This window comes from Rana temporaria, chromosome 1 (assembly GCF_905171775.1).
Source record: "Rana temporaria chromosome 1, aRanTem1.1, whole genome shotgun sequence".
Taxonomy (NCBI): domain Eukaryota; kingdom Metazoa; phylum Chordata; class Amphibia; order Anura; family Ranidae; genus Rana; species Rana temporaria.
Genome location: NC_053489.1, coordinates 680,260,619 through 680,321,320, shown reverse-complemented (window position 1 = coordinate 680,321,320; position 60,702 = coordinate 680,260,619). Strand labels below are relative to the sequence as shown.

Sequence of the window (60,702 nt, the reverse complement as noted above, 5' to 3'; positions counted from 1 at the left end):
AATAAACATAGTATTGGTAACCAAGGCTTAAGATGACTTTTTTTGTGGTAGCTGGAGAGTGTGAAGTAGACATCTGAGGACTTTCCTCATTGCACAGGACTTGGAAGAGAGATATTCAGAAGTAAAATAGTGCATATTATGGAGGCGTTGCTGTTGACCCAACAGTATCCCTAGAGTCTTTAGTATTCTCTATCGGCTTGCCATGTATGATGTAAGTATGTTCCAGCACTTACTCATTTTATACAGAGATTGCATGCCGATTTGCAACATCCCACACCTTGGAGAACTTGTGTGGGCAACCCCTAGATTCGTAAGTAAATGTATACAATGGACCATTTTGTTAACATAGACTTCCGATAATCTAAAGTAGGTGCTGGGGAGATTTCCTATAAAACTAAGGTTAAGGCTTTCTTTATACCATGACAAAATCTAGTGTTGTGTTATTGTTTTGTATTTGTTTAATTATGGCAACTCTTGTACAGGTTACTAATGTTCCCACCTATGTGTGTTCCAATACTGAGACAAGGATGCAAATTTGGTATTCCCTGAGAGCCACAATAGGACACCACTCTTCCCAACAATGGAGGTTGGCTTCCATAAACATGGTCATTGTGATGGAAACAGTATCAGCAGTCACACCTCAGCCCGGTATTCTACCCTCCTCTTTAGCATATCAATTCAATATCAATGAGATGATAAGTTATGTCCTGGGTGTGAACATTCTCTTTATATTCTACAGATAGACATTGTCTATGAAATCCAAATCTCATTTATATTATTACATTTACCTAAATTGTTAAATAGTTGCTATTTTATATTTTTCACCACATTTTCAGATATTCAGGTGCTTTTCTTTTCAAAAGGCCAACCCCATGCAGTAGGCATCCCTGATGAACAACAGGTGACATAAAGGGAAGTAACATAGAAAGTGTATTGATTTTATACAGTCTGTTCAGACGGGTGGAACTATAATGAGGTGAAGTAAAACAAAAATCAAAAAGATTCTCCATGTAGAATGAGAAATTGTGACTCCCTTCTTTTACTCATAATCATTTTTTTTAACATAAAGCATAACTAATAAAATGTATATAATGTAAAACCTGGCTAGACACTAAATAAAGGTGAGGACTCTGACTCAGGAAAAACCAGGAGAAGGTAGCAATGGGGCAACTAGAGGAAACAAAGACACTATGTAAGTATGCCATAGCATGCACAAATGAGGCGCATACTTGCACATTATGGCAAGATCCTTGTTGACACTTATGTTTAATTCCCCTATAAACTGATTATAAATATAAATATATACACTGGAGGACTGCCTAAACCATCCCTTTCTCAAACTTTTGAAAAATCTAAAAAGATCCTCGGTGTCAGCTGCAACTTATCAATGAGACAGAATTTGCTTCTTGGTCAAGCAACCCTTAGCAATAATGGATCCCTGGCTGAGAGAAGCTCATCTTCATCTAGATCAGTGGTTCTCAACCTGGGGGTCGGGACACCCTCAGGGGTCGAATGGCAATTTGCCAGGGGTCACCGAATCCTGGGTTGTTCCTGAAGCCCGCACCACTCTTCAGACTTTTTGTGGAAGCAGCCCAGCTGGCTGTCCTTGGAGCCTGTGGCTGCCCACTCAGCCTTTTCGCAGCCACCCCATTCAGTTCATGGCATGGGTGGGGGCAGAGACTAGAGGTCAGCTGGACTTGTGAGAAATGTGAAGTGGAGGGCTGGGGAGACCCTATCTCCTGATTAAGGCATAGGTGACCTTGATCAAGAGCACCTAAGTAGGCTGATCAGAACTCAGCCCAGTACTGCCTCTGATCCACCCCCCACCAGCACTGCCACTCATCCCAACTTCCCACCAGCACTGCCACTTATCCCATTCCCTCCACCAAGGAGTAAGAGAAGGAATAAAAATAGAGAATACATGGAAGGGAGAGGAAAAGAGGAGGAGGAACAAAGAATAAGAGAAAGAACAAGAAAGACAGCTAGAGAGAGGGATAGGGAAAAAACTGAAATGAGGATAGAGAGAGATAAAAGGGAAAGAAGGGAGGACATAAAAAGAGTGATACATCCCAAAATGTACCATAAGGGGTTTTACTGTATGAGTGGAAGGGACTCAGGGAAAATGTCCGTGGTTTAGGGGCGCAAATTACTTGTCTTGCCTTGGGTGCCGACAACCCACGCTACGAAAATTATTTTACTGTTGGGGGTCCCCACAACATGGGAAATTTTATCAAGGGGTCACGGCACTAGTGAGGTTGAGAACCACTGATCTAGATCAATTCTCTTCTTATTGGAACTAAGTGTTCAGCAGTTAAGGGATGACTAATTTTGGCCAATGGGGACAATCTGGTTTTCCATTTAGAATACTAAAGTTAAGGATTACTTTTATGCCATGGCAACCCCAAGTGTTGTGTTATAGATTATATAATTAATGCCAACCTAGTTTTATTGTACAGTAATCAGAAGCATCGGCTTTGAAAGGTATTTACTTTTGAAGGCACAATCTACAGATTTGGTATCCTTGTCTCCATTCTTGGTTTGTTGTTTTAACAGAACATCATGTCACTATGATATTTTCCATTATATGATATACACATGGGTGTATAGGTCAGAGACTCACCAAGTAGTAAAGAAATGATCAGGATGTTTGGAGATGAATGTCTGGAAATAAGCCCAGACATGGCAGATCCAATATTCCTATCCTGACAGGTCATTTTAATCCTCCTGCAAACAATTTTTATGCTGATGATATTTTTATACTGCATTTTTTTTATCTTCAAAAAGTCCTTATTAATCTAAAGCCATTGTGTACAATGTTACTAGAAGGCATAGAACATAGGCAAAATGCAAAAACACACAAGAATCTACAGCCAATGTTACATTTTTCTTTCTCAATAAGTTATCTGGATAGTTTTCCTTTTTTTTTTTTAAGAAAATGAGCAGAGCTGCATTTTTTATTTGATGTTCTATCAAAGCTAGGGTGGTAGAAGTCAGTTTTGAGGTTTTTTAAGTCCCTAAACAATTTTTTATGTGGCGCTGTTATTTTTATTAATCTTTACATTTTGATAACCTTTTTGGGTTATGATAACTAACTGCCATGGATGTATTTGAGAATATGGAGAAAATGGTGGTAGATTTAGAGGAGGTTTTCTGTTCCACCAAGGAACACCTCGGATAGACTTGGAAACCGATTTTAAACAGTTGAAACATCAAGAGAGATATTCAGAAGTAAAACAGTGCGTATTGTGGAGGCATTGCTGATGACCCAACAGTATCCCTGGACTCTGTTCAAATATCCCACACCTTGGAGAACTTTTGTGGGCAACCCCTAGATTCGTAAGTAAATGTATACAATGGGACCATTGGAATAGACTTCCAATAATCTAAAGTAGGTGCCTGGGGAGATTTCCTATAATACTAAGGTTGAGGCTTTCTTTATACCATGACAAAATCTAATGTTGTGTTATTGTTTTTTATTTTTGATGGCAACTCTTGTACAGGTTACGAATGTTCCCACCTATGTGTGTTCCAATACTGAGACAATAATGCAAATTTGGTATTCCCTGAGAGCCACAATAGGACACCGCTCTTCCCAACAATGGAGGTTGGCTTCCATAAACATGGTCATTGTGATGAAAACAGTATCAGCAGTCACACCTCAGCCAGGCATTCTACATCCTCTTTAGCATATCAATTCACAAGCCCATCCCTAATGAGATGATAAGTTATGTCCTGAGTGTGAACATTCTCTCTATTTTCTACAGATAGACATTGTCCAAGAAAACCAAAGTGTACTTTTAATAAATAACACAATCTCAGTCGTATTATTAAATTTTCCTAAATTGTTAAATAGTTGCTATTTTATATTTTTCGCCACATTTCAGATATTCAGTAGGCATCCCTGATGAACAACAGGTGACATAAAGGGAAGTAACATAGAAAGTGTATTGATTTTATACAGTCTGTTCAGACTGGTGGAACTATAATGAGATGAGATGAAGTAAAACAAAAATCAAAAAGATGGAACCAAATTCTCCATGTAGAATGAGCAATTGTGACTCCCTTATTTTATACATAAGCTTTTTTTTTTACTTAAATCATAACTACTCAAATTTATATACTGTAAAACCTGGCCATCCAATAAATAAAGCTGAGGACACCGAAATCAGAAGACCGGGAGAAGGTAGCAATGGGGCAACTAGAGGAAACAAAGACATTATGTGAGGTAAGTATGTCATAACATGCAAAAATGAGGTGTGTACTTGTATATTATGGCAAGAGCCCTGTCGACACTTATGTTTAATTCCACTATAAACGGATTATATATATATATATATACCCTGGAGGACTGCCTAAACATCCTTTTCTCAATTTTTTTTTTAAATCTAAAAAGATCCTTGGTGTCAGTTGCAACTTATCAATGAGACAGAATTTTCTTCTTGGTCAAGCAACCCTTAGCAATAATGGAACCCTGGTTGAGAGAAGCTCATCTTCATCTATATCAATTCTCTTCTTATTGGAACTAAGTGTTCAGCAGTTAAGGAATGACTAGTTTTGGCCAAAGGGGGACAACCTGTTTTTTCATGTAGAATACTAAGATTTGGCATCCTTGTCTCAATACTTGGTTTTTCGTTTTCCCAGAACATCATGTCAGTATGATATTTTCCATTATATGATATACACATGGATTGTTCTAGGTCAGAGACTCACCAAGTAGTGATGAAATTATCAGGATGTTTGGAGATGAATCTCTAAAATAAGCCCAGACATGGCAGATCCAATATTCCTATCCTGACAGGTGCTTTAATCTCCCTGCAAACTATTTTAATGCTGATGATATTTTTATACTCCATTTTTTTATCTTCAATAAGTCCTTATTAATCTAAAGCCATTGTGTACAATCTTACTAGACAGCATAAAACATAGGCAAAAGGCAAAAACCCACAAGAACCTACAGCCAATTTTATATTTTTTATTTTTTTCTCAATAAATTATCTGGTTAGTTTTCCGTTTTGTTTAAAAAATGAGCAGCGCTGCTTATTTTTGAAAAAGTGTTTTTTATTTGATGTTCTATCAAAGCTAAGGTGGCAGAGGTCTGTTTTTTAGTATTTCAGTCCCTAAACACATTTTTCTGTGGCGCTGTTATTTTTATTAATCTTAACATTTTGATAACCTTTTTGGGTTATGATAACTAGCTGCCATGGAAGTATTTGGTAATATGGAGAAAAGGGTGGTAGATTTAGAGGAAGTTTCCAGTTTCCACCAAGGAACACCTGGGATAGACTTAGAAAACATTTTTAAACAGTTAAAACATCTCATGGAAAAACAAATTAAGATTTGGTGGGAGGTGAATATTCTGGAATTATATATTAAGCAGAGGAGAACACAAAGGAGGTGGAGATGGGACACCAGAAAAACAGACCAGTGCTTCTCATAACAGTATTTTATTTGATGTTCTATCAAAGCTAGAATGGCAGTGGTCAGTTTTTTTGGTATTTAAGTCTCTAAACTATTTTTTTGTGGGCCTTTTGGTTTTGATAATCTTAGTTCTCTCTCTTGTATTAGTTATTCATTATACAATGCGGTAAAACATAAATATTAGAAAACAAATAATTTTCAATTTCATAGTAAATATGGTGGAAAGTTTAATTTCAAAACTCAGTAAAGTTTTTAAAGTATTAGGATTAAATATGCTGAAACCCAATCACCTATTCTCTAGAAAACCTGTTTATATGCAAATCAGTAAGAACAATGCAGGTTACTTACACATCATTTACATGAGAAGTCAGCCAATGGAAAGCCTTCATTCTCTGCCTTCCCCGCCCATCTCCCTTGTATAAAGGGGACCTCTCCCTCCTCTGATCAGTAGCTCTACTTTCAGAGATCCCTGAACACTCATCTATTACAGCCTAGCTGGAGATTTGGTGACTTTGGTGTTGATCTGCAGAAGAACTTAATACTTTGAGAAACAAATCCAACTTCATCACCGCTGAATCCTCTCCACATTAAGGTAATGTCACTTTCATCTAACCAATCAATGTATATTTTTATTATTTAATGAACATTCTGATAATAATTCTTCAGAGGTTCATGAGGTGTATGTAATAAATATATAAAACCTAAATATGAAAAACTGATGAAAGGGACATTGAGTGGAGGTTCAGGACAGGATAATATGTAATAAAATGTATACAGAAGACAGGATAGACATTGGAGGCTTGCCATGATCAGCCTGATGAAAAAGTTGTTAGTAATACATTATATGCGATAAAAAGTTTCCTTAGTCATAGTTCTGATTCAATTTACACGTCTTACTTGGCTGAGCTCTGTGTTCATCCTCCTGACTTTATGTAAGGAAACTGGAAAGTTGAGATAGCTGTTCGACAAAAAAAAAAAAGCAGAGTATCTCTTGTAGGTCATCTTATGGTATGTTTGGTCTTTTTATGGCATTACCTGCCAGAAATATAAGATTTACCAAAATTCTTCTGGTAGCAGATACACCTTTCCACCTGCTATCCAAAGTTTATTACATTTCCTTCCCAAATGTCACTTGGAGGTAAAATTACTCTTTTGACCACCCAGTTACCCAGACAGCCCCCACCCATGACTGAACTGATAACTATTGGATATATTGTGGTACCTATTTATTGTTATAAGACTTGGCTTTTCTATTTGCTATTGTAATTGATAAAGTTATACATTTGCTTGATAATTGTCTTCTATATGAATCGCCGTATTTCTATATTCAAGTCCTTTTAACTGTACTCCATACATTTCTGTTGTTCTGTTCAAACTCTCATTTAACTTATTCCTGAGTCACATTCATTAATAAGGGGAGCTTTATTGAGCATTTCATAATTATAGGTATATAAATGCTAGTAATACCCTGTAGTATTCATATTTTACACATTTCTAAAGTTTCTCTTAAAAGATTTGTTTTCTTTTTGTAAGAAGTTTTCTTTTTTTTCCTCTCCAGGACACTATGGCCTCCGTTGTTCATAATGTGGAAGGTGTTCTGGACAGAATGGTCTCCTCCTATTCAAAAGGTCTACAGGAGGTAGACTTACAGGAGTACTTCCTCAAGGTGAAGGAACTTGGAGAAGGAGGCTATGGAAGAGTATTATCGGCAAACCACAGGATAACAGGTCAGTAAATTAATATAACTAACAATTCAATATCATCTACAACCTGCGGTGGAGCGTACATACTGCCGGGTTGCCCGACCATTGCTCTCATGGCAGTTTTCCTGTTGGGAAACCCAGCCGTGTGTAGGGGGAAAAAAGCTACCAAGCAGGCATTAGAGATTTCAGTACGGCTTGTAAGGCTGAAATATAGCTTTAAATGAAGCATAATACATTCTCAAATATTTTATTAAGATCGGTTGCTCCAAGATTGAGATATTTCATAAAAAATTACCAGCTATAAATTTCTAATTTTGTAATCTAAGTTTTTTTTCATTTATTTTTCAGGTCAAAAAATGGCATTGAAGATCATGGATAAAAACAGAATCAGCCAGCGGTCTTTCCTTCAGGAGTTCAGTATTTCATACTTACTTTCTTCTCATCCCAACATCATCGGATGTTATGGCATCGCCTTCACCACCATAGATTACTTCGTCTTTGTCCAAGAACTGGCCCCTGTTGGTGATCTGTGCTCCATGATTTTACCACATGTAAGTACATTAAGGTTTCAGTATACCCATATGTTTAAGTTTTGATAAAGAAATGTTATAACAAATAGTTTGAATTTCCCATCACTTTACCATCGCCGGGACATTTAGCGAAAGAGAATCTCTTTTGGGGAACACATACAGAAATAGAATCCAACCCCAAAACTAAAAAATAAAAAATAAATACAGCCATACATATACTTTAACTGATTGTGAATTTCCCTTCTACCCTACAGTATTTAACATCTATTTTGTATTTTGATTTCTTGTTTTTCCTAGGTGGGAATTCCAGAAGATGCTGTTAAAAGGTGTGCTGTACAGATCTCCAATGCTCTCGAATTCATGTCAGAAAAAGGACTTGTTCATATGGATTTGAAGCCAGAAAACATTTTGGTGTTCGACAAGGACTGCCACTCCATCAAGATCACAGACTTTGGCCTTGCTAAGGTCAAAGGAACAGTGATAACCTCCAGGTGTGGCAGTAAATTCTACATGGCCCCAGAATTGCGTGACATAACCATCTCAGATGGACTGGTTGTAGATGGCAGCCTGGATGTGTGGTCATTTGGTTTCATCATCTACTGCCTACTCACAGGGGAGTTTCCATGGACGGTGGCCACCCTTGATGATGAAGCATTTAAACGTTTTGTTGACTGGCAAAACAATTTTCATATATACAATCCTCCTGAAGCATGGAGAAAGATTCCCACTGGAATACGAAGGATGTTTATCAATCTTTTGGCCATTGACTATATGAAGAGAAGTAAAGCTACAGAAATCCTGAAATATGTTAGTGAATGTTGGAAGGAAGACACCCCAGATGTAGCCACAGGACAAGAAGATGAGGATCCAATGGAAAGCAGTTCTGTACAATCTGAGCAATCCATGGCTTCCCGCTTGAACACCTCACAGGGTAGTGTTTCCATTCCATCTTTGTCTTACCTTTTGACCACAGACTCATCTGTATCTCAGTCTGAGATGACTCCAGAGCCACAGAAGGACAACATGGAAGAGGCAGTAATCATATTTGATGATGAATTTTCCTTACATGTTGGTGCAGAGGTAGACATTGAAGGAACATGAATTGGTGAGTGATGGAGCATCTAAAGGAACATCACATACATCCAACTTTCTGAGGTACGTGTCTTCCTCAATTCACTATTCAATGTTTTAGCGTCATGTCACACTAGCAACTCTTCACTAAGGCCCAGATTCACGAAGGAGATACGACGGCGTATCTCCAGATACGCCATCGTATCCCTGAGTCTGAGCCGTTGTATCTATGCGCTTGATTCATAGAATCAGTTACGCATAGATTTCTATTAGATCCGACCGGCGTAAGTCTCTTACGCCGTCGGATCTTAACTGCATATTTACGCTGGCCGCTAGGGGCGTGTACGCCGATTTACGCCTAGAAATATGTAAATCAGCTAGATACGCAAATTCACGAACGTACGCCCGGCCGACGCAGTACAGATACGCCGTTTACGTTAGGCTTTTCCCGGCATAAAGTTACCCCTACTATATGGTGGCATACATGCGGCGTACCAATGTTAAGTATGGAAGTCGTTCCCGCGTCAAATTTTTTAAATTTTACGTCGTTTGCGTAAGTCGTCTGTGAATGGGGCTGGACGTAATTTACGTTCACGTCGAATACAATACGTCCTTGCAGCGTACTTTGGAGCAATGCACACTGGGATATTCCATGGACGGCGCATGCGCCATTCGTGAAAAACGTCAATCACGTTGGTTCATGGTTAATTTAAATAACACACGCCCACCTCTTCACAATTTGAATTAGGCGGTCTTACGCCGGCCTATTTACGCTACGCCGCCGCAACTTTCTTTTGAGAATACGGCACTTGCCTGTAAAAATTTTGGAGGCGTAACGTAAATAGGATACGTTACGCCCGCACAAAGATACACCATTCTACATGAATCCGGGCTTAAGTCATTTGTTTTTGCACCACAATATGTGCCAGTGGTCTTGTTCAGTCATGCGCAGTCCCTCAGGGGTTTCCTTTGTCGCCCGTACTATTCAATATCTATCTCCGCCCTCTCCTGGAAATCATCAGTAACCAGAACTTACTCTACCATTCCTACGCGGATGACACCCAACTCTACTTTCGCATCAGCAACATTATCTCGGACTAGAGAAATGCCTTGCTCTGATAGAAAATTAGATGACAGAGAGTTACCTTAAACTCAATGGCTCAAAAACAGAACTCCTTCTGTTCCACGCCAACCGAAAGAGACCTGCGGTGACAACATGGACACCCCGGCCCATTTTGGGACAAATCATCACCCCCAGCACCAAAGTCAAAAGTCTCTGAGTCACTTTTGACTCCGAAATGACAATGGATGCACAAAAAAGCTCAGTAGTCAGCGGATCTCACAATTTGCTGCGCCTGCGGCACGACTTGTAACAGGAAAAAAAACCTGGGAATCATTCTCCCCTCCCTTAGATCTCATTGGCTGCCAGTAAAAGACAGAATAACATTTAAGGCACTTTGTCTGACGCATAAGTGTGTTCAAGGAAGTGCGCCCCAATATTTACGTGACAAATTAAAAGGTCACAACCCCAATCGCGTCCTCCGTTCTACCAACTAAAATCTACTCCAGATACCCAAGGCCAGATACAAGTCCAAAGGAGTACGAAGATTTGCAGTCCAAGGACCTAGACTGTGGAACGCTTTACCAACCAGCATCCGAGCGGAAGTGAATCATGAGGCCTTCAGAAGAAAACTCAAAACCCACCTATTCTGAAGGCAACGTGTAGGAGGAAATGGATACCAAGCGCCCCGAGGCGATTTAGTTCGCATGTGTTGCGCTATATAAGTTTTCCACTCACTCACTCACACTCCTATCCTTCCAAACCAAACTCAGCTCTGCTACCTCCTCACTCCCTACTCCTTCTATTGCCCATGATCTTTCTTAGCACATTCAACATTGCTTCATCCTCTTCTTCCTTCTTAACTTCCTCTAACCTTGGCCCACCAAATCGAACCCTCCTTACAGGCCCCCCCCCCCCCCCCCCCACACACACACTAGATTGTATTTTTTTTGTCCCCCCCCAATCCCTTTTTGTTAAAAAATGTACCCAGTGTCTCATTTGCAAAAACAAGAGCGTGGTCAGTGGGGATTAGGACCTGAAAACATTTGGTAAATTTAATTTTATTTTACTTTTCACAGGGCTGGGATTAGGTAGTTACAGATAAGCATTAAATGGTGACATTTCTGTATTGGGTTTTCATCTAATGCTGCGTACATACGCTCGGAATTTACGACAACAAATTTTACATGGGAGCTTTTTGTGTAGGTTCCATCGGACATTTGCTGTCGGAATTTCCGACAACAAAATTTTGAGAGCTTGTTCTCAATTTTTTCGACAACCAAATCTGTTCTTGTAAATTCCGATAATGTGTGGACAATTCCGATGCACAAAATTCATAATGGAGATAGCACATTCCTCACGCTGTTACAGACTGAAAAGCACAAGACTGCAAAGGGCGAATTGTCTCTCACCAAACTTCTACTAACACAACTGGTATTGAACTTCCCTTTTCTAGTGCCATCGCACGTGCTGTATGTGATCGCGTTCTTGGCGTTTGGAATTTCCGACAACATTTGTGTGACCGTGTGTATGCAAGACAAGTTTGAGCCAACATCTGTCTGAAAAAAATCCACGGTTTTGTTGTCGGAGTTTCCGATTTTCTGTACGCAGCATAACAAGTAAATGTGGTGGAGTGATTATGTAGATATATTTAGGTAGATTTAGTAGGAGTTAGGCCGGCTTATCAGTAGATAAGCTGACCTAACTCAGAATCTACGCCGACTTATGTTTAAGTGTATACTCAAACAGAGATGCACTTAAACATATCTAAGATAGGACGGCTTGCACCGTCCTATCTTAGATTGCAATATTTTGGATGGCCGCTAGGTGGCGCTTCCATTGCGGTCGGCGTAGAATATGTAAATTAGTAGATACGCCGATTTACAAATGTACGCCCGGCCGCCGCAGTACATTTACTCTGTTTCCGTAAGTCATTATCAGGCCTAAAGTTATTCCATCTATTAGATGGAATAGCAATGTTAAAGTATGGCCACCGTTCCCACTTCGAGTTTCAAATTTTTTACGTCGTTTGCGTAAGTCGTCCGCGAATAGCGATTTACGTCGTTTACATCCACGTCGAAATCAATAGGCCCATACGGCGTACTTAGCCGCAATGCACACTGGGAAATGTAGGCGCCCGGCGCCTGCGCAGTTAAAGAAAAATGTGAAAAACGTAAGGTCAAGCACAATTAACATACAACACACCCCCCTTACACACAATTTAATTAGGCGCCCTTACGCCCGCCCGCTTTAGGCTACGCCGCCGTATATTAGCAGGCAAGTACATTGTGAATCATGTACTTGCCTAGCTAACTTACGGCGGCGTAGCCTAAACACGCTAAGCTACGCCGCCGCAAGTTTAAGCTTATGTACCTGAATCTACCTACTTATTACTACTTAGTCACAAGGATTTTGGTCAGAAAGAAAGGAAGGGCACAGAAGAAGAGTGGAGATGTTCTATGGATACAGGTTCTTTCAATTCATTCCTGTGTGTTGGATGATAAAAGTACTGACCATTGTTCAGGTCTTTATCAACATCTGGACAAAGTTTATGAGGCTTCCATTATGGTGGACATACAGGGGTTGGACAAAAAAAAAGAAACACCACATGATTTGCATGTGTAAAAGTGATTAAATATTTTGCGTCAAAAGTGATTTAACATTCTTTTGCCTTCCGCTGTGTGGTGATACCTCAAGCTAACGGGTGGGAAGTCTCACTTTCCTTACTCACTGTGTGCGCTCCTAGTAATACGGAGTCATCTCAGAGCTTACTCAATTTTCTGGATTTGACGTTTTACATTACAAAGGTCTTGTACTGTGTCTTTTCGCTATTATTTTTGCTTATTTTTAGATGGAGCTCCCCCTCCAGATAACCCCGAGTTTCAAAGAATGAAAATTGCTATTACCTGCTTATCTGGTGTCTCTGTGACTCTAGTTGCCATGACTAAGCTCTGAGGGGCAGAATGAAATGCATTGAGGCTGTAGCCTGGTGGGAGCCCAGGCTTGGGTTGTCTCTCTCATAACCATCAAAGGAAACCATGGATGTGAAGAACCAGGGATTCTGATCACCTCCCCAGAGTGGAGTAAAAAATTCAAAATCAAGTTGTAGTTGTTGTTTTTTTTTATATTTTGTGTTTTTTTCCCCTTTGCTACTTTCATCAATCATCGTGGGTGGAAGGAAAGAAAATTTCTCGAACAGTTAGTGTTGTTGGGTGAATCCCTCACACAGGAGCCAGTGGCAGCTGTTGCTCAATATTTTGGGGGGCAGCAAACAAACTTCCCCCGCTCACTCACACAGCTGCCACAACCCCCTACGGGAGACAGATGGGAAGGAGGCTTTACTTTAGGAGATGACAGGGATGGAGGATGAGCGGTAGGACTGCTGCTTCTCCTTCCAGCCGAGGGATGAGCTGGGCTTCTCCTCCTGAACGAACAGAGGTTGCTTCTTCTGGCTGAACAGGAAGTGGGTCCAGACACTCAATTGGCAAGGAGGCCTAAAACGATCACGATGATACCTCACATGTGTGATTTAAACACGATTTACATATGCGGGCGCGGCTTCCGTATGTGTTTTCTTTCCTGCGCGAGCTCGCAGGGACAGGGGCGCTTTAAAAAAACTTTTGTTTTTTCTTATTTATTTTTATATTTTTAAATTGTGTTTTTTTTATTAAAAAATTCTGAATACTGTATTTTTTTTTAATCCGGCGCTATTGGCGGCCGAGTAAACCGGAAAGTGACTTTGTGACGCCACTTCTGTGTTTACAGAGAGAAGACGGGAACCAAGCTGTTTATGGCTTTTTGAGAGTCTGTCTCTAGGCACCGGAAGTGGTGCATTGGGGATCGGGTCTCCCAGTGGGATGGGAGGCCCGGTAAGAGCGGCAGGAGGGAGGATGTCCCCTCCCATTCCTCCGGGATAACAACCGAGCGGCTTTTAACCACATTGGTTGTTATCCTTGTAAAGCTGATCGCTGGCTCTAAAAAATGGCACAGCTGCAGGCATCATCCCGGTATAACCCCTAAAGCCGAGGACGAATATATGCATATGCTCGGCGGGAAGAATTTTTTCTTTTTATGGCAACATTTGCACAGGTTACTAATTTATCATACCCTATGATTAAGTGGCGTGCACAGCCACGATACGCGTGAGGGAAGTGAGCTGTTGGTGACGTTGTCTCCGCTCTCGGCCCGGAGTGGAGATACTACTGTGTTTGATGTCTGATGTTTAAGATCCTTAACTGAAATGTGAGTGTTTACTATGTCTATATTAAAATTATGCTGACGTGTTTACACTATTGTGAGCGTTATTCCTTCCATATGTGCCTTATGGGGAGTCATTGATTCAAATGAAGAGGGACTTGTACACTGGCTAAGCGCTGCCTTTGTGGAGAGAAGTTGATCTGCAACGCTGCTGCATTTGGAGGGAAAGAGGAGCTGCCATTGGAAATTCACATAAGGCTTATTTTATGCCTCTTAGAGGTAAGAGGCTGGTGAGACTGGGCACGTGGGGAATGAAGCACTTTCTGAGCTAGTTCTGAGCACTGCACATTTGGAAAACGTTGTGGATAGAGTTGAGCGGACACCTGGATGTTCGGGTTCGGGTCCGAACCCGAACTTAAAAAAAAACGTTCGGGTTCGGGAACCCGAACCCAAACTCCGAACTCCATTGTAGTCAATGGGACACGGACTTTTAGAAAAAAAATGCGCGGAGGTCCCCGCAAATTCAATAACCATACCCTTTAGATCTGGTATGAATATTAAGGGGAACCCCGCCGTCAATTTAAAAAAAATGACGTGCGGTTCCCCCTAAATATCCATAACCAGACCCGTTATCCGAGCACGTTGACCTGGCCGGCCGCAGAAAAGAAGGGGGACAGAGTGCGGCCCCCCCTCTCTTGAACCGCACCAGGCCACATGCCCTCAACATGGGGAGGATGTCCCCATGTTGATGGGGACAAGGGTCTCATCCCCACAACCCTTGCCCGGTGGTTGTGGGGGTCTGCGGGCGGGAGGCTTATCAGAATCTGGAAGACCTCTTTAACAAAGGGGACCCCCAGATCCTGACCCCCCCTGTGTGAAATGGTAACTGGGGAAGCCCATAGTCTTCCCTCTTCCTGGGCTTCCCCAATGACGTAGCAGAGGGCACGTCAGAGGGTGCGGGGTCATGTGACGGGTGGCCCTGCCTCCTCTAGATAAGTAATGTCACAGCTACAGCGCGTCATTCGCTGGGCTGTGTCCAGCGATGAGGAGGTCGGCGATGCTGAGCTCCGGATGGATCTTCTCATCGCTGGAGCGGAGATCACCCGGCCGTCGCAGGATCTTCTCATCACTGGAGATCACCCGCAGCCTTCGCAGGATCAGGACAACGTTGAAGCAGGAAGCCGGGAACGAGTGGATTATCACCGCTGGAGTTTTTTAATTTTTTTTTTTTATTAATGAAGGACTTTATTCTACGGTGTGTGTGTTTTTTTTACAAGACTTTACACTTCCTTCGTGAAATGGTAGGGGTACAGTGTACCCCATTATCATTTCACACAGGGGGGGTCAGGATCTGGGGGTCCCCTTTGTTAAAGGGGTCTTCCAGATTCTGATAAGCCTCCCGCCCGCATACCCCCACAACCACCGGGCAAGGGTTGTGGGGATGAGACCCTTGTCCCCATCAACATGGGGACATCCTCCCCATGTTGAGGGCATGTGGACTGGTGCGGATCAGGAGAGGGGGGGCCGCACTCTGCCCCCCCCCTCTTTTCTGCAACCGGCCAGGTCAACGTGCTCGGATAACGGGTCTGGTTATGGATATTTAGGGGGAACCGCACGTCATTTTTATTTTAAATTGACGGCGGGGTTCCCCTTAATATCCATACCAGACCTGTAGGGTCTGGTTATGGATATTTAGGGGAAACCGCACGTCATTTGTTTTTTAAATTGACGGCAGGGTTCCCCTTAATATCCATACCAGACCTAAAGGGAATTTGCGGGGACCTCCACGCATTTTTTTTCCCGAACTCCGATCCCGGACCCAAACTTTTCCAATTATTTGGGATCGGGTCCGGGTTCGGGAAAAATCCAAAGTCTGTACCGAACCCGAACTTTACAGTTCGGGTTCGCTCAACCCTAGTTATAACCTAATAAACATAGTATTGGTAACCAAGGCTTAAGATGACTTTTTTTGTGGTAGCTGGAGAGTGTGAAGTAGACATCTGAGGACTTTCCTCATTGCACAGGACTTGGAAGAGAGATATTCAGAAGTAAAATAGTGCATATTATGGAGGCGTTGCTGTTGACCCAACAGTATCCCTAGAGTCTTTAGTATTCTCTATCGGCTTGCCATGTATGATGTAAGTATGTTCCAGCACTTACTCATATTATACAGAGATTGCATGCCGAGTTGCAAACATCCCACACCTTGGAGAACTTGTGTGGGCAACCCCTAGATTCGTAAGTAAATGTATACAATGGGACCATTTTGTTAACAATAGACTTCCGATAATCTAAAGTAGGTGCCTGGGGAGATTTCCTATAAAACTAAGGTTAAGGCTTTCTTTATACCATGACAAAATCTAGTGTTGTGTTATTGTTTTGTATTTGTTTAATTATGGCAACTCTTGTACAGGTTACTAATGTTCCCACCTATGTGTGTTCCAATACTGAGACAAGGATGCAAATTTGGTATTCCCTGAGAGCCACAATAGGACACCACTCTTCCCAACAATGGAGGTTGGCTTCCATAAACATGGTCATTGTGATGGAAACAGTATCAGCAGTCACACCTCAGCCCGGTATTCTACCTCCTCTTTAGCATATCAATTCAATATCAATGAGATGATAAGTTATGTCCTGGGTGTGAACATTCTCTTTATATTCTACAGATAGACATTGTCTATGAAATCCAAATCTCATTTATATTATTACATTTACCTAAATTGTTAAATAGTTGCTATTTTATATTTTTCACCACATTTCAGATATTCAGGTGCTTTTCTTTTCAAAAGGCCAACCCCATGCAGTAGGCATCCCTAATGAACAACAGGTGACATAAAGGGAAGTAACATAGAAAGTGTATTGATTTTATACAGTCTGTTCAGACGGGTGGAACTATAATGAGGTGAAGTAAAACAAAAATCAAAAAGATTCTCCATGTAGAATGAGAAATTGTGACTCCCTTCTTTTACTCATAATCATTTTTTTTTAACATAAAGCATAACTAATAAAATGTATATACTGTAAAACCTGGCTAGACACTAAATAAAGGTGAGGACTCTGAACTCAGAAAACCAGGAGAAGGTAGCAATGGGGCAACTAGAGGAAACAAAGACACTATGTAAGTATGCCATAGCATGCACAAATGAGGCGCATACTTGCACATTATGGCAAGATCCTTGTTGACACTTATGTTTAATTCCCCTATAAACTGATTATAAATATAAATATATACACTGGAGGACTGCCTAAACCATCCCTTTCTCAAACTTTTGAAAAATCTAAAAAGATCCTCGGTGTCAGCTGCAACTTATCAATGAGACAGAATTTGCTTCTTGGTCAAGCAACCCTTAGCAATAATGGATCCCTGGCTGAGAGAAGCTCATCTTCATCTAGATCAGTGGTTCTCAACCTGGGGGTCGGGACACCCTCAGGGGTCGAATGGCAATTTGCCAGGGGTCACCGAATCCTGGGTTGTTCCTGAAGCCCGCACCACTCTTTCAGACTTTTTGTGGAAGCAGCCCAGCTGGGCTGTCCTTGGAGCCTGTGGCTGCCCACTCAGCCTTTTCGCAGCCACCCATTCAGTTCATGGCATGGGTGGGGGCAGAGACTAGAGGTCAGCTGACTTGTGAGAAATGTGAAGTGGGAGGGGCTGGGGAGACCCTATCTCCTGATTAAGGCATAGGTGACCTTGATCAAGAGCACCTAAGTAGGCTGATCAGAACTCAGCCCAGTACTGCCTCTGATCCCACCCCCCACCAGCACTGCCACTCATCCCAACTTCCCACCAGCACTGCCACTTATCCCATTCCCTCCACCAAGGAGTAAGAGAAGGAATAAAAATAGAGAATACATGGAAGGGAGAGGAAAAGAGGAGGAGGAACAAAGAATAAGAGAAAGAACAAGAAAGACAGCTAGAGAGAGGGATAGGGAAAAAAACTGAAATGAGGATAGAGAGAGATAAAAGGGAAAGAAGGGAGGACATAAAAAGAGTGATACATCCCAAAATGTACCATAAGGGGTTTTACTGTATGAGTGGAAGGGACTCAGGGAAAATGTCCGTGGTTTAGGGGCGCAAATTACATGTCTTGCCTTGGGTGCCGACAACCCACGCTACGAAAATTATTTTACTGTTGGGGGTCCCCACAACATGGGAAATTTTATCAAGGGGTCACGGCACTAGTGAGGTTGAGAACCACTGATCTAGATCAATTCTCTTCTTATTGGAACTAAGTGTTCAGCAGTTAAGGGATGACTAATTTTGGCCAATGGGGACAATCTGGTTTTCCATTTAGAATACTAAAGTTAAGGATTACTTTTATGCCATGGCAACCCCAAGTGTTGTGTTATAGATTATATAATTAATGCCAACCTAGTTTTATTGTACAGTAATCAGAAGCATCGGCTTTGAAAGGTATTTACTTTTGAAGGCACAATCTACAGATTTGGTATCCTTGTCTCCATTCTTGGTTTGTTGTTTTAACAGAACATCATGTCACTATGATATTTTCCATTATATGATATACACATGGGTGTATAGGTCAGAGACTCACCAAGTAGTAAAGAAATGATCAGGATGTTTGGAGATGAATGTCTGGAAATAAGCCCAGACATGGCAGATCCAATATTCCTATCCTGACAGGTCATTTTAATCCTCCTGCAAACAATTTTTATGCTGATGATATTTTTATACTGCATTTTTTTTATCTTCAAAAAGTCCTTATTAATCTAAAGCCATTGTGTACAATGTTACTAGAAGGCATAGAACATAGGCAAAATGCAAAAACACACAAGAATCTACAGCCAATGTTACATTTTTCTTTCTCAATAAGTTATCTGGATAGTTTTCCTTTTTTTTTTTTAAGAAAATGAGCAGAGCTGCATTTTTTATTTGATGTTCTATCAAAGCTAGGGTGGTAGAGATCAGTTTTGAGGTTTTTAAGTCCCTAAACAATTTTTTATGTGGCGCTGTTATTTTTATTAATCTTTACATTTTGATAACCTTTTTGGGTTATGATAACTAACTGCCATGGATGTATTTGAGAATATGGAGAAAATGGTGGTAGATTTAGAGGAGGTTTTCTGTTCCACCAAGGAACACCTCGGATAGACTTGGAAACCGATTTTAAACAGTTGAAACATCAAGAGAGATATTCAGAAGTAAAACAGTGCGTATTGTGGAGGCATTGCTGATGACCCAACAGTATCCCTGGACTCTGTTCAAATATCCCACACCTTGGAGGACTTTTGTGGGCAACCCCTAGATTCGTAAGTAAATGTATACAATGGGACCATTGGAATAGACTTCCAATAATCTAAAGTAGGTGCCTGGGGAGATTTCCTATAATACTAAGGTTGAGGCTTTCTTTATACCATGACAAAATCTAATGTTGTGTTATTGTTTTTTATTTTTGATGGCAACTCTTGTACAGGTTACTAATGTTCCCACCTATGTGTGTTCCAATACTGAGACAATAATGCAAATTTGGTATTCCCTGAGAGCCACAATAGGACACCGCTCTTCCCAACAATGGAGGTTGGCTTCCATAAACATGGTCATTGTGATGAAGACAGTATCAGCAGTCACACCTCAGCCAGGCATTCTACATCCTCTTTAGCATATCAATTCACAAGCCCATCCCTAATGAGATGATAAGTTATGTCCTGAGTGTGAACATTCTCTCTATTTTCTACAGATAGACATTGTCCAAGAAAACCAAAGTGTACTTTTAATAAATAACACAATCTCAGTCGTATTATTAAATTTTCCTAAATTGTTAAATAGTTGCTATTTTATATTTTTCGCCACATTTCAGATATTCAGTAGGCATCCCTGATGAACAACAGGTGACATAAAGGGAAGTAACATAGAAAGTGTATTGATTTTATACAGTCTGTTCAGACTGGTGGAACTATAATGAGATGAGATGAAGTAAAACAAAAATCAAAAAGATGGAACCAAATTCTCCATGTAGAATGAGCAATTGTGACTCCCTTATTTTATACATAAGCTTTTTTTTTTACTTAAATCATAACTACTCAAATTTATATACTGTAAAACCTGGCCATCCAATAAATAAAGCTGAGGACACCGAAATCAGAAGACCGGGAGAAGGTAGCAATGGGGCAACTAGAGGAAACAAAGACATTATGTGAGGTAAGTATGTCATAACATGCAAAAATGAGGTGTGTACTTGTATATTATGGCAAGAGCCCTGTCGACACTTATGTTTAATTCCACTATAAACGGATTATATATATATATATATACCCTGGAGGACTGCCTAAACATCCTTTTCTCAATTTTTTTTTTAAATCTAAAAAGATCCTTGGTGTCAGTTGCAACTTATCAATGAGACAGAATTTTCTTCTTGGTCAAGCAACCCTTAGCAATAATGGAACCCTGGCTGAGAGAAGCTCATCTTCATCTATATCAATTCTCTGCTTATTGGAACTAAGTGTTCAGCAGTTAAGGAATGACTAGTTTTGGCCAAAGGGGGACAACCTGTTTTTTCATGTAGAATACTAAGATTTGGCATCCTTGTCTCAATACTTGGTTTTTCGTTTTCCCAGAACATCATGTCAGTATGATATTTTCCATTATATGATATACACATGGATTGTTCTAGGTCAGAGACTCACCAAGTAGTGAAGAAATTATCAGGATGTTTGGAGATGAATATCTATAAATAAGCCCAGACATGGCAGATCCAATATTCCTATCCTGACAGGTGCTTTAATCTCCCTGCAAACTATTTTAATGCTGATGATATTTTTATACTCCATTTTTTTATCTTCAATAAGTCCTTATTAATCTAAAGCCATTGTGTACAATCTTACTAGACAGCATAAAACATAGGCAAAAGGCAAAAATCCACAAGAACCTACAGCCAATGTTATATTTTTTATTTTTTTCTCAATAAATTATCTGGTTAGTTTTCCGTTTTGTTTAAAAAATGAGCAGCGCTGCTTATTTTTGAAAAAGTGTTTTTTATTTGATGTTCTATCAAAGCTAAGGTGGCAGAGGTCTGTTTTTTAGTATTTCAGTCCCTAAACACATTTTTCTGTGGCGCTGTTATTTTTATTAATCTTAACATTTTGATAACCTTTTTGGGTTATGATAACTAGCTGCCATGGAAGTATTTGGTAATATGGAGAAAAGGGTGGTAGATTTAGAGGAAGTTTCCAGTTTCCACCAAGGAACACCTGGGATAGACTTAGAAAACATTTTTAAACAGTTAAAACATCTCATGGAAAAACAAATTAAGATTTGGTGGGAGGTGAATATTCTGGAATTATATATTAAGGAGAGGAGAACATGAAGGAGGTGGAGATGGGACACCAGAAAAACAGACCAGTGCTTCTCATAACAGTATTTTATTTGATGTTCTATCAAAGCTAGAATGGCAGTGGTCAGTTTTTTTGGTATTTTAGTCTCTAAACTATTTTTTTGTGGGCCCTTTGGTTTTGATAATCTTAGTTCTCTCTCTTGTATTAGTTATTCATTATACAATGCGGTAAAACATAAATATTAGAAAACAAATAATTTTCAATTTCATAGTAAATATGGTGGAAAGTTTAATTTCAAAACTCAGTAATGTTTTTAAAGTATTAGGATTAAATATGCTGAAACCCAATCACCTATTCTCTAGAAAACCTGTTTATATGCAAATCAGTAAGAACAATGCAGGTTACTTACACATCATTTACATGAGAAGTCAGCCAATGGAAAGCCTTCATTCTCTGCCTTCCCCGCCCATCTCCCTTGTATAAAGGGGACCTCTCCCTCCTCTGATCAGTAGCTCTACTTTCAGAGATCCCTGAACACTCATCTATTACAGCCTAGCTGGAGATTTGGTGACTTTGTCTGGTGTTGATCTGCAGAAGAACTTAATACTTTGAGAAACAAATCCAACTTCATCACCGCTGAATCCTCACCACATTAAGGTAAGGTCACTTTCATCTAACCAATCAATGTATATTTTTATTATTTAATGAACATTCTGATAATAATTCTTCAGAGGTTCATGAGGTGTATGTAATAAATATATAAAACCTAAATATGAAAAACTGATGAAAGGGACATTGAGTGGAGGTTCAGGACAGGATAATATGTAATAAAATGTATACAGAAGACAGGATAGACATTGGAGGCTTGCCATGATCAGCCTGATGAAAAAGTTGTTAGTAATACATTATATGCGATAAAAAGTTTCCTTAGTCATAGTTCTGATTCAATTTACACGTCTTACTTGGCTGAGCTCTGTGTTCATCCTCCTGACTTTATGTAAGGAAACTGGAAAGTTGAGATAGCTGTTCGACAAAAAAAAAAAGCAGAGTATCTCTTGTAGGTCATCTTATGGTATGTTTGGTCTTTTTATGGCATTACCTGCCAGAAATATAAGATTTACCAAAATTCTTCTGGTAGCAGATACACCTTTCCACCTGCTATCCAAAGTTTATTACATTTCCTTCCCAAATGTCACTTGGAGGTAAAATTACTCTTTTGACCACCCAGTTACCCAGACAGCCCCCACCCATGACTGAACTGATAACTATTGGATATATTGTGGTACCTATTTATTGTTATAAGACTTGGCTTTTCTATTTGCTATTGTAATTGATAAAGTTATACATTTGCTTGATAATTGTCTTCTATATGAATCGCCGTATTTCTATATTCAAGTCCTTTTAACTGTACTCCATACATTTCTGTTGTTCTGTTCAAACTCTCATTTAACTTATTCCTGAGTCACATTCATTAATAAGGGGAGCTTTATTGAGCATTTCATAATTATAGGTATATAAATGCTAGTAATACCCTGTAGTATTCATATTTTACACATTTCTAAAGTTTCTCTTAAAAGATTTGTTTTCTTTTTGTAAGAAGTTTTCTTTTTTTTCCTCTCCAGGACACTATGGCCTCCGTTGTTCATAAGGTGGAAGGAGTTCTGGACAGAATGGTCTCCTCCTATTCAAAAGGTCTACAGGAGGTAGACTTACAGGAGTACTTCCTCAAGGTGAAGGAACTTGGAGAAGGAGGCTATGGAAGAGTATTATCGGCAAACCACAGGATAACAGGTCAGTAAATTAATATAACTAACAATTCAATATCATCTACAACCTGCGGTGGAGCGTACATACTGCCTGGTTGCCCGACCATTGCTCTCATGGCAGTTTTCCTGTTGGGAAACCCAGCCGTGTGTAGGGGGAAAAAAGCTACCAAGCAGGCATTAGAGATTTCAGTACGGCTTGTAAGGCTGAAATATAGCTTTAAATGAAGCATAATACATTCTCAAATATTTTATTAAGATCGGTTGCTCCAAGATTGAGATATTTCATAAAAAATTACCAGCTATAAATTTCTAATTTTGTAATCTAAGTTTTTTTTCATTTATTTTTCAGGTCAAAAAATGGCATTGAAGATCATGGATAAAAACAGAATCAGCCAGCGGTCTTTCCTTCAGGAGTTCAGTATTTCATACTTACTTTCTTCTCATCCCAACATCATCGGATGTTATGGCATCGCCTTCACCACCATAGATTACTTCGTCTTTGTCCAAGAACTGGCCCCTGTTGGTGATCTGTGCTCCATGATTTTACCACATGTAAGTACATTAAGGTTTCAGTATACCCATATGTTTAAGTTTTGATAAAGAAATGTTATAACAAATAGTTTGAATTTCCCATCACTTTACCATCGCCGGGACATTTAGCGAAAGAGAATCTCTTTTGGGGAACACATACAGAAATAGAATCCAACCCCAAAACTAAAAAAATAAAAAATAAATACAGCCATACATATACTTTAACTGATTGTGAATTTCCCTTCTACCCTACAGTATTTAACATCTATTTTGTATTTTGATTTCTTGTTTTTCCTAGGTGGGAATTCCAGAAGATGCTGTTAAAAGGTGTGCTGTACAGATCTCCAATGCTCTCGAATTCATGTCAGAAAAAGGACTTGTTCATATGGATTTGAAGCCAGAAAACATTTTGGTGTTCGACAAGGACTGCCACTCCATCAAGATCACAGACTTTGGCCTTGCTAAGGTCAAAGGAACAGTGATAACCTCCAGGTGTGGCAGTAAATTCTACATGGCCCCAGAATTGCGTGACATAACCATCTCAGATGGACTGGTTGTAGATGGCAGCCTGGATGTGTGGTCATTTGGTTTCATCATCTACTGCCTACTCACAGGGGAGTTTCCATGGACGGTGGCCACCCTTGATGATGAAGCATTTAAACGTTTTGTTGACTGGCAAAACAATTTTCATATATACAATCCTCCTGAAGCATGGAGAAAGATTCCCACTGGAATACGAAGGATGTTTATCAATCTTTTGGCCATTGACTATATGAAGAGAAGTAAAGCTACAGAAATCCTGAAATATGTTAGTGAATGTTGGAAGGAAGACACCCCAGATGTAGCCACAGGACAAGAAGATGAGGATCCAATGGAAAGCAGTTCTGTACAATCTGAGCAATCCATGGCTTCCCGCTTGAACACCTCACAGGGTAGTGTTTCCATTCCATCTTTGTCTTACCTTTTGACCACAGACTCATCTGTATCTCAGTCTGAGATGACTCCAGAGCCACAGAAGGACAACATGGAAGAGGCAGTAATCATATTTGATGATGAATTTTCCTTACATGTTGGTGCAGAGGTAGACATTGAAGGAACATGAATTGGTGAGTGATGGAGCATCTAAAGGAACATCACATACATCCAACTTTCTGAGGTACGTGTCTTCCTCAATTCACTATTCAATGTTTTAGCGTCATGTCACACTAGCAACTCTTCACTAAGGCCCAGATTCACGAAGGAGATACGACGGCGTATCTCCAGATACGCCATCGTATCCCTGAGTCTGAGCCGTTGTATCTATGCGCTTGATTCATAGAATCAGTTACGCATAGATTTCTATTAGATCCGACCGGCGTAAGTCTCTTACGCCGTCGGATCTTAACTGCATATTTACGCTGGCCGCTAGGGGCGTGTACGCCGATTTACGCCTAGAAATATGTAAATCAGCTAGATACGCAAATTCACGAACGTACGCCCGGCCGACGCAGTACAGATACGCCGTTTACGTTAGGCTTTTCCCGGCATAAAGTTACCCCTACTATATGGTGGCATACATGCGGCGTACCAATGTTAAGTAAGGAAGTCGTTCCCGCGTCAAATTTTTTAAATTTTACGTCGTTTGCGTAAGTCGTCTGTGAATGGGGCTGGACGTAATTTACGTTCACGTCGAATACAATACGTCCTTGCAGCGTACTTTGGAGCAATGCACACTGGGATATTCCATGGACGGCGCATGCGCCATTCGTGAAAAACGTCAATCACGTTGGTTCATGGTTAATTTAAATAACACACGCCCACCTCTTCACAATTTGAATTAGGCGGTCTTACGCCGGCCTATTTACGCTACGCCGCCGCAACTTTCTTTTGAGAATACGGCACTTGCCTGTAAAAATTTTGGAGGCGTAACGTAAATAGGATACGTTACGCCCGCACAAAGATACGCCATTCTACGTGAATCCGGGCTTAAGTCATTTGTTTTTGCACCACAATATGTGCCAGTGGTCTTGTTCAGTCATGCGCAGTCCCTCAGGGGTTTCCTTTGTCGCCCGTACTATTCAATATCTATCTCCGCCCTCTCCTGGAAATCATCAGTAACCAGAACTTACTCTACCATTCCTACGCGGATGACACCCAACTCTACTTTCGCATCAGCAACAAAAAGGATCATTATCTCGGACTAGAGAAATGCCTTGCTCTGATAGAAAATTGGATGACAGAGAGTTACCTTAAACTCAATGGCTCAAAAACAGAACTCCTTCTGTTCCACGCCAACCGAAAGAGACCTGCGGTGACAACATGGACACCCCGGCCCATTTTGGGACAAATCATCACCCCCAGCACCAAAGTCAAAAGTCTCTGAGTCACTTTTGACTCCGAAATGACAATGGATGCACAAAAAAGCTCAGTAGTCAGCGGATCTCACAATTTGCTGCGCCTGCGGCACGACTTGTAACAGGAAAAAAAACCTGGGAATCATTCTCCCCTCCCTTAGATCTCATTGGCTGCCAGTAAAAGACAGAATAACATTTAAGGCACTTTGTCTGACGCATAAGTGTGTTCAAGGAAGTGCGCCCCAATATTTACGTGACAAATTAAAAGGTCACAACCCCAATCGCGTCCTCCGTTCTACCAACTAAAATCTACTCCAGATACCCAAGGCCAGATACAAGTCCAAAGGAGTACGAAGATTTGCAGTCCAAGGACCTAGACTGTGGAACGCTTTACCAACCAGCATCCGAGCGGAAGTGAATCATGAGGCCTTCAGAAGAAAACTCAAAACCCACCTATTCTGAAGGCAACGTGTAGGAGGAAATGGATACCAAGCGCCCCGAGGCGATTTAGTTCGCATGTGTTGCGCTATATAAGTTTTCCACTCACTCACTCACACTCCTATCCTTCCAAACCAAACTCAGCTCTGCTACCTCCTCACTCCCTACTCCTTCTATTGTCCATGATCTTCCTTAGCACATTCAACATTGCTTCATCCTCTTCTTCCTTCTTAACTTCCTCTAACCTTGGCCCACCAAATCGAACCCTCCTTACAGGCCCACCCCCCCCCCCCACACACACACTAGATTGTATTTTTTTTGTCCCCCCCAATCCCTTTTTGTTAAAAAATGTACCCAGTGTCTCATTTGCAAAAACAAGAGCGTGGTCAGTGGGGATTAGGACCTGAAAACATTTGGTAAATTTAATTTTATTTTACTTTTCACAGGGCTGGGAGAAGGTAGTTACAGATAAGCATTAAATGGTGACATTTCTGTATTGGGTTTTCATCTAATGCTGCGTACATACGCTCGGAATTTACGACAACAAATTTTACATGGGAGCTTTTTGTGTAGGTTCCATCGGACATTTGCTGTCGGAATTTCCGACAACAAAATTTTGAGAGCTTGTTCTCAATTTTTTCGACAACCAAATCTGTTCTTGTAAATTCCGATAATGTGTGGACAATTCCGATGCACAAAATTCATAATGGAGATAGCACATTCCTCACGCTGTTACAGACTGAAAAGCACGAGACTGCAAAGGGCGAATTGTCTCTCACCAAACTTCTACTAACACAACTGGTATTGAACTTCCCTTTTCTAGTGCCATCGCACGTGTTGTATGTGATCGCGTTCTTGGCGTTTGGAATTTCCGACAACATTTGTGTGACCGTGTGTATGCAAGACAAGTTTGAGCCAACATCTGTCTGAAAAAAATCCACGGTTTTGTTGTCGGAGTTTCCGATTTTCTGTACGCAGCATAACAAGTAAATGTGGTGGAGTGATTATGTAGATATATTTAGGTAGATTTAGTAAGAGTTAGGCCGGCTTATCAGTAGATAAGCTGACCTAACTCAGAATCTACGCCGACTTATGTTTAAGTGTATACTCAAACAGAGATGCACTTAAACATATCTAAGATAGGACGGCTTGCACCGTCCTATCTTAGATTGCAATATTTTGGATGGCCGCTAGGTGGCGCTTCCATTGCGGTCGGCGTAGAATATGTAAATTAGTAGATACGCCGATTTACAAATGTACGCCCGGCCGCCGCAGTACATTTACTCTGTTTCCGTAAGTCATTATCAGGCCTAAAGTTATTCCATCTATTAGATGGAATAGCAATGTTAAAGTATGGCCACCGTTCCCACTTCGAGTTTCAAATTTTTTACGTCGTTTGCGTAAGTCGTCCGCGAATAGCGATTTACGTCGTTTACATCCACGTCGAAATCAATAGGCCCATACGGCGTACTTAGCCGCAATGCACACTGGGAAATGTAGGCGCCCGGCGCCTGCGCAGTTAAAGAAAAATGTGAAAAACGTAAGGTCAAGCACAATTAACATACAACACACCCCCCTTACACACAATTTAATTAGGCGCCCTTACGCCCGCCCGCTTTAGGCTACGCCGCCGTATATTAGCAGGCAAGTACATTGTGAATCATGTACTTGCCTAGCTAACTTACGGCGGCGTAGCCTAAACACGCTAAGCTACGCCGCCGCAAGTTTAAGCTTATGTACCTGAATCTACCTACTTATTACTACTTAGTCACAAGGATTTTGGTCAGAAAGAAAGGAAGGGCACAGAAGAAGAGTGGAGATGTTCTATGGATACAGGTTCTTTCAATTCATTCCTGTGTGTTGGATGATAAAAGTACTGACCATTGTTCAGGTCTTTATCAGCATCTGGACAAAGTTTATGAGGCTTCCATTATGGTGGACATACAGGGGTTGGACAAAAAAAAAGAAACACCACATGATTTGCAGGTGTAAAAGTGATTAAATATTTTGCATCGAAAGTGAAAGTGATTTAACATTCTTTTGCCTTCCGCTGTGTGGTGAGATCTCGAGCTAACGGGTGGGAAGTCTCACTTTCCTTACTCACTGTGTGCGCATTAGAAGGAGCTCCCCCTCCAGATAACCCCGAGTTTCAAAGAATGAAAATTGCTATTACCTGCTTATCTGGTGTCTCTGTGACTCTAGTTGCCATGACTAAGCTCTGAGAGTGAAATGCATTGAGGCTGTAGCCTGGTGGGAGCTCAGGCTTGGGTTGTCTCTCTCATAACCATCACAGGACACCATGGATGTGAAGAATCAGGGATTCTGATCACCTCCCCAGAGTGGAGTAAAAAATTCAAAATCAAGTTGTAGTTGTTGTTTTTTTTATATTTTGTGTTTTTTTTCCCTTTGCTACTTTCACCAATCATCGTGGGTGGAAGGAAAGAAAATTTCTCGAACAGTTAGTGTTGTTGGGTGAATCCCTCACACAGGAGCCAGTAGCAGCTGTTGCTCAATATTTTGGGAGGCAGCAAACAAACTTCCCCCGCTCACTCACACAGCCGCCACAATCCCCTACGGGAGACAGATGGGAAGGAGGCTTTACCTTAGGAGATGACAGGGATGGAGGATGAGCGGTAGGACTGCTGCTTCTCCTTCCAGCCGAGGGATGAGCTGGGGCTTCTCCTCCTGGACGAACAGACTTTGCTTCTTCTCCTGGCTGAACAGGAAGTGGGTCCAGACACTCAATTGGCAAGGAGGCCTAAAAAGATCATGATGATACCCCACATGTGTGATTTAAACACGATTTACATATGCGGGCGCGACTTCCGTATGCGTTATCTTTCCTGCGCGAGCTCGAAGGGACAGAGGCGATTTAAAAAAACTTTTGTTTTTTTCTTATTTCTTTTTATATTTTTAAATTGTGTTTTTTTTTATTAAAAAATTCTGAATACTGTATTTTTTTTTAATCCGGCGCTATTGGCAGCCGAGTAAACCGGAAAGTGACTTTGTGACGCCGCTTCTGTGTTTACAGAGAGAAGACTGGAACCAAGCTGTTTTATGGCTTTTTGAGAGTCTGTCTCTAGGCACCGGAAGTGGTGCATCGGGGATCGGGTCTCCCAGTGAGATGGGAGGCCCGGTAAGAGCGGCAGGAGGGAGGATGTCCCCTCCCATTCCTCCGGGTAACAACCGACCGGCTTTTAACCACATTGGTTGTTATCCTTGGAAAGCTGATCGCCGGCTCTAAAAAATAGCACAGCTGCAGGCATCATCCCGGTATAACCCCTAAAGCCGAGGACGAATATATGCATATGCTCGGCGGGAAGAAGTTTTTTTTTTATGGCAGCATTTGCACAGGTTACTAATTTATCATACCCTATGATTAAGTGGTGTGCACAGCCACGATACACGTGAGGGAAGTGAGCTGTTGGTGACGTTGTCTCCACTCTCGGCTGGGAGTGGAGATACTACTGTGTTTGATGTCTGATGTTTGAGATCCTTAACTGAAATGTGAGTGTTTACTATGTCTATATTAAAATTATGCTGATGTTTTTACACTATTGTGAGCGTTATTCCTTCCATATGTGCCTTATGGGGAGTCATTGATTCAAATGAAGAGGGACATGTACACTGGCTAAGCGCTGCCTTTGTGGAGTGAAGTTGATCTGCAACGCTGCTGCATTTGGAGGGAAAGAGGAGCTGCCATTGGAAAATCACATAAGGCTTATTTTAAGCCTCTTAGAGGTAAGAGGCTGGTGAGACTGGGCATGTGGGGAGTGAAGCACTTTCTGAGCTAGTTCTGAGCACTGCACATTTGGAAAATGTTGTGGATAGAGTTGAGCGGACACCTGGATGTTCGGGTTCGGGTCCGAACCCGAACTTAAAAAAAAAAAGTTTGGGTTCGGGAACCCGAACCCGAACTCCGAACCCCTTGTAGTCAATGGTACACGGACTTTTAGAAAAAAAAATGCGCGGAGGTCCCCGCAAATTCAATAACCATACCCTTTAGGTCTCGTATGGATATTAAGGGGAACCCCGCCGTCAATTTAAAAAAAAAATGACGTGCGGTTCCCCCTAAATATCCATAACCAGACCCTTCAGGTCTGGTATGGATATTAAGGGGAACCCTGCCATCAATTTAAAACAAAAATGACGTGCGGTTCCCCCTAAATATCCATAACCAGACCCGTTATCCGAGCACGTTGACCTGGCCGGCCGCAGAAAAGAGGGGGGGACAGAGTGCAGCCCCCCCTCTCCTGAACCGCACCAGGCCACATGCCCTCAACATGGGGAGGATGTCCCCATGTTGATGGGGACAAGGGTCTCATCCCCACAGCCCTTGCCCGGTGGTTGTGGGGGTATGCGGGCGGGAGGCTTATCAGAATCTGGAAGACCTCTTTAACAAAGGGGACCCCCAGATCCTGACCCCCCCCTGTGTGAAATGGTAACTGGGGAAGCCCATAGTCTTCCCTCTTCCTGGGCTTCCCCAGTGACGTAGCAGAGGGTACGTCAGAGGGTTGCGGGTCACGTGACGGGTGGCCCTGCCTCCTCTATATAAGTAATGTCACAGCTCCAGCGATGAGGAGGTCGGCGATGCTGCGCTCCGGATGGATCTTCTCATCGCTGGAGCGGAGATCACCCGGCCGTCGTAGGATCTTCTCATCGCTGGAGATCACCCGCAGCCTTCGCAGGATCAGGACAACGTTGAAGCAGGAAGCCGGGAACGAGTGGATTATCACCGCTGGAGTTTTTTTCTTTTTTTTTTTTATTAATAAAGGACTTTATTCTACGGTGTGTGTTTTTTTTACAAGACTTTACACTTCCTTTGTGAAATGGTAGGGGTACAGTGTACCCCATTACCATTTCACACAGGGGGGTCAGGATCTGGGGGTCCCCTTTGTTAAAGGGGTCTTCCAGATTCTGATAAGCCTCCTGCCCGCATACCCCCACAACCACCGGGCAAGGGTTGTGGGGATGAGACCCTTGTCCCCATCAACATGGGGACATCCTCCCCATGTTGAGGGCATGTGGTCTGGTGCGGTTCAGGAGAGGGGGGGCGCACTCTGCCTCCCCTCTTTTCTGCAGCCGGCCAGGTCAACGTGCTCGGATAACGGGTCTGGTTATGGGTATTTAGGGGGAACCGCACGTCATTTTTGTTTTAAATAGACGGCAGGGTTCCCCTGAATATCCATACCAGACCTGAAGGGTCTGGTTATAGATATTTAGGGGGAACCGCACGTCATTTGTTTTTTAAATTGACGGCGGGGTTCCCCTTAATATCCATACCAGACCAAAAGGGAATTTGCGGGGACCTCCGCGCATTTTTTTTTCCTGAACTCCGATCCCGGACCCAAACTTTTTCCAATTATTCGGGATCGGGTCCGGGTTTGGGAAAAACCCAAAGTCCGTACCAAACCCGAACTTTAAAGTTCGGGTTTGCTCAACCCTAGTTATAACCTAATAAACATAGTATTGGTAACCAAGGCTTAAGATGACTTCTTTTGTGGTAGCTGGAGAGTGTGAAGTAGACATCTGAGGACTTTCCTCATTGCACAGAACACGGAAGAGAGATATTCAGAAGTAAAATAGTGCGTATTATGGAGGCGTTGCTGTTGACCCAACAGTATCCCTGGAGTCTTTAGTATTCTCTATCGGCTTGCCATGTATGATGTAAGTGCATTCCAGCACTTACTCATATTATACAGAGATTGCATGCCGAGTTGCAAACATCCCACACCTTGGAGAACTTGTGTGGGCAACCCCTAGATTCGTAAGTAAATGTATACAATGGGACCATTTTGTTAACAATAGACTTCCGATAATCTAAAGTAGGTGCCTGGGGAGATTTCCTATAATACTAAGGTTAAGGCTTTCTTTATACCATGACAAAATCTAGTTTTGTGTTAATGTTTTCTATTTTTTTTAATTATGGCAACTCTTGTACAGGTTACGAATGTTCCCACCTATGTGTGTTCCAATACTGAGACAATGATGCAAATTTGGTATTCCCTGAGAGCCACAATAGGACACCGCTCTTCCCAACAATGGAGGTTGGTTTCCATAAACATGGTCATTGTGATGGAAACAGTATCAGCGGTCACACCTCAGCCAGGCATTCTACATCCTATTTAGCATATCAATTCACAAGCCCATCCCTAATGAGATGATAAGTTATGTCCTGGGTGTGAACATTCTCTCTATATTCTACAGATAGACATTGTCCAAGAAAACCAAAGTGTACTTTTAATAAATAACACAATCTCAGTTGTATAATTACATTTACCTAATTTGTTAAATAGTTGCTAATTAATATCTTTTCAGCACATTTCAGATATTCAGGTGCTTCTTTTCAAAAGGCCAACCCCATGCAGTAGGCACCCCTGATGAACAACAGGTGACATAAAGGGAAGTAACATAGAAAGTGTATTGATTTTATACAGTCTGTTCAGACTGGAGGAACTATAATGAGATGAGGTGAAGTAAAACAAAAATCAAAAAGATGGAACCAAATTCTCCATGTAGAATGAGAAATTGTGACTTCCTTCTTTTACACCTAAGAATTTTGTTTTACTTAAAGCATAACTAATCAAATTTATATACTGTAAAACCTGGCCGGCCAATAAATAAAGCTGAGGACACCGAATTCAAAAGACCGGGAGAAGGTAGCAATGGGGCAACTAGAGGAAACAAAGACATTATGTGAGGTAAGTATGTCATAACATGCAAAAGTGAGGTGTGTACTTGTATATTATGGCAAGAGCCCTGTCGACACTTTTGTTTAATTCCACTATAAACGGATTATGTATATATATGCCCTGGGGGACTGCCTAAACATCCCTTTCTCAATTTTTTTAAAAAACTAAAAAGATCCTTGGTGTCAGTTGCAACTTATCAATGAGACAGAATTTTCTTCTTGGTCAAGCAACCCTTAGCAATAATGGATCCCTGGTTGAGAGAAGCTCATCTTCATCTAGATCAATTCTCTTCTTATTGTAACTAAGTGTTCAGCAGTTAAGGAATGATTCGTTTTGACCAATGGGGACAATCTGGTTTTCCATTTGCAATACTAAGGTTAAGGCTTACTTTTTTTTCAATAAGTCCTCATTAATCTAAAACCATTGTGAACAATGTTAATAGAAGGCATAAAACATAGGCAAAAGGTAAAAACCCACAAGAACCTACAGACAATGTTATATTTTTTTTGTTTTTTCTCAATAAATTATCTGGTTATTTTTCCCTTTTGTTTAAAAATCGAGCAGCGCTGCTTATTTTTTAAACAGTGTTTTTTATTTGATGTTCTATCAAAGCTAAGGTGGCAGTGGTCTGTTTTTTTGTATTTCAGTCCCTAAACACATTTCTCTGTGGCGCTGTTATTTTTATTAATCTTAACATTTTGATATCCTTGTTGGGTTATGATAACTAGCTACCATGGAAGTATTTGGGAATATGAAGAAAAGGGTGGTAGATTTAGAGGAAGTTTCTAGTTTCCACCAAGGAACACCTGGGATAGACTTAGAAAACTATTTTAAACAGTTGAAACATCTCATGGAAAAACAAATTAAGATTTGGTGGGAGGTGAACATTCTGGAATTATATATTAAGGAGAGGAGAACATGAAGGAGGTGGAGATGAGACACCAGAAAAACAGACCAGTGCTTCTCATAACAGTATTTTATGTAATGTTCTATCAAAGCTAGAGTGGCAGTGGTCTGTTTTATTGGTATTTAGGTCTCTAAACTATACTAAACTTTTTTGTGGTCCCTTTGGTTTTATTAATCTTAGTTCTCCCTCTTGTATTAGTTATTCATTATACAATGCAGTAAAACATAAATATTAGAAAACAAATAATTTTCAATTTCATAGTAAATATGGTGGAAAGTTTATTTCAAAACTCAGTAATGTTTTTAAAGTATTAGGATTAAATATGCTGAAACCAAATCACCTATTCTCTAGAAAACCTGTTTATATGTAAATCAGCAAGAACAATGGCGGGTTATTTACACATCATTTACATGAGAAGTCAGCCAATGGAAAGCCTTCGTTCTCTGTCTTCCCCGCCCATCTCCCTTATATAAAGGGGACCTCTCCCTCCTCTGATCAGTAGCTCTACTTTCAGAGATCCCTGAACACTCATCTATTACAGCCTAGCTGGAGATTTGGTGACATTGTCTGGTGTTGATCTACAGAGGAACTTAATACTTTGAGAAACAAATCCAACTTCATCACCGCTGAATCCTCTCCACATTAAGGTAAGGTTACATTCATCTAACCAATCAATGTATCTTTCTTATTTAATGAGCATACTGATAATAATTCTTCAGAGGTTTATGAGGTGTATTTAATAAACATATAAAACCTAAGTATGAAAAACTGATGAAAGGGACAATGAGTGGAGGTTCAGGACAGGATAATATGTAATAGAATGTATACAGAAGACAGGATAGACATTGGAGGCTTGCCATGATCAGCCTGATGAAAAAGTTGTTAGTAATACATTATATGCAATATGGGGCAGTAATTTGTGTGATGTAATACAAAATGAAACAAATGTTTGGGTAGCCAAGTAATGTATAGTTGTTATAAATCTCCTATTACAAGTATATTACAATCTGTACAAAACAAATGACTGAAAAGTGTTGAGTTCTTTGCTATGAAAAATTCCCTCTCACCAAAACCAGAGTACAACATTTTACATAATGATCTCTCTGACAATTGAGTGTTTGGATGTTATGACATCACTCATGGTTATTGCGGGTCATTCTGGGACTTCAGTTTGGGGAGAATGATTTAGGGAACAGTCACTAATATCTTCTGATGGCTTTAGCATGGCCTCTGACATCTTGTACTGGGTACAAAAGGTGAGGCAACTAGTTTCCTTAGTCATAGTTCTGATTCAATTTACACTTCTTACTTGGCTGAGCTCTGTGTTCATCCTCCTGACTTTATGTAAGGAAACTGGAAAGTTGAGACAGCTGGTCGGCAAAAAAAAAGAAGAGAATCTCTTGCAGGTCATCTTATGGTATGTTTGGTCTTTTTATGGCAGTACCTGCCAGAAATATAAGATTTACCCAAATTCTTCTGGCAGCAGATACACCTTTCCACCTGCTGGCCAAAGTTTATTACATTTCTTTCCTGAAGATCACTTGGAGGTAAAATTACTCTTTTGACCCCCCCGGTTACCCAGACGGCCCCCACCCATGACTGAACTGATAACTATTGGATATATTGTGGTACCTATTTATTGTTAAAAGTCTTGGCTTTTCTATTTGCTTTTATAATTGATAAAGTTATAAATTTGCTTGATAATTGTCTTGTATATGAATCGCCGTATTTCTATATTCAGGTCCTTTTAACTGTACTCCATACATTTCTGTTGTTCTGTTCAAACTCTCACTTAACTTATTCCTGAGTCACATTCATTAATAAGGGGAGCTTTATTGAGCATTTCATATTTATAGGTATATAAATGCTAGTAATACCCTGTAGTATTCATATTTTACACATTTCTAATGTTTCTCTTAAAAGATTTGTTTTCTTCTTGTAAGAAGTTTTCTTTTTTTTTCTCCCCAGGACACTATGGCCTCCGTTGTTCATAATGTGGAAGGTGTTCTGGACAGAATGGTCTCCTCCTATTCAAAAGGTCTACAGGAGGTCGACTTACAGGAGTACTTCCTCAAGGTGAAGGAACTTGGAGAAGGAGGCTATGGAAGAGTATTATCGGCAAACCACAGGATAACAGGTCAGTGAATTAATATAACTAACAATTCAATATCATCTACAATTATTTATATATATAAAACGTTTAAAACATTATTTAATGTTGGTAGAATTATTTAGGTAACTAAGCAATAGGCTGGGTCTTGGGAAGAGTTATGTAAATATTAAAATACTTTGATGGGTACATATCTGTCTGGAGGAGTAGACTGTATTTGCATGCATACTGCCCTAGATAATGGTCACGTGTGATGCTGATCCTCCATTATCAAAAGAAAAGGCATCCAATGAATGAAAGGGGTGGGCTAGGATCAGTCAGGCTGGGGAGGATATGATGCTAATAGAGATGGGCATCACTCAGTCAGGAAACAAGATGGGGTCTGTTTGACTTGCTGCAGCTTCTAATGCACATTGAGAAAAACTTGCAGTGTGCGGTGAAATCAGAGTAATCCCCCGTACACATGACCGGTTTTCCTGGCAGGAAAACTGCCATGAGAGCTTTTGGCTGGGAATCCCGGCCATATATATGCTCCATCGCAGTTTTCCCAACAGGAAAACCACCGGGAATCCCAGAAGGAAAAAAGAGAACATGTTCTCCTTTTTCCCGCCGGGATTCCTGGCGTTTTTTAAGGCGGCAGTTTCCCTATGGGGAAAACCTGCGGTGGAGCGTACACACGGCCCGGGTTTCCGACCAAAGCTTTCATGGCAGTTTTCCTGTTGGAAAACCCAGCCGTGTGTAGGGGGAAAAAAGCTACCGAGCAGGCATTACAGATTTCAGTACGGCTTGTAAGGCTGAAATATAGCTTTAAATGAAGCATAATACATTCTCAAATATTTTATTAAGATCGGTTGCTCCAAGATTGAGATATTTCATAAAAAATTACCAGCTATAAATTTCTAATTTTGTAATCTAAGTTTTTTTCCGTTTATTTTTCAGGTCAAAAAATGGCATTGAAGATCATGGATAAAAACAGAATTAGCCAGCGGTCTTTCCTTCAGGAGTTCAGTATTTCATACTTACTTTCTTCTCATCCCAACATCATCGGATGTTATGGCATCGCCTTCACCACCATCGATTACTTCGTCTTTGTCCAAGAACTGGCCCCTGTTGGTGATCTGTGCTCCATGATTTTACCACATGTAAGTACATTAAGGTTTCAGTATACCCATATGTTTAAGTTTTGATAAAGAAATGTTATAACAAATAGTTTGAATTTCCCATCACTGTACCATCGCCGGGACATTTAGCGAAAGAGAATCTCTTTTGGGGGAACACATACAATCCAATAATAGAATCCAACCCTAGTCTAAAACTAAAAAAATAAATATGGCCATACATATACTTTAACTGATTGTGAATTTCTCTTCTACCCTACAGTATTTAACATCTATTTTGTATTTTGATTTCTTGTTTTTCCTAGGTGGGAATTCCAGAAGATTCTGTTAAAAGGTGTGCTGTACAGATCTCCAATGCTCTCGAATTCATGTCCGAGAAAGGACTTGTTCATATGGATTTGAAGCCAGAAAACATTTTGGTGTTTGACAAGGACTGTCACTCCATCAAGATCACAGACTTTGGCCTTGCTAAGGTCAAAGGAACAGTGATAACCTCCAGGTCTGGCAGCAAATTCTACATGGCCCCAGAATTGCGTGACATAACCATCTCAGATGGACTGGTTGTAGATGGAAGCCTGGATGTGTGGTCGTTTGGTTTCATCATCTACTGCCTACTCACAGGGGAGTTTCCATGGACGGTAGCCACCCTTGATGATTAAGCATTTAAACGTTTTGTTGACTGGCAAAACAATTTTCATATATACAATCCTCCTGAAGCATGGAGAAAGATTCCCACTGGAATACAAAGGATGTTTATCAATCTTTTGGCCATTGACTATATGAAGAGAAGTAAAGCTACAGAAATCCTGAAATATATGAGTGAAATTTGGAAGGAAGACACCCCAGATGTAGCCACAGGACAAGAAGATGAGGATCCAATCAAAAGCAGTTCTGTACTATCTGAGGAATCCATGACTTCCCACTTGAACACCTCACAGGGTAGTGTTTCCATCACATCCTTGTCTTACCTTTTGACCACAGACTCTTCTGTATCTCAGTCTGAGATGACTCCAGAGCCACAGAAGGACAACATGGAAGAGGCAGTAATCATATTTGATGATGAATTTTCCTTACATGTTGGTGCAGAGGTAGACATTGAAGGAACATGAATTGGTGAGTGATGGAGCATCTAAAGAAACATCACATACATCCAACTTTCTGAGGTACGTGGCTTCCTCAATTCGCTATTCAATGTTTTAGCGTCATGTCACACTAGCAACTCTTCACTAAGTCATTTGTTTTTGCACCACAATATGTGCCAGTGGTCTTGTTCAGTCATGCAGAGTCCCTCAGGGGTCTCCCTTGTCGCCAGTACTATTCAATATCTATCTCCGCCCTCTCCTGGAAATTATCAGTAACCAGAACTTACTCTACCATTCCCACGCGGATGACACCTAACTCTACTTTCACATCAGCAACAAAAAGGATCATTATCTCGGACTAGAGAAATGCCTTGTTCTGATAGAAAATTGGAAGACAGAGAGTTACCTTAAACTCAATGGCTCAAAAACAGAACTCCTTCTGTTCCACGCCAAACGAAAGAGACCTGCCGTGACAACATGGACACCCCCGCCCATTTTGGGACAAACCATCACCCTCAGCACCAAAGTCAAAAGTCTTGGAGTCACTTTTGACTCCGAAATGACAATGGATGCACAAATAAGCTCAGTAGTCAGCGGATCTCACCATTTGCTGTGCCTGCTACGTAGATGCATTCCTTTTATCCCAAAAGAAGACATAGCAGTCGTGGTTGGAACGATAATCAACTCCAGACTCGACTATGCAAACGCCCTTTACCTTGGACTCCCAAAGTACCAAATTGATCGTCTACAAGTCGTCCAGAATACGGCGGCATAACTTGTAACAGGAAAAAAACCCTGGGAATCATTCTCCCCTCTCTTAGATCTCATTGGCTGCCAGTAAAAGACAGAATAACATTTAAGGCACTTTGTCTGACGCATAAGTGTGTTCAAGGAAGTGCGCCCCAATATTTACGTGACAAATTAAAAGGTCACAACCCCAATCACGTCCTCCGTTCTACCAACTAAAATCTACTCCAGATACCCAAGGCCAGATACAAGTCCAAAGGTGTACGAAGATTTGCAGTCCAAGGACCTAGACTGTGGAACGCTTTACCAACCAGCATCCGAGCGGAAGTGAATCACGAGGCCTTCAGAAGAAAACTCAAAACCCACCTGTTCTGAAGGCAACGTGTAGGAGGAAATGGATACCAAGCGCCCCGAGGCAATTCAGTTCACATGTGTTGCGCTATATAAGTTTTCCACTCACTCACTCACACTCCTATCCTTCCAAACCAAACTCAGCTCTGCTACCTCCTCACTCCCTACTCCTTCTATTGCCCATGATCTTCCTTAGCACATTCAACATTGCTTCATCCTCTTCTTCCTTCTTAACTTCCTCTAACCTTGGCCCACCAAATCGAACCCTCCTTACAGGCCCACCCCCCCCACCCACACACTAGATTGTATTTTTTTTGTCCCCCCCAATCCCTTTTTGTTAAAAAATGTACCCAGTGTCTCATTTGCAAAAACAAGAGCGTGGTCAGTGGGGATTAGGACCTGAAAACGTTTGGTAAATTCCATTTTTTTTACTTTTCACAGGGCTGGGAGAAGGTAGTTACAGATAAGCATTAAATGGTGACATTTCTGTATTGGGTTTTCATCTAATGCTGCGTACATACGCTCGGAATTTACGACAACAAATTTTCGATGGGAGCTTTTTGTGTAGGTTCCATCCGACATTTGCTGTCGGAATTTCCGACACCAAAAATGTAAGTTCTTGAACTTTAACACTGCCTAAAAAGGTCTTGTACTGTGTCTTTTCTCTATTATTTTTGCATTAGAAGGAGCTCCCCCTCCAGATTACTCCGAGTTTCAAAGAATGAAAATTGTTGGCACCCGCTTAGCTGGTGTCTCTGTGACTCTAGTTGCCATGACTAAGCTCTGAGGGGCGGAGTGAAATGCATTGAGGCCGTGGCCTGGTGGGAGCCCAGGCTGGGGTTGTCCCTCTCATAACCATCACAGGACACCATGGATGTGCAGAGCCAGGGATCCTGATCACCTCCCCAGAGTGGATTAAAATTTAAAAAAATAAGTTGTGGTTGTTGGTTTTTGTTTACATTTTTTTGTACATTTCTTTCTTTGCTACTTTCACCAGTCATCATGGGTGGAAGGAAAGAAAATGTATCAAACAGTTAGTGTTGATGGGGAATCCCTCACACCGGACCAAGTGGCGGCTCAATAATTTGGGGGGGGGGCAACAAAAAAACTTCTTCCCCCGCTCACTCGCACAGCTGCCACAAACCCCCGCGGGAGACAGATAGGAAGGCGGCTTTACCTTAGGAGATGACGAGGATGGAGGATGAGCGGTAGGGCTGCTGTTCCTCGCTCCAGCCGAGGGAAGAGCTGGGACTTCTCCTCCCGACCGAACAGACGTTGCTTCTTCTCCTGGCTGAACAGGAAGTGGGTCCTGACACTCAATTGGCTGGGAGTCTTAAGACGATGGTGACGATACCTCACATGTGTGATTTGAACACCATTTACATATGCGGGCGCGACTTCCGTATGCGTTTTCTTCGCAGGGATAGGGGCGCTTTAAAAAATGATTTTTTTTCTTATTTATTGCAATTTTTTTTATATTTTTACATTAAGTTTTTTAAAAATAAAAAATTATGAATTCTGTATTTTTTTTTATCTGGCGCCATTGGCAGCCGAGTAAACCGGAAGTGAAGTTGTGATGTCGCTTCTGTGTTTACAGAGAGAAGACTGGAACCAACCCATTTATGGCTTTTTGAGAGTCTGTGTCTAGGCGCCAGAAGTGGTGCATCAGTGGCTCCTGCTGGGACGGGAGGCCCGGTAAGAGCGGCAGGAGGGAGGATGTCCACTCCCATTTCTCCAGGATAACAACCGAGCAGCTTTTAACCACATTGGTTGTTATCTTTGGAAAGCTGATCGCTGGCATCATCCCGGTATAAACCCTAAAGCCGAGGACGCATATGTGCGTACGCTCGGTTAATAGTGTTTTTTTTTATGGCAACTCTTGCACAGGTTACTAATTTAATCAGTTGTGTCTCTCCCAATTCTCGGGCAATCATTCAAATCTGACATTCCCTGATGGCCACAGTTGGACACCACTAGTCCAAACAATGGAGGTTGGCTTCCATAAACATGACATTGTGATGGAAACTGTATTCGCAGTCACACCTCAGCCAGGTATTCCCCATCCTCTTTAACATATCAATTCACAATCCCATCACCATTGAGAGTTCCCTGGTGTTAACCTTCTCTCTATATTCTGCAGCTGGATAGTCAATGTTAAAGTTTGAAGTAAAACCAAAGTGTATTTAGTGAATAACACAAACTCCATTGTATTAATACATTTACCTAAATATTTAAATAGTTGCTATTTTATATTTTTCACTATATTTTAGATTTTCTTGTTTTAGTGACCGTTACCATTCAGAAAGCATCCCTAATAAACAACAGGTGACATAAAGGAAGCTCCATAGCAAAGATATTGTTTTTATGTAGTCTATTCAGACTAGAAGAACTATATTGAGATGAGGGGATGTAAAGCAAAATTAATAGGATGGAATCACATTCTCTCTATGCAATGAGCAAATATGGCTACCTTTATATGCACATCATTTTTTTTTATAATTAAACCTTAGCTAAACAACTAAAAATTGCTAGCACATATTTTTATGTCAGATCCGACTCACAATGGTTCTTTCACCATGGAAGCTTCTTCCTTGCCTGTGAGATTGTTTTCTATTTGTAGACTGACTGCCATACAGAGCAACTCGGCATGCAATCTCTGTATAATATGAGTAAGTGGTGGAACGTACTTACATCATACATGGCAAGCCGATAGAGAATACTAAAGACTCCGGACACAGAAGACCGGGAGAAGACGGCATCTGCCATATTTTGTAAATATGATGTGTGAATACTTACACATTATGGCACGAGACCTGGGGACTCTTATGTTTAGTTCTACTTTAAGCGGAGAAGTTTCATATATAAAATGGTTTAATAAGATCCTTCCTTCTCAACCTTTTCCACATAGAGAAAGTCGTGAAATAACATTCAAGTCTCAGAGAACCCCCAGCTAATGATTGCTATATCTACAGCTCTGTGTGTGATGGTCAGTAGGAAGAATGTTCCTTACATTTGAGGTCAGTGGGAACCCCACTTACAGAAAGCTAGAAAGATCATTGGTGCCAGTGGCAATATATTTTGTGCTACTGTGAGTAGATAGTATGTGTTCAAGGTGTGTGTTGGTATCTGAGCTGCAGAATCTGAATATTGATCACTGTGCATCAATAATGAATAAATGTATATAAAGTGATATCGCGCTCAAGAAAATACATCAATCACAAACACATGCAGAAAAAATGACTGAACGGCAGATAAGAGTAACCAGTGAAAGTAAATAAAAAGGTGATCACTGAAAAATGAAACTGTGCCAAAAAGGAGGTACTTAAAAATAAGTGCCTAAACCCCGGTAACAGGTGACTGAAACAAAAATTATATAAATATTAGCAAAAATATTAATAACGGTAGTCACTATAACAATAGTAATAAAAAAATATATTATTGGCAATATATTATTGAGGCAGACATTGCTCCTTTTATCAAGGAACCCTTCCCATTGATGTGGAGATCTTTATACCTACCTTACTTACACGCTTAATGATACATAAAATAAGTGATTAAAACCTATTGGGCATACCCAGGCTTGGAATTGTAAACAAGGTAAAAGACACCAGCAAAATAAATAAATACATAAAAAACTCAGTTATAACCTAATAAACGTGGTATTGGTAACCAAGGCTTAAGAATACTTATGTTGTGGGAGCTGGAGAGTGTGAAGTAGACATCTGAGGACTTTCCTCTTTGCACAGAACTCGGAAGAGAGATATTCAGAAGTAAAATAGTGTGTATTTTGGAGGCATTGCTGATGACCCAACAGTATCCCTGGAGTCTTTAGTATTCTCTATCGGCTTGCCATGTATGATGTAAGTACATTCCAGCACTTACTCATATTATACAGAGATTGCATGCTGAGTTGCAAATATCCCACACCTTGGAGAACTTGTGTGGGCAACCGCTAGATTCGTAAGTAAATGTATACAATGGACCATTGGAATAGACGTCCAATAATCTGAAGTAGGTGCCTGGGGAGATTTCCTATAATACTAAGGTTAAGGCTTTCTTTATACCATGACAAAATCTAGTGTTGTGTTATTGTTTTTTATTTGTTTAATTATGGCAACTCTTGTACAGGTTACTAATGTTCCCACCTATGTGTGTTCCAATACTGAGACAATGATGCAAATTTGGTATTCCCTGAGAGCCACAATAGGACACCATTCTTCCCAACAATGGAGGTTGGCTTCCATAAACATGGTCATTGTGATGGAAACAGTATCAGCAGTCACACCTCAGCCGGTATTCTACCTCCTCTTTAGCATATCAATTCAATATCAATGTGATGATAAGTTATGTCCTGGGTGTGAACATTCTCTTTATATTCTACAGATAGACATTGTCCAGGAAAACCAAAGTGTGCTTTTAATAAATAACCCAATCTTTTTTTTTTTTTTTTTAAATTCTTTATTTTCTCAACAGCATTAATATTATACAATAACATACATGCGTGCATTGACAATTTCGTTCTACTAATGCTACTAATATTCTCTTCAACATTTGCCAGCCAATACCCCATCTCCCCACAGTTGCATTATTCTAACATGGCATACTTATATTCATCTTTAACTATTATATTCTCATAGTTCTAATACAACTCTGTTATTATTCCCTAACACCAAATGCGGTACATTTTCTTTAACTAGGATGAAACCCCAGTAATCCTCCCCGCCAGATATAAATAAATAAATTAAACAAACAAACAGAAAAAAATATATATTAATTGAAATGAGAATAAGAAATTGAGTATTAAGCTCTCTCCCTCCTCCCCACCCCCCCACATACCCACCTACGAATTTTGTTCCCTATGTTTAATATATGGTGCCCAAACCTCTCGATATTTTTCTTCTTGCTATCTCAGTATCATGGTTAGATTTTCCATTTGCTGGATCTCCGCTATTCTCCCCATCCATTGTATTTTAGTTGGGGCTATCGCACTTTTCCAAAGGATCGGGATGCAAGCTTTCGCTGCCGTGAGTAAGTGCCTTACAAGATAATTTTTATATTTTTCATTAGATAAGGGGATATCGTGCAACAAAAAGGCTGATGGATTTTCTCCAAGAGACACATCTGTAATTTCTTTAACCGTTTCAGACACCATTTTCCAAAATTCTTTGAGTCTGGGGCATTCCCAAAATATATGAAGTATAGTACCCTCTGCATTCCGACAGTGCCAGCATTGATTGGATACTTGTGGGAATATCCGATTCAGCACTGCCGGAGTTCTATACCACCTGGTCAAGATTTTATACCCTCCTTCCTGGTACTTAGTTGCCATTGACGCTTTGTGTGCAAATAACAATATCTTCTTTTTCTGTATCTCCGTGAAAGTAGTACCCAAGTCTCTCTCCCATGCTTGTAAAAAAGACAGTTCTTGAGGGGCTTCTAAATCTATCAACAGGGCATACATAACTGAGAGTGAGTGTCTAAGTGGCTCTCTCTTTAAACATATCTGTTTAAACCCAGATGGTATGCGTGTTCCTGGTATGCGTTGCCTAAGTGACTGTAAGAAGGCATTGAGCTGTAATCGCCTAAAAGGATCAAGAACTTCCGAGAACGCTCTTTCAATCTCCTCCCTAGTCATTACCCGGTTTTCTCTTGAAAAGTGTATTAACCTACTAATTCCTTGCCGCCTTAATTCTTTAAAACCCTGATCTGTCAGACCCGGCTCAAAACTTGGAGTCCCCAGGATTGGGATCATAGGACTTGGATGTGTCGACATCTTTGTTTTCTTAAATATTTTTTTTATCGTCTGAATCGTGGCCCCCACAGTGGGGTGTCTCTTCGCCTCCTGTGGTATCTCAGCTTCTGAAAGCCATACTATTCCTTCCAAAGGTATAGCAGTTATAGTTTGTTCCAACTGTATCCATGGCTTTTCCTCCTGCACTGTACACCAACCCACTACCCATGTCAGGTGCGTTGCTTCGTAATAGCTCACCGGATCCGGGAGACCTACCCCTCCTCGTTCTTTAGGTAGAGTCAAGATAGCTCTACGTACTCTCGGGGACTTCCCTGCCCAAATGAATCTTACAAATCTTGACCTTAGGTCTTTCAGGAAGCCTACAGATAACTTAATGGGTAAAGTCTGGAACAAGTACAACAATCTCGGCATTATGTTCATTTTGATGATATTCATTTTTCCAAACCAGGTAAATATCTCTTTATCCCACCTCTGGAAGTCCAATTTAATTTGTCGAATCAATGGTATATAATTAAGTTCGAACACTCGATTAAGCCTGTTTGGTATTTTAGTCCCCAGATAACATATATGTGAGTCTGTCCATTTGAAACTGAAACTGTCCGCAAGCTGTTGTTTTAATGTTACATTCATTTCCACTCCCATTGCTTCGGACTTGCTGTAGTTCACTTTGAAATTAGACATCTCCCCATATCTACGTAGTTCCAACAGCAATGGCGGCAGAGATATCACTGGTGAAGTTATAAAAAACAGCAAGTCATCCGCATAGGCTGCCAGTTTATGTTCCCTACCTTTTGTTAGGATGCCCCTAATATCGGTATTGGCACGTACTGTTCTTAAAAAGGGTTCTACTGTAAGAATAAATATGATAGGTGAGAGTGGACTTTCCTGACGAGTTCCATTGCCTATTGGAAACGATTCGGACATAGCATCGTTCACCTTCTCTCTTGCTCTTGGGCAAAAATTATATAAATATTAGCAAAAATATTAATAACAGTAGTCACTATAACAATAGTAATAAAAATATATTATTGGCAATATATTATTGAGGCATTCCTTTTATCAAGGAACCCTTCCCATTGATGTGGAGATCTTTATACCTACCTTACCTACCTTACTTACACGCTTAATTATACATAAAATAAGTGATTAAAACCTATTGGGCATACCCAGGCTTGGAATTGTAAACAAGGTAAAAGACACCAGCAAAATAAATAAATACATAAAAAACTCAGTTATAACCTAATAAACGTGGTATTGGTAACCAAGGCGTAAGAATACTTATGTTGTGGTAGCTGGAGAGTGTGAAGTAGACATCTGAGGACTTTCCTCATTGCACAGAACTCGGAAGAGAGATATTCAGAAGTAAAATAGTGTGTATCTTGGAGGCATTGCTGATGGCCCAACAGTATCCCTGGAGTCTTTAGTATTCTTTATCGGCTTGCCATGTATGATGTAAGTACATTCCAGCACTTACTCATATTATACAGAGATTGCATGCCGAGTTGCAAATATCCCACAACTTGGAGAACTTGTGTGGGCAACCCCTAGATTCGTAAGTAAATGTATACAATGGGACCATTGGAATAGACGTCCAATAATCTAAAGTAGGTGCCTGGGGAGATTTCCTATAATACTAAGGTTAAGCTTTCTTTATACCATGACAACATCTAGTGTTGTGTTATTGTTTTTTATTTGTTTAATTATGGCAACTCTTGTACAGGTTACTAATGTTCCCACCTATGTGTGTTCCAATACTGAGACAATAATGCAAATTTGGTATTCCCTGAGAGCCACAATAGGACACCATTCTTCCCAACAATGGAGGTTGGCTTCCATAAACATGGTCATTGTGATGGAAACAGTATCAGCAGTCACACCTCAGCCCGCTATTCTACCTCCTCTTTAGCATATCAATTCAATATCAATGAGATGATAAGTTATGTCCTGGGTGTGAACATTCTCTCTATATTCTACAGATAGACATTGTCCAGGAAAACCAAAGTGTGCTTTTAATAAATAAAACAATCTCAGTTGTATTATTACATTTACCCAAATTGTTAAATAGTTGCTAATTAATATTGTTTCACCACATTTCAGATATTCAGGAGTTTCTTTTCAAAAGGCCAACCCCATGCAGTAGGCATCCCTGATGAACAACAGGTGACATAAAGGGAAGTAACATAGAAAGTGTATTGATTTTATACAGTCTGTTCAGACTGGTGGAACTATAATGAGATGAGGTGAAGTAAAACAAAAATCAAAAAGATGGAACCAAATTCTCCATGTAGAATGAGAAATTGTGACTCCCTTCTTTTACACATAAGCTTTTTGTTTTACTTAAATCTTAACTAATCAAATTTATATACTGTAAAACCTGGCCGGACAATAAATAAAGCTGAGGACACCGAATTCAGAAGACCGGGAGAAGGTAGCAATGGGGCAACTAGAGGAAACAAATACATTATGTGAGGTAAGTATGTCATAACATGCAAAAATGAGGTGTGTATTTGTATATTATGGCAAGAGCCCTGTCGACACTTTTGTTTAATTCCACTATAAACGGATTATATATATATATGCCCTGGAGGACTGCCTAAACATCCCTTTCTCAATTTTTTTAAAAATCTAAAAAGATCCTTGGTGTCAGTTGCAACTTATCAATGAGACATAATTTTCTTCTTGGTCAAGCAACCCTTAGCAATAACGGAACCCTGGCTGAGAGAAGCTCATCTTTATCTAGATCAATTCTCTTCTTATTGGAACTAAGTGTTCAGCAGTTAAGGAATGATTTGTTTTGGCCAATGGGGACAATCTGGTTTTACATTTGAAATACTAGGGTTAAGGCTTACTTTTTTTTTCAATAAGTCCTTATTAATCTAAAGCCATTGTGTACAATGTTACTAGAAGGCATAACACATAGGCAAAAGGCAAAAACCCACAAGAACCTACACACAATGTTATATTTTTTTGTTTTTTCTCAATAAATTATCTGGTTATTTTTCCCTTTTGTTTAAAAAATGAGCAGCCCTGCTTATTTTTTAAACAGTGTTTTTTATTTGATGTTCTATCAAAGCTAGGGTGGCAGTGGTCTGTTTTTTTTTTGTATTTCAGTCCCTAAACACATTTTTCTGTGGCGCTGTTATTTTTATTAATCTTAACATTTTGATATCCTTTTTGGGTTATGATAACTAGCTGCCATGGAAGTATTTGGGAATATTGAGAAAAGGATGGTAGTTATAGAGGAAGTTTAAAAATTCCCACCAAGTAACACCTGGGATAGACTTAGAAAACGATTTTAAACAGTTTAAACATCTAATGGAAAAAACAAATTAAGATTTGGTGGGAGGTGAACATTCTGGAATTATATATTAAGGAGAGGAGAACATGAAGAAGGTGGAGATGGGACACCAGAAAAACAGACCAGTGCTTCTCATAACAGTATTTTATTTAATGTTCTATCAAAGCTAGAATGGAAGTGGTCTGTTTTATTTTTGGTATTTAAGTCTCTTTTTTGTGTCGCTGTTGTTTTTTTTTAACCTTAGTTCTCCCTCTTGTATTAGTTATTCAGTATACAATCCAGTAAAACATATATATTAAAAAACAAAATTACTTTTCCATTTGATAGTTTATATGGTGGAAAGTTTCATTTTAAAACTCAGTAAAGTTTTTAAAGTATTAGGATTAAATATGCTGAAACCCAATCACCTATTCTCTAGAAAACCTGTTTATATGCAAATCGGCAAAAACAATGCAGGTTATATACACATCATTTACATGAGAAGTCAGCCAATGGAAAGCCTCATTCTCTGCCTTCCCCGCCCATCTTCCTTTTATAAAGGGGACCTCTCCCTCCTCTGATCAGTAGCTCTACTTTCAGAGATCCCAGTACACTCATCTATTACAGCCTAGCTGGAGATTTGGTGACGTTGTCTGGTGTTGATCTGCAGAGGAACTTAATACTTTGAGAAACAAATCCAACTTCATCACCCCTGAATCCTCTCCACATTAAGGTAAGGTCACTTTCATCTAACTAATCTATTGAGTGCTCGGATGTTATGACATCACTCATGATTATTGTGGGTCATTCTGAGACTTCATAGTCTTGGGGAAAATGTTTTAGGGAAGAGTCATTAATATAAAGATAACGTTTTTTCTTAATGTAACAAGTTTTCTGTTTTTGCTCTCCAGTACACTATGGCCTCCGTTGTTGATGATGTGGAAGGACTTCTGGATAGAATGGCCGCCTTCTTTTCCCAAGGGCTGCAGAATGTAGACTTAGAGGAGCACTTCTTCAATGTGAAGGAACTTGGAGAAGGAGGCTATGGAAGAGTATTATCGGCAAACGAAAAGATAACAGGTCAGTGAATTATTCTAACCAACATTTCAATATCGTCTGTGATCATTTATGTATATGTATGTAAATTTGATCTGTAATCTATAGACTTTATATTTATTACATCTCTTTAAGTATAAACTGTGTAAAGTATGAATTTATGTTGGTAGAATTATTTAGGTAACTAAGCAATTGGCTGGGTCTTGGGAAGAGTTATACAAATATCACAACACTATGATGGGTACATATCTGTCTGGAGGAGTAGACTGTATTTTCATGCAGACTGCCCTAGATAATGGTCACATGTGATGCTGATCCTCCATGATTAAAAGAACAGAAATCCAATGAATGAAAGGGGTGGGCCAGGAATAGTCAGGCTGGGGAGGATATGATACTAATAATGACGGACGTCCCCCAGCCAGGAAACAACTTGGGGGTCTGTCTGACTTGTTGGAGCTTCTAATGCACATTGGAAAAAAATGAGAGTAGGAAATCTCAGTCCAGGAGAGTTTCTTTAGTACAGGAGTGGTTCCTGTACAGCTGACTGCTGGTAAGGATTGCATTTAGCTTTAATACTTATTATTAATACTTAATACTTAGCATAATACATTCTCAAATATTTTAATAAGATCTGTTGCTCCAAGGTTGAGATTTTCAAGTGGGCTTAAAAAATAACCAGCTAAAAAATTGCCAATTCTTAATCCAAGTAAAATTATTAATTTTTTTTTTTTTACAGGTCAAATCATGGCATTGAAGATTATGGATAAAAAGAGAACCAGACAGCAGTCTTTTCTCCAGGAGTTTAGCATTTCATACTTACTTTCTTCTCATCCCAATATCATCGGATGTAATGGCATCGCCTTCACCACCATCAACTACTTTGCCTTTGCCCAAGAACTGGCCCCTGTTGGTGATTTGTCCTCCATAATTTTACCACATGTAAGTACATTACATTTTCGGTATGCTCATTTTTTGGGGGGATTTTGGTAAAGAAGTGTTACAACTAATATTTTGAATTTCCCATCACTTTTTCCTAATGATGGTGAAAAGTTATGACCATACATATAATTTAACTGATTCTGAATCTCTCTTTAAATTCCACCAAATTGTATTTTAACTTCTCTTTTGTATTTTGATATTTTGTTTTCCTAGGTGGGAATTCCAGAAGATGCAGTCAAGAGGTGTTCTGTACAGATCTCCAATGCTCTTGAATTCATGTCCGAGAAAGGACTTGTTCATATGGATTTGAAGCCCGAAAACATTTTAGTGTTTGACCAGGACTGTCACTCCATCAAGATCACAGACTTTGGCCTTGCTAAAGTCAAAGGGACAGTTATAACCTCCGGGTGTGGCAGCAAATCTTACATGGCCCCAGAATTAGGTGACATAACCGTCTCAGATGGACTGGTTGTAGATGGCAGCCTGGATGTGTGGTCGTTTGGTCTCAACATCTACTGCCTACTCACAGGGGAGTTTCCATGGCAGGTGGCCACCCTTGAAGATGAAGGATATAAATGTTTTGTTGACTGGCAGAACAATTTTCATATGGACAATCCTCCTGAAGCATGGAGAAAGATTCCCACTGGGATACGAAGGATGTTTATCGATCTTTTGGCCATTGACTATATGAAAAGATGTAAAGCTACAGAAATCCTGAAATATGTGAGTGAAAGCTGGAAGGAAGATTCTCCAGATGCAGCCACAGGACAAGAAGATGAGGATCCCATGAAAAGCAGTTCTGTACAATCTGAGGAATCCATGACTTCCGACCTGAACACCTCACAGGGTAGTGTTTCCATCACATCCTTGTCTTACCCTTTGACCACAGACTCTTCTGGATCTCAGTCTGAGATGACTCCAGAGCCACATAAGGACAACATGGAAGAGGCACTTATCATATTTGATGATGAATTTTCGTTACATGTTGGTGCAGAGGTAGACATTGAATGAACACCAATTCATGAGTGATGCTGCATCAGAAAGAACATATGGCCAACTTTCTCAGGTATGTGGCTTTCTCAATTCACTATTCAATGTTTTATGGTCATGTCACACAGAAAGAACATATGGCCAACTTTCTCAGGTATGTGTCTTTCTTAATTCACTATTCAATGTTTTATGGTCATGTCACACTACCAGTTCTACACTAAGTCATTACTTTTTGTACCACAATATCCATGAGTGATTTAGCTTTTGATACTTAAGGCAATGCATGTTTGTGCATTTTTTAGCTGCCTTATTTATCTCCTTTATTAAATTATTTTTTGGAGCTCTCTGTTCTTCTCCCAATAATGTTGTTACACTCTAAACCTTTCACCCAACCTCTAAAGTATTGCAAGACTAGCATGGGGTGTGTTCTATGCCTACATACTTTGTGCTATGTGTCCTTCCCTTTCATCTTAGGAAGTAGGGAGGTGTGCCAATGATGGAACGTCTGTTAGCAATTCTCAGAGTGGTGGGGATAAGATGTGTAGTTAGGAAAATTAAAGTGAAACCTGAATCAAAGAGGCTGATACAAAGGGTCTTCTAGATAACAATGGTAATAGCAGGACTCTTGTTTGATCTGATATTACCAGTTTGCTGGTAAACAATTTAAATGGTTTCTATTTTATTATGGCATTATGGCATTGCCAAGACCAATTATAACACGTTTAGAGCAAGAACACCAGTGAAGGATAGTTGCTTATTGGTTGGTGTAGGTCTCTATCCATTTGTATTTTGTCTTGTTTACTAGATGTGTCTATTTTTTTTTTTGTAATTCACACAGCCACAACCTGTTATATAACCTCCTGGTGGAACCTTTTAAACCTTTTTTGTAACCTTTTAAATGGAACCACAACCATATAATTTATTACCATTTCATATACTGTATAAATATATAATTTATTACCACAGAATACCTGGTCATTCTACATATATATATATATATATATATATATATATATATATATATATATATATATATAGACCTTCAGAACTGACCACATGCAGTTTATTATTATAAATTACATTTTTAAGATTTAATTTCAGGGATCGCTTCTCTATTTTGTTCTAAGAGAATTCTTTAAATTGTCTTAGTTTTTCTCTAACAATATTTCTTTACATTTTTTAGATGACAAGTCTGGGCTATCCCCGGTGGATGAACAAGACCCCTGCCTGGTACATGGGGGATGTAACTTGTACATATATGAGTAGTTACTCCTCCTGTGCACTGGGTGGGGCTCTTGAAATTTCTTCATATGGAAAAATACCCAGTGATCCTGACAGATATCCAGTGAGCTCCTAAATAAATTATTGAGTTGACAAGATTGCCTGTGCTGCACCGAAATCCCAAGCAGTGTTGTCAGCCAGGTTTAGAAGAGCCTGTTTAGTATTGAAAGAGGTATGTACATGTATGTCAACCCCTTTGTCAAATAATGTGAATTAGGTTAATCGTTGAGGGAAATTGCAACTTCCAGGCAACTCTTGCTTGGAGCAACCCCAGTTGTATCGCATAGCCAGATACAGAGCATATTAAGTTTTTTTTTTTAATTTACAATTTTCCACTCACTGTGAATTGCTCTTAGAGTTTATCAACCACAGTGCAGGAAATAATACTCCCATATTTTTATGCTGATTTTTTTTTTTTTTTTGTAATTCTTTTATTTAAAATGTGCTAAAATTTATATAAAACCAACTTTACGTAACACAAATTCCAAAAAGTAACACAAAATTTCCATGTAGTAACATCAACACAAAATACATATATAATATTAATAATAAAATAAATACTACTCTACTAATAATAATAATAATATAATTCACAAAGCACCACTATCCCTACCCCACAAAACTTTCCCTCAACGTTTTCCCTCCACCTAGACATCGACTGCACCCTACCCCCAATGCTGTCCCTCCACCATTGCACTACACTCACCCTATAATTCAAAGAAAAGACAAATTAGTGACACACAGAAAAATGTAATACTATATTTATATGCAAAATAAAGCATCACCCATAATTCACTCCTCCCATACCCTCTTAAAAAAAAAAGGATGTCCATCCTCCTTTCCGGAAAATTTGACACTTTATCATAACAAAGAAAACACCCCTACCAAACCCCCAACTATAAAAAATGTAACTTATATTATTTCCTACTTTCCTCATTTCCCCAAAACACATTTCAAAAAGACACAAACCACCCACTCCTACACTGAAGTCATAACACATCCCTTCCACATCCCCCCACTCATTACAATTTACTCCACCCCTTCATACCCAACAACAACATTATCAACATTATCATACTCTTATCTACTCCACTCCCTTCATCCACCCACTCAGGTTCCAGATCGTTTGCACTTCCTCCTACTCATAATTCTTACAATCATACTATTCATATACGTAGAACCCTTCTGGGTCTATGGATACACATTCCTTTACATTCAGCTTCTCCTCCTATTATCAATGTCCCACAAGTTTTCTTATACACAATTTTCCAACATCCATAGAGCCTGTTCTTCATCCTTCCCAATCTTATATAATCCAAACAAATGTCATCCTTTCCACCCCAATCAATCGTTTCACCATTTTTATTTGTCTCTTCCTCACCTCTTTTCCATTTTCACACTTCCAGAAAATCCTCCTCACTGTCCTCCCTCCTACACCCCCCCCCTCGGACATACCACACCACCAGAGCAATTGCGCAACACTCACCAAATCCTACATCCCTCCCTATCAACCAGCTTTCTCCTCCTCTGAACCTCTCTTGTTGGCAAAAATCTATGTAAAGCCACCCTCACCACATCTTACTGCCAAATCAAACATTTCTTTATTGTATACATCCCTCCATACTTTTTGAACAGATGATTTGATCAGTTTCTCTGCCTTAGTATTTACCGCAGCATTTTCATCTGAGGGAAATTCAGAAAACATGACCTGTTGGGGCGCCTTGAGGACTGGAGTAGAGAAACACTACTCTACACATCATTCATATAACTGGTCATGCGTAGATTCCTCCAACCACTCCCAGGCACTTCTACCCCTCTCACCAAACTATCCTTCACACACATCCACAATGGTAGTTCAGTTACAAGGCCTTTGAGAAAGTCCAGATGGACTCAGCACATCAGGTGGGAGGAAGTGGTGACATAATCACATTGGTCAAGCTGGGGGGACAGATCAAGTCTACGGTCTGGTAGCTCCCGTGAACTGGAGTGTCCTGTTTACATGCATGAATTCTTTTTATTTATGTGAGTGCATTTGGAGAAGTTTGATTTTAATGTAATAAATAGTCAGTAAGCACTATGGAGTCTCTTTGTGTTTCCTTATGAGCATATGACCTGGACCATGACTGTGAGGCCTCGTACACACAACCGAGAAACTTGTCGTAAAAGAAACATTGTTTTCCTTGATGAGTTCCTTGTCAGGCTTGTTGAGAATCTTGACAAGCTTTCTTTGCGTACACACTGTCAAGACAAAATCTCATCGTTCTCAAACGCGGTGACGTTCAACACGTACAACGGCACTATAAAGGGGAAGTTCGATTCCACTGGCACAACCCTTGGGGCTGTTTTTGCTAATCTCATGTTACTGCGTGTTAAGTAAAAGTTTGGTAAGAGACGATTTGCGCTTTTCATTCTGTTACAGCGTGACAAATGTGCTATCTCCATTACAAGTGACAGCTTTGTAACCCCCTGAACTCTGCACACTGTATGTAATGCAATTCTGGTATTTAATGCCCCTTTAAGACCCTTCTACTGTTTGTGAAATCTGAACGGGTCGTGGTTGAGTTCCTGCACCTATTTTCTGAGAAAAAAAGCTCTGGGTGGAGTGATTATGTAGATATCTTATTATTACTTAGTCACAAGGATTTTGGTCAGAAAGAAAGGAAGGGCACAGAAGAAGAGTGGAGATGTTCTATGGATACAGGTTCTTTCACTTCACCTGTGTGTTGGATGATAAAAGTACTGACCATTGTTCAGGTCTTTATCAGCATCTGGACAAATTTTATGGCGGGGACATACAGGGGTTGGACAAAAATAAAGAAACACTACATGAATTGCAGGTGTGAAAGTGATTAAATATTTTACATCGAAAGTGAAAGTGATTTATAATTAATTTTCTTCAGCTGTGTGGTGATACCTCGAGCTAACGGGTGGGAAGTCTCCCTTTCCTTACTCACTGTGTGCATTCCTAGTAATACGGAGTCATCTCAGAGCTTACTACATTTTCTGGATTTGATGTTTTACATTACAAAGGTCTTGTACTGTGTCTTTTCTCTATTCTTTTTGGATTAGAAGGAGCTCCCCCTCCAGATCACCCCGAATTTCAAAGAATGAAAATTGTTGTTACCTGCTTATCTGGTGTCTCTGTGACTCTAGTTGCCATGACTGAGCTCTGAGGGGCAGAGTGAAATGCGCTGAGGCTGTGGCCTGGTGGGAGCCCAGGCTGGGGTTGTCTCTCTCATAACCATCACAGGACACCATGGATGTGAAGAACCAGGGATCCTGATCACCTCCCCAGAGTAGAGTAAAAAATAAAAAATTAGGTTGTGGTTGTTGGTTTTTGTTTACATTTTGTGTTTCTTTCTTTGCTACTTTCAACAATCATCATGGGTGGAAGGAAAGAACATTTATTAAAAAATTAGTGTTGATGGGGAATCCCTCACACAGGAGCCAGTGGTGATTGGTGCTCAACATTTTGGGGGGCAGCAAACAAACCTCCCCCGCTCACTCACACAGCCGCCACAACCCCCCGCGGGAGACAAATAGGAAGGCGGCTTTACCTTAGGAGATGACAAGGATGGAGGATGAGCGGTAGGATTGCTGCTTCTCGTTCCAGATGAGGGATGAGCTGGGGCTTCTCCTCCTGGCCGAACAGACGTTGCTTCTTCTCCTGGCTGAACTGGAAGTGGGTCCTGACACTCAATTGGCAAGGGGGACTAAAACGATCACGATGATACCTCACATGTGTGATTTGAACACCATTTACATATGCGGGAGCGACTTTCGTATACGTTTTCTTTGCTGCGCGAGCTCGCAGGGACAGGGGCGCTTTAAAAAAAAGTTTGTTTTTTTCTTATTTATTTATATATTTTTAAATTGTTTTTTTTATTAAAAAATTCTGAATACTGTATTTTTTTTAATCCGGCGCCATTGGCGGCCAAGTAAACCGGAAAGTGGCGTTGTGACGTCGCTTCTGTCTTTAAAGAGAGAAGACTGGAACCAACCCGTTAAAAGCTTTTTGAGAGTATGTCTCTAGGCACCGGAAGTGGCGCATCGGGGATCAGTTCTCCCTTGGGATGGGAGGCCCGGGAAGAGCGGCAGGAGGGAGTATGTCCCCTCCCATTCCTCCAGGATAACAACCGAGCGGCTTTTAACCACATCGGTTGTTATCCTTGGAAAGTTGATTGCTGGCTCTAAAAAATTGTACCGGATGATGCCTGTAGCTGCGGGCATCATCCCGGCATAACCCCTAAAGCCGAGGACGCATATATGCGTATGCTCGGCAGGAAGGAGTTTTTTTATGGCAACTTTTGCACAGATTACTAATTTAATCAGTTGTGTCTCTCCCAATACTGGGGCAATCATTCAAATCTGACATTCCCTGATGGCCACAGTTGGACACCACTAGTCCCAACAATGGAGATTGGCTTCCATAAACATGGTCATTGTGATGGAAACTGTATCGGCAGTCACACCTCAGCCAGGTATTCTCCATCCTCTTTAACATATCAATTCACAATCTTATCACCATTGAGAGTTCCTGGGTGTTAACCTTCTCTCTATATTCTGCAGCTGGATAGTCAATATCAAAGTTTGAAGTAAAACCAAAGTGTATTTAGTGAATAACACAAACTCTGTTGTATTAATACATTTACCTAAATATTTAAATAGTTGCTATTTCATAGTTTTTCATTACATTTTAGATTTTCTGGTTTTAGAGACCGTTATCATTCAGTAGGCATCCCTGATGAACAACAAGTGACATAAAAGGAAGCTCCATAGAAAATATATTGTTTTTATGTAGTCTATTCAGACTAGAAGAACTATATTGAGATGAGGGGAATTAAAGCAAAATTAATAGGATGGAATCACATTCTCTGTATGCAATGAGCAAATATGGCTACCATGCACATAATATGCATCTTGTTGTTGGCAATAACCAAATATGATACATACCTGCATGGTGCCCACAGTGTCAAGACCAGCAAGGCACAGAAGAAGGAGATCCTGGCGAGGATCACCCTCGATGTGAATGCCATTGGCAATGAGACCCGGACGTCTGATGACATACAGAAGAAGATCAATGATATGAGATGGTGGGTCAGGGACAAGTTGGCCCTTATGAAGAAGCACGCCAGGGGCACGGGAGGAGGACCAGCCTTATCTTTGCGGTTGACCGATGAGGAGGAGGTCATTGCCAGGTGTCTTCCGCAGGAGAAGGTGGAGGGCGTTGAGGGCTATGACTCCACTGATCTGGACTTGAGGACAGGTAAGTGTGTTTTATCCTCCATCCAGTATGTAGCATGTGAGGGGGTGGAAGGGAATATGTGACAAGTGTGTGGGTCCACCAACATGTGAATGTTTTGTGTCATCCACAGATGTGCTGGAGGGAGCTGGGCCGTCGTCGGCCAGTGTTCGACCCATGCCAACCCCGGAATATCCTGTGGCTCAGTCTGACCCCTGGGAAGCCCAGACATATTGGTGGAGGGGAGTGCCCACACCTCTCCGCTAGAGGTTGTTGTTGAGGAGCCAGTGGATCTCCACCAGGAGGACTGTGTGTATTATGAGGAGGCTTCCACCATCCCTGGATCCTCAGACACCTCCCCGCCCATCAGGGCTACCCCCTCCCGGCTACCCCCTCCAGGGGAACCCCATCCAGGGCTACCCCCTCCAGGGGAACCCCATCCAGGGGAACCCCCTCCCGGTCTTCCCCCTCCAGGTCTACCCTGTCTGGACGGACACCAGTCTCTCCATCCCCCAGGAAGGCTTTAGGGGTGTACCCAGAGCACTCCAAGAAGGGCTGCAGAGGGAGAAGGCCCGGCAGACCCGCCATATCGCTGCTATAGTGGGTGACCTGCGCCGTGTGGCCGACAGCCTGGCCTCCTCGGCCCAGTCCCAGGCTGCATGCGCAGCGGGTGTGCAGCAGTCCCTCACCCAGCAGGCTGATCAGAGCAGCTCCATCTCTGACAGCCTGCAGGATGTGAGTGGAAACTGCATTGCGATAGTGACCTGCATGGGTGTGCAGCAGGCCACAACAGCAGTCCTCACGGCGGAGGTGAGGAGGTTGGCAGTGGCTGTAGAGGCCAGCACTGCCGCCGTCGTGGCGGAGGGGAGGCAGACCAGGCACCACCAGCACCACAACATCACCCACCAGCTGAGGATGCAGGCTCAAACCAACGTGGTGCTCACCCGCCTAGCCATTGCAATGGAGGGCAGGCAGCCACCACCTGCCAGGAGTGACAAAGCAGGGGATGATGCTCCTCCCCCCACCCCAGGCTCCCTCCAGACAACAAGGAGCTGGAGCCGTGGCACCCGTGGCACCAGCCTTGGCCCACGACAGAGCAGATGAGTGCTCTTTGTTTGTTTATGCTCAGAGTACGAGTTTTTTTTTTTATTTGCTCAGAATCTGAGTTTATTTTTATTTTTTTGGTGACATGCACAGAAGGATGTGCCATCCTCCTATAAGGGCATGCCATGTCGGCCAATGAAATGAACACATTTTTTTGGTTGTAGTTACTGCACACGATGAGGAGTGCAGGCTACAGTGTGACTGGTGTGTGAATGTGGGGGTGTCATTCCTGCCAGCAAAGGGGTGTCACCCTGGGTCGTCGGGGAGAAGTTATCCCCACGACCGTGTGAATGTGGTATGAATGGACAGTGACACCATTGGGGCCTTGGCACGGCATTGCTGCTCCCAAGTCATGCATGGTGGACTTGGGTTAATCAAATGTGAGGTGGATGTGGTGTGTGTGAGCTAGGGACCACAGTGGTGTGCATGCGTGCATTCTCCTTGTGCCATGCTGAATGTGTGTGTTTAACATGCAAAGATGCGTTTTACGAGGCAACTCCTGACTGCTGTTCCCTCAGCAGATGGGTGAGCTTCGTTCGGGGGGGGACTGTGTGGTTCGGGTGTCAGGTCATCACATATGACAATCTCCATGCCCTTCCTCATGGCGTAGTTGTGTAGCATGCAACATGCACCGATGATCTGGCACACAAAGTTTGGGGAATACAACAAGGCCCCCCCCGGACGTATCCAGGCATCAGAAACGGGACTTCAGGAGGGCAAATGTGCGCTCCACCACTGCACGGGTGAGTATGCGTGCAGCATTGTATCTTCTCTCTCCTCTGGTTTGGGGATTCCGGTATGGAGTCATGAGATGGGGCCTAAGTGCATATGCCGAGTCACCTGGAAGGGAAAAGACAGAAGGATGTTAGCCGTGCATGTGCCCCTTGTGATGTCTGCATCATGGGGTCGGACAGTCATGCCTGACACCCATGTCACTCACCAACCAGCTGTCCCTGTACACGTTCTGTTCAAATTCTGTGGAGATGTTGCTTTGACGGTATATGTAGCTGTCGTGGCTGGCCCCTGGGTGTTTGGCACGGACGTGCCATATGAGGCAATGGGCATCGGCTATCACCTGTACGTTGATGGAATGCCACTGCTTATGATTGCGGTACATGTGCTCTGTGGCACGGGGGGGCCGTAGTGCCACATGTGTGCAATAAATGGCCCCCACGGTGCGTGGGAATCCGGCAATTCTGTAGAAATCCTGCATTTCCTTCTGCCGCAGGTGCTCATGGGTGGGTTTGATGATGTGGTGGGACATGCGTGTGAGGATTGCGGGGATAACCTGGTGCACACATCTGCTCATGTGACATCCCAGACACGACTCCACTTGTACGCTGAAAAGATCCACTGGCGAGGAAATTGAGTGTTGCCAGTACCTTGACCAGTGGCTGCACTGCATGTGTGCGTTGTGTCTTGCAGGTGATGTCATCATGCAGGGTTGTGGCTAATTTCAGGATGGCATCAGGGCTGAATCTGAAGATGCAAAACACCTCTGAATACCCCATGCCAAACACGTTCCTGCGCGTTCGGTATATGCTCTCCCGTGCCCTCCTACGTGCCGGTGGACACAGTAGTAGTGCTATGACCATGGCTGCCCCTGGCATGTTGGCATACGGATGTGTTGTCCTGCAAGTGGTGATGCTCAGCTCGTCCATAACGGTTCTGCTGTAGCTGCTCTCCAGCTGATGTGTGCGTGTCTGTTACACCTGCT

General features: G+C 41.1%; 3 protein-coding genes across 3 annotated transcripts; all 3 read left to right on the top strand.

Annotated features, from left to right (window-relative positions):
- Positions 1-22,895: 22,895 nt before the first annotated feature.
- LOC120945472 (serine/threonine-protein kinase SBK1-like) lies at positions 22,896-24,668 on the top strand. Its single transcript, XM_040359636.1, has 3 exons — positions 22,896-23,060; positions 23,385-23,587; positions 23,865-24,668. The coding sequence occupies exons 1-3, from the start codon at positions 22,898-22,900 to the stop codon at positions 24,666-24,668; spliced, it is 1,170 nt and encodes a 389-aa protein (XP_040215570.1). The 5' UTR covers positions 22,896-22,897.
- A 9,094-nt stretch (positions 24,669-33,762) lies between these two features.
- Positions 33,763-37,823, top strand: LOC120945406 (serine/threonine-protein kinase SBK1-like). Its single transcript, XM_040359560.1, has 5 exons — positions 33,763-33,902; positions 35,378-35,483; positions 35,905-36,073; positions 36,986-37,188; positions 37,470-37,823. The coding sequence occupies exons 1-5, from the start codon at positions 33,763-33,765 to the stop codon at positions 37,821-37,823; spliced, it is 972 nt and encodes a 323-aa protein (XP_040215494.1).
- An 11,491-nt stretch (positions 37,824-49,314) lies between these two features.
- LOC120945389 (serine/threonine-protein kinase SBK1-like) lies at positions 49,315-51,379 on the top strand. Its single transcript, XM_040359525.1, has 3 exons — positions 49,315-49,453; positions 50,166-50,368; positions 50,582-51,379. The coding sequence occupies exons 1-3, from the start codon at positions 49,333-49,335 to the stop codon at positions 51,377-51,379; spliced, it is 1,122 nt and encodes a 373-aa protein (XP_040215459.1). The 5' UTR covers positions 49,315-49,332.
- Positions 51,380-60,702: the final 9,323 nt, after the last annotated feature.

Excerpts from the sequence above, each read along its gene's own strand:
- LOC120945472 (XM_040359636.1), top strand. The coding sequence starts at position 22,898 with ATGGCCTCCGTTGTTCATAAGGTGGAAGGAGTTCTGGACAGAATGGTC. Across the intron at positions 23,061-23,384 it reads GGCAAACCACAGGATAACAG|GTCAAAAAATGGCATTGAAG; the intron begins GTCAGTAAATTA and ends TTTATTTTTCAG. Across the intron at positions 23,588-23,864 it reads GCTCCATGATTTTACCACAT|GTGGGAATTCCAGAAGATGC; the intron begins GTAAGTACATTA and ends TGTTTTTCCTAG.
- LOC120945406 (XM_040359560.1), top strand. The coding sequence starts at position 33,763 with ATGGAAGTATTTGGGAATATGAAGAAAAGGGTGGTAGATTTAGAGGAA. Across the intron at positions 33,903-35,377 it reads GAAAAACAAATTAAGATTTG|TACCTGCCAGAAATATAAGA; the intron begins GTGGGAGGTGAA and ends TTTTTATGGCAG. Across the intron at positions 35,484-35,904 it reads TTCCTGAAGATCACTTGGAG|GACACTATGGCCTCCGTTGT; the intron begins GTAAAATTACTC and ends TTTTCTCCCCAG.
- LOC120945389 (XM_040359525.1), top strand. The coding sequence starts at position 49,333 with ATGGCCGCCTTCTTTTCCCAAGGGCTGCAGAATGTAGACTTAGAGGAG. Across the intron at positions 49,454-50,165 it reads GGCAAACGAAAAGATAACAG|GTCAAATCATGGCATTGAAG; the intron begins GTCAGTGAATTA and ends TTTTTTTTACAG. Across the intron at positions 50,369-50,581 it reads CCTCCATAATTTTACCACAT|GTGGGAATTCCAGAAGATGC; the intron begins GTAAGTACATTA and ends TTGTTTTCCTAG.